Consider the following 72,089-nt stretch of genomic DNA (forward strand, 5'->3'; position numbering starts at 1 on the left):
GAGGAATCTCAGGGCGGCCGGAGGGACCCAGCAGGTGAAGGCTGGCCAGCAGGAGTCCCTGCCAAGGAGCAACAGAACTTTCTGGAACTATGACTCTCAGGACAGCCAGAATGGACAGCCAGCAGGAGGACCCACCGTCAGGACAGACGGTCCGCCCAGGATGCCGTTCGCATGGAGGGGAGGCACCCAGAGAGAGGGGACAGTGACCCCCTAAACGCTGCAAGAATGGCTGGTGGCTTTTATCCAGAAGCTTCTACAGAAAGCAGCACACACCGGTCCGATGGTGAAGATGGGGCCAGAGCCCGGGCCACCTGCAGGCAACGTAAAACCCAAACCCATATGGCGTCTAGTTTTGCATTTGCCTGCACGGCTCCTGGGCTAAAGATGGCACAGCCAGCTGGCACCGCAGACAGCGAGACGGCTCCCCGACGGAAACCCCAGGTCTGCCCCGGGCGCGCTCAGTGAGCCTCCGCTCATCGCCAAGAGGAAAGCCAGCCTCGCAGCGGGGAAACGGGGCTCAGCGGACTTCTCGGCTCCCTCCACACCCGCACCCTCAGGATGGTGGAAGGCGCACAGATAGAAGCACTTTCTTGAAACCTCCGCTAAATGGGCGGCTCATTTTTCCTGGCCGACCGATGTGAGGGCGCTCGGTTGCCTTTCGCTGATTAGAAACAAGCATCCCTGCCCTGAGCAAAGAGGAGAGAAGGCGTGAACCCCGCTATTAAAGGGGGTGGCGGTGTGCGTGAGGGAGACCCGCGGGAGCTGACTTTCTCCTCCAGGGGCTTCCAGCTGCCACAGAGCAGGGCCTGCTGCAGCCGGCTGGCCTCTGCCAGGCGCCCCGCCAGCCCCGCAGGGCCCTCGCAGTGGGACAAAGAGCGACCCTTATTTCCTAGGGGCGCATGACGCATTGCACCCCCTGTCTAGGTCCCCATTTTAAACGTGCCCTGCGAGGTGGGTGGCACGGACACCCTCGGAGCTTCAGAAACAGCCTGGGGGAGCGGCTCTCCCCCCAGCGGTGCTGGTGGTGGGGTGAGGAGGTGCCTGTGCTCTGCTCAGATGGGAACCCCGACTCTCAGGGGTCAGGGTCAGGGTCAGGGTCAGGATTAGGGCTAACCAAGGTCCCTAGAGGTAGAGGTACCTTCAAGGAGAGAGGGTGTCCAGGGGATCATCAGCCACTTATTTCCTGCCTATACCCCTGACAGACAGACAGACACACACACACACACACACACACACACACAGTGCACACACATCGCACATACATGCATGCACACTTGCAACCCCTTGCACAGCTGTGGGAGACCCCGAGCCCACCCTGAGGCGAGAGGAGGGAAGCCGGCGGTCTGGGTGGGGAGCAGGCCAGGCTGGGGGCGAGCTTTGGCCCAGGGATCAATCTCCCCGGCTTTGGCGCAGGGATCAATCTCGCACCCCCGATCATTTCTGAGGTCCCCTCGGTGCCACCTTCTATGATTCTATTAACACCGCGTGCAGATTTGAAACGCTAAATGGAGTCTGTGAAGGCTGAATATTTCTCGAGATTTAAAATGTCTCTCTACTAATTGAAACTAATTCTTCCGACTGTGCATTAAGAGCCCTGGGGGCGTCTCCGGCTGATGGACTGACAGGGCCCGCTCGCCGCGCGGCCCGCAGGCCCCGCTCATTTGCTCTAATGCGTCCCCCTCTTTCTGGCAGGCCCGGCCGCGTCCCCGCACCCGACGCCACTTAACTCGCTTAATGCATGGCCGCCCCCCCTGCTCCCGCCTTCCCTCTCTCCTCCTCAGAGCGCCAGCCTAATGGCCGTAATCACGGTGATGAGCCTTTAACAATGCCGGTGCTGCTCCGGGCAGCGGGCTGCTCTCCCGGGAGGAGGGACCTGCCAGTCCACCTGTCGAGCTGGGTGGCATGGAGGGGGGTGTGGGCCCCCACCCCGGAGTCTGCAGAAGACCCTCCTGCCAGGAGCTGGAAGTAGCAGCTGTGCCATCGAGAAAACAGCGGCAAAAAAAACAAAACAAAAAAAACACAAAAACGGGCAGAAAAGCCTCAGGGCCAAAGAGCTCCCTGACGCCCGTTTCCAGGCATTTGAACACATGAAAAGCAATTTAAAAAATTACACTGGAACACACATAACATACAATTACCACCGTAACACCTGGAAGCGTGCCGCTCACCGGCGCTCAGTGCGTCCACATTGTTGTGCCACCATCATCAGGATCCCTTTCCGGAACTTTCTATCTTCCCAAACAAGCCCTGCCTTCCGCCCCCCGCGGTCCCGGGCGGGTGACGCTCTCTCACCCTGTCTGCTTCATCGGGTCTGCAGGCGCCGGTCAGACTCAGGAGCAGTCCACCCTTGGAAAAACTGTACCCTCCCCCTTCTGATGGGTAAACCGAGGCACCGGAGAAGCCAGCCTACCCACATGGAACAGACAGCCAGGGGCCGTCAGGGCAGCAAGGCAAGTCTCAGGACACTGGCCTGAATGGCTTTTTGACATGCATCACACTATATCCCACGGGCACTAGTCTCTTCCTTTCTTTCATAGGAAATTAAGAAGATATATAAGAATGAAGAGAATGAAAATCAATAAAAATATATATGTTAAAAAAAAAACAACAACAACACACAATCCTAACCAGTTTGGCTCAGTGGATAGAGCATTGGCCTACAGACTGAAGGGTCCCAGGTTCGATTCCGGTCAAGGGCATGTACCTTGGTTGCCGGCACATACCCCGTGGCGGGTGTGCAGGAGGCAGCTGATCAGTGTTTCTCTCTAGTGGATGTTTCTAACTCTCTATCCCTCTCCCTTCCTCTCTGTAAAAAAAATCAATAAAGTATAAAAGAATGAAGAGAATGATGTACCCATACTCGGGGGGCCACGGTGTCGTCTTGATGAGCGCTAATATTTTGGTGCAACTACTTCACATTTTTATAGAAGAAACGGAATAGGAGCCAGGCCAGGGTAGTTCAGTTGTCTGGACCATCCATCACCCTATACACTGAAAGACTGCGGGTTTGATTCCCCCATTGGGGCGCGTGCCGGAGGCAACGGATGGATGTTTCTCTCTCATATCCATGTTTCTCCCTCTCTGTCTCTCTCTCCCTGCTCCTCTCTCTAAAATCAATAAACCTAGCTTCAGGTGAGGATTTAAAAAGAAAAAAAGAAAAAAGGAAGACAGAGAGCGAACGTGAGACAATGCTGCCCTCTGGGCTCGGCTGCAGGGCCGCTCTCCTCCCCGCAGGTAGTCTGAACATCGCCCTCCGGAATTCGGAGTGTGTTTTCCAGTTCGCTGTTCTCTTGTTTACACCTACGGAGAGAGATACCTATGAATAATTCATCATGTGTTCTTCGCAGGGTGTTTTTAAACATTTTCGTAAATATATCACACAGGAAGTCTGCGTTTTCACTCAACATTATGTTTCTGAGATGTAATTGTGTGGGCACGAGTGTGTGTGTGTGTGTGTGTGTGTGTGTGTGCTTAGGCTGTTTCCAATTTATTTTTCTATCACAGGCGGCGCCATAATTATGCATGACTCTCTCCAGGTAATAGATCTAGAACTGGGATCGCCGAGTCTCTGCGAACGCGCATTTCCAATTCCAATTTTGCTTCGGTTGGTGACAAATTGCTTTCCAAAGTGGATGAATTAATTGACGCTCCTGCCGGCGTGGTGCAAGAATTCCTTTTATGCCTTATCTTTTAAAATGTTTACCAATCTGATTAGTGCGGAATGTCCTCTTGCTCATTTTAAATCACATTTCTCTGATTATTAGGGAGACAGAGTATCTTCTCCTATATGCATTAATAATTTCCATTTTTTATTTTCCTGTGAGCTGTTCATTCTGCTCTTCTCCTGTGAGGAGCGGCAAACCGCAGCCCATGGGCCAAAGCCGGCTGTGAGCTTTTCCATGGCCAGAGAGCTAAGAGTGCTTTTTATGTGTGTGTTTCTGTTTTATGGATTCCAGAGAGGAAGGGAGGGGGACACAAGACAGACATATCAATGATGAGAGAGAATCATTGATCGGCTGCCTCCTGCCCACCTCCTCCTGGGGATGGAGACCGAAACCCAGGCACGTGCTCTGACTGGGAATCCAACCAGTGACCTCCTGGTTCATGGGTAAATGCTCAACCCACTGAGCCACACCGGCTGTGTGGTTTTTACATTTTTAAAGGGTCCTAAATGAAAACGAAGTGACAGGTAACATGTGTCCGGTGAAGCCTAAAATAGTTACTATTTGGTTCTTTACAGAAAAAGTTTACTGACTCCTATCTTGTTGGATGATTTTTTCTTTTTATTATTAACTAGAGGCTCGATGCACGAAGATTCGTGCAAGAACGGGCCTCCCTTACCTCGGCTGCCGGCAGCACCTTTGCTCTGGAGCTGCCTTTCTGCCTTCCCACGCTGCCCAGAGGCCCGGAGCTGCTGGGGCGGCATGGAATGCCTGCATTCCTCCCTGCCCCTGGCCACTCAGGGCCTGCATATGCAAATTAACCCACCATGTTTATTGGGTTAATTTGCATGCTCACTCCTGATTGGCCGGTGGGTGTCTCAAAGGTACGGTCAATTTGCATCTTTCTCTTTTATTAGTGTATAATTAATGAAGTTAATGAATTCTGGGCATTAATTTATGAAGTTAATGAATTCTGGGCATTAATTATTCACCTGAACGAGCTCCTCCGACTTCCCCACCAGCTATCCCCATCACTTTCCCAGGGTCATGGTCTATGTTTTCTTAGAGGCAAAATGTTTTTCCAGCATCCTGCCAAGTTTTGATCACATTCAGAAAGGATCATTCCTCTTAATCCTTCTCTCAGATTTTCTGGGTAAAACCGGTTTAATTCTCTTCACTTTGTGAAATGCATTCGATGGACTTTTGCTTCTGGCCCTGATGGAGTGGCTGCTACTGAGCTTGCTCTCCTGTCGTACACAGCGGGAATGCTGGATAACACACACGAAAGAACAGTTCTCAGACGTAGAAAAACAAGCAGCAGAGACCGTCACCTCTGAGGGCAGAGAAACAAGGAGTAAGCCTGCAGCCCTGGCTTCCTGCCGGGGGGAGCTCCCGCACCCGGCGCCGGAGTGGAGCTGGCACAGCCTTCACGGGTAAGAAGGCGGAGGCTGGAGTTTGGGGAAGCTGAGGCGGCAGTGAGGCAGAGTACCAGAAAGGAAGCAGCCCCAGAGAGAGAGGGTTCCAGAATCTGCGGAGGGGTTCCCTCGCGACGCTGGCAAGCACTGGGCAGCACATGTGCCGTGTGCAACTGCATGAGGACAGCGCACACCCAGCCAACTGTGGCTGGTCTGAATCAGAGACACCCCAAGGCACACCTGGGACACTCAGGAGGCCTCCGAGTGGTCCTGGCTAAGTAGCGAGGCTAAACGCACTCTACAGAGAGCCTGAAGACGCACCTTCCCAAAATTAAAAACAAACCTCCAGAGGATCAGGCTGATCTGCAAGCAACGTGGCTGCCTGCAAAGCTTAATGTCACAGCGCTTTGGAAAACAAGGAAATCTAGAAACTCAATAGTGTAACATGCACAAGGTTTAACAACCAATATTAAAAAAAAATCAGTAGACATAGGAACATGAGCCAGAGAAAACTACGGCAAGTGGACCCCGAAATGCCAGAGATTATGGGATTAGCGGATAATCACTTTATGAAATAGCCGAATAAATAGGCTGAAGGATTTTAAAGGGAAGCATGAGCACAACGAGGAAAGATAAAAATGAGTCGAGTACAACTTAGACTTGAAAATACATTCTGAAATGAAAAAAATTCACCGGAAGAATTAACAGCAGATTTGATATTGGAGAAATGATTGGCGAACCTCAGTGAAACAGGGAAGAAAGGCTGGAAGCGGATGAGGAGCCACATCGGCCTGTGAAGAAAGGTCTGACAGACATGTCATTGGGAGACGAGGGAGCACACAAGCTAGGTGGGGAAAGAAAAATATTTAGGAAAACTGATCAACGTTTTTCTGAATTTTATGTAAACCATTATCCCGCGCATCTCAGAAACTCAATAAGCCACAAGGATAAACATACTCACACAAGTCACATAAAACATGACATAATCAAACTTCCAAAATCCAAAAATAAAGGGGAAATCTTAAAAGGATTTAGAGGGAGGAAAGACAGAAGCAACACATGCAGGGGACAAAAATGAAATACAGCAAGAAAGAAGGTAATGAGAAACATCTTTGCAGTGAGTAATAAAGAAGATATCCAGCCGAAACCGGTTTGGCTCAGTGGTAGAGTGTCGGTCTGCGGACTGAAAGGTCCCAGGTTCAAGTCCAGTCAAGGGCATGTACATTGGTTGGGGGCACATTCCTGGTAGGGAGTGTGCAAGAGGCAGCTGGTCAATGTTTCTCTCTCATCGATGTTTCTAGCTCTCTATCTCTCTCCCTTCCTCTCTGTAAAAAATCAATAAAATATATTTTTTTTAAAAAAGAAGAAGATATCCACTTAGAATTCTACATCAGGAAAATACATTTCAAAACTCAGGGTGAGCCCTGGCCAGTATTGCTCAGTGGGTTGGAATATTATCTGTACACAGAAAGTTGTTGGGTTCAATTCAGGTTAGGACACACCCAGGTTTCGGTTCAATCACTGGTTGGGGTGGGTACAGGAGACAACCTTTCTGTCTTTGCTATTGATTTGCTATCTTTCACATTGATGTGTCTCTCTCTTTCTTCCTCTCCCTTCCTCTCTCTCTGAACTCATTAGAAAACATAGATTTGAGTGAGGGTTTTAGAAAAATCAAGGCGAAAGAGAAAATTTTTCAAATAGACAAAAAAAGAAAATTCACTACCAGCAAATCTATATTATAAGAAACAATGAAGGACGTTCCTTAAGCTGGAAGAAAATGATACAAGAAGAAAACTCAGATCTACACAAAGAAGTCAACAGCAAGCTAGGAACAATATGAATAATTCCATTTTTACAAATTTTATAATCTATATAAAATTGACTACTCCTTGAAAGACACAATTTATTGTGAGAGCAAATATACACTTTAAATAGGATTAGATCTATTGATAATAAAATTTTAATCAATAATTAATAACCTCCCAAAACAGAAAGGACAAGGTGAATTCTATTAAATATTTAAGGGAGAAATTATAGCAATTTTCTACAATCTCTTTCAGAGAATAGAGGCAAAGGGACTACTTTCTAACTTATTACATGAAGCCAGCATTACCCAAATAGCAAAACCCGACAAAGACATAACAAGAAAATACCACTACAGAGCAATGAAAATCATGAACATAGATGCAAAAATCCTCAACAAGAACCAGCATATCAAATCCAACAATGTATAAAAAGAATTTTACACCATGGTCCCCTGAGATCTAGCCCAGGCATCCAATGCTGCCTCATTCACCATTCAAAAATCAATTAACATAACCCATCACGTGAACAGGATCACATGATCATAGCAGTAGCAGAGAAAGCATTTCACAAAAGCCAATAGTGACTCATGCTAAAATCTCTTCATGAACTAGGAATAGAGAACTTCTCAACTTAAAGAATAATTATAAAGAACCCAAATAGTGAAATACTGAAAACTTTCTTTCTTTTTTTAAAAAAATATATATTTTATTGATTTTTCACAGAGAGGTAGAGAGAGGGATAGAGAGTTAGAGACATCGATGAGAATCATTGAACAGCTGCCTCTTGCACGCCCCCTACTGGGGATGTGCCCACAACCCAGGTACATGCCCTTGACCGGAATCGAACCCGGGACCTTTCTGTCCGCAGGCTGACGCTCTATCCACTGAGTCAAACCGGTTTTGGCTCAAAACTTTCTTACCAATGTCAGGAGCCAGGCAAGGATGTTCCCTCTCACCATTACTTTTCACCATTGCACTGGAAGTTCTAGATAATTCAATAAGATAAGAAGAGGAAATAAATGAATACAGATTGAGGAGGAAGAAATAAAACTGTCTTTTCCACAGATGATATGATCATATATGTAGAAAATCTGAAAGATTCAACAGTAATAAAAACCTCCTGGAATTATCAAGTGATTATAGAAAAGTTACAGGACACAAGGTTAATGTAGAAAAATCTATCACTTTCTTATATACTAGCACTGGATAAGTAGAATTTATAATTTAAAAAATCCAGTACCATTTATAGCAGCAGACCCAAAAATGAAATAGGAATTACTCTAATAAAATATGTATAAGATCTATATAACTCTGATAAATATAATAAAAGAATTAAATAAATGGAGTGATCTTCCATGTTGATAGAAAGACTCAATATTTGGATTAAGTTGTCTACTTGATCTACAAATTCAATGCAATCCCAATTGAAATCTCAGAAACTTATTTTGTGGACATCAAAAAACTGATTCTAAAGTTTAATGGAGAGGCTAAAGACTCAGAACAACTAATATGAATTTGAAGGTGGTGAACAAAGTTAGAGGACTGAAACTTCTTAATGTAGAGACTGTGAATCTACAGTGATTGAGCCAGTGTGAATTAGCGACAAAATAAACAAAGAAAGCCTAGAAATAGATCCACAGGAATACTGTCAAATAATCTCTGACAAAGAAGCAAAGGCAGTACAATGGATCAAAGATATGTTTTTCAGCAAATTGTGCCAGAAAAACTGAACACACACACACACACAATCACACTAAACACAGCTTTTGCACCTTTCACAAAAACTAACTCAAAATTGATCAGTCTTCAACGTAAACACATACCTATAAACCTTCTAGAAGATAACATACAATAAACTTAGGTAGCTTCGGTTAAAGCTATGACTTTTTTGATACAACACCAAAAGCACAATTATTTTTTTTTTTTAAATATGTTTTTATTGATTTTAGAGTGAGAAGAAGGAAGAGGGATAGAGAGATCGAAACATCGATTGGCTACCTCCTGCACACCCCTACTGGGGATCAAGCCCACAACCGGGGCATATGCCCTGACTGAGAATCAAACCATTGACCTCTTGGTTCCTGGATTGATGCTCATCCACTGAGCCACTTCAGCTGGGCAAAAAAAACACTATTCTTGAGAGAAATGATTGATAAGCTGGACTTCATTCAAATTAAAAATGTCTTCTCAGCTACAATGTCAAGAGAATGAAAAAACAAGCAGTAGATGGGGAGAAAATATTTGCAAAACACAGAACTTTTCAAAGGCTTCATTTCAAAATAAAAAGGGACTCTGAAAACTCAATAAGAAAGCAAACAACACAATTAAAGATGGGCCAGCCCAGCCAGCATGGCTAATGATTGAGCATCCACCTATGGACCAGGAGGTCACGGTTCGATTCCCGGTCAGGTTACATGCCCAAGTTGCATGCTTGATCTCCAGTGTGAGGCGTGCAGGAGGCAGTTGATCAATGATTCTCTCTCATCATTGATGTTTCTATCTCTCTCCTTCTCCCTTCCTCTCTGAAATCAATAAAAATATATTTTTTTAAAAAAGATGGGCCAAAGTCCTTAACAGATGACCTCCCCTTAGAAGACACATAGAGGGCAGATAAACTTATGAAAAGATGCTCCTCATCAAATGCCATCAGGAAAATGCAAATAACGAGCTACCATGACCCTTATTAGAATGACCCTTATTAGAGGTCCAGAGCACGGACAACACCCATTGCTGGTGAGGATATGGAGCAACAAGAACCCTCCCTGACTGCTGGTGGGATGCAGACCGGCCTTCTGGAAGACAGTTGGAAATTTCTCACAAAACTAAACATACTTTTATTTTTAAAAATATATTTTATTGATTTTTTTACAGAGAGGAAGGGAGAGAGGAATAGAGAGCTAAAAACATCGATGAGAGAGAAACATTGACCAGCTGCCTCCTGCACACACCCTACTGGGGATGTGCCTGCAACCAAGGTACATGCTCTTGACCAGAATCAAACCTGGGACCCTCCAGTCCACAGACCGACGCTCTATCCACCGAGCCAAACCGGTTTCGGCTAAACATACTTTCAACACACGGTCCAGGGATCATACTTCTTAGTACTTACCCAAAGGAGTTAAACACCTACATCCACACAAACACCTACACGCTGGTGTTTATAGCAGCTTCATTCATAATTCCGGAACTCTGAAGCATCGGAGAAGTCCTTCGGTAGATGAGAGAATAAATACACTGGGCACAACCAGGTGCTGGAACACCACTCAGTGCTCCACAGAAAGGAACTATCGAGCCACGCACAGACGCGGGGAGCCTCAGATGCGTATCTCCACGTGAAAGAAGCCACTCTGAAAAGGCTACTGACTCTGGGATTCCAATTCTAAGACACTTTGATGGAGTGTCTTAGAATTGGACAATTGTCTTAGAAAAGACAAACGGATGGAGACAATACAAACTCAGTGGCTGCAGAGGTTGGAGGGGTCAGAGGAGAGATGACGAGGTGGGACACAGGGAATTATTTTTAAGGCGGTGAAATTACTCCGTATGACGTCATAATGATGGACACACTCATGGTACATCCATCCCAGCCCATAGTGCATACAACACCAAGAGCGAGCCCCACGGTATACCACGGCCTTTGGATGATCGTGAGGTGTTAACGTAGGTTCATCAGTTGTAACAAATGTCCCATTCTGGGGGGTGGGGGGGGTGTTGCTAGTGGGGGTGGCTGTGCCAGTCGGGGAGCAGGGGACAGATGAGGAATCTCTGTACCTTCCTCTTCCTTCTGCTGGGAACCTAAAACAACTCTAAAAAAATAAAGTTTAGAAAAAAGACATGGACGGTTTAAAGCAAAATTAACAGCAGTGCTTGGTGGAGTTTGTAACGTTGGTAGCAATAATGTGCCGGACAACAATCACACACAAGACAGGCGGGAAACAAACGCACCGTTCATAGCTTTACCGACTGATAGGTGCTGTAAGAGAGACCGCGGCACATTAAGTGTGCGTGTCACCCATCTCCAGCCGGCCTTTGAAGGAAATACACAGGTATCATTAATGTCTATAGAAAAGATACAATAAAATGCTAACAAGTACTCAATCAAAAAGAATCCAAGAAGAAGAAGAAGAAAAAAAGAGAGAACTGAGAAGGTATGGGAGGGCAACCAATGGCAAGATTATAGAATTTAATATAAAGCGTAAGCGGTCTAAATGCCCCAATTAAAAGCCAATTGTCAGGCTGGGTAAAAAAGCAAAAAGACTCCAGACTTCCCATTTCAGCTTTGATGTGTAAGTGCTTGAACGTAATCACTCCCATTCTTACATAAAGAGATAAAAAACCGAACAAAGTGAAAAATCAATGCCTTTTGTCAGGCTCATCAGGGAATGGAGGTCACAGGACGAACCGCCCCCTGAAAGGGGAGGGAGGAGAATGCAGCCATTGAAGCAGAAGCCGCTGGAGCCATACCCGGCGGCAGTGCTTCCAAGGTGCTGATGGCGGCTGCCAGGGCTGAGCGTGGACAAGCACGGGAATGAGCAAGTCCTGGGGACGGCGTGGGGCGAGGGGACAACTGAGGGGGCTTTGTTTTCGGCACCACAGAGCCCTCACCTTGAAGAGCCCAGAAAAACCCCTTCAGGTGTCAGGCAGGGAGAGGGAAGGGGCACCACGTGGCATGGCCTCAGGGCATCTCCCCAGCCCAGGCCTGCTCGGCCCGGGTCTGCGAGGCATCTCAGCGGAGAGGAGGCCAGTTAACCGGCTGCAGCCCCTACAGACCAGACCCTGAGTCTCACCTGAGTCCGGGAGGAAGCTAAGAGGCCTTTGGAAGGTCCCTGCCACCCCCAGGGCCACAGGCGCACCCCCGCCTCCACACCTGACAGCCACACCCACAGGCTCCAGTCTAGTGCCAGTGGTCCCAGCTCAAACAGCGGCAAGGCAAAGGCATGCCTAGGAAGCAGCTCTGAGGGCGGTCCAGACACAGCGTGAGGATGGGAGGACACCAGGGCAGCGGCGCAGAAACTCTGCTTCCTTTTGCGCCCTTTGCTCCTTTCTTTCGTTCTGAGTCACGCTGGCCTCCTCCAGCACCTGCCTCACCTGCCCGCTTCTCCCCGGGAGTCCACTCCCTCCACCACGGAGCCCTCAGGACAACGATGCTCAGGGGGCATCAAACACTCTTAGGAACGAAGCGCCGGGGCCGAGGACCACGGAGGCAGAGCTTCAGCCAAACCAGAGACAGCCTCAAGGCATCCAAGGCCCAGAGAAGCAGCGAAATCAGACCCAATGATGCCATGGCCAACATCGGGACCAGCTGCACTGACCCCCGCCCCTAGAACCGACCAAGGACCCTGACCGTGACCCGAGCTCCCTTCATCGCCATGATCAATGATTTGGGCACCAGAGTTGTTACCGGACTGAAGGGGTCCATTTGCCTGCACACATCAAAGCCCAATAAGACACAAACAGGGCCGAGACCAGTGTGGCTCAGTGGATAGAGCGTCAGCCTGCGGACTGAAGGGTCCCGGGTTCGATTCTGATCAAGGGCATGTACCTTGGTTGCGGGCACATCCCCAGTAGGGGGTGTGCAAGAGGCAGCTGATTGATGACTCATTGATGTTTTTAACTATCTTTCTCCTCTCTGTAAAAAATCAATAAAATATATATTAAAAAAAAAAAAAAGACACGAACAGGAGTTTGCAGTTTATTAGTTAATAACAGGGTTTATCAGTTAAGAAAGTGGCCCGCACGCGGAAACATTGGGGAGCTAATGCTCACAGACCTGGCACCAGTGGGTGGGGGGAAGTCACTCATCAAGGAGCTCAAGTCACGGTCAGGGTCCTGATCCCTACTGACTGGTCGGAGGGCACGAGGGCTGGGGTAGCTGATGGGTGCCGCTGGCCTGGTGTCAGCCGTGGAGTCATTCTGTCTGTGGCATTCTGTCATAGGCGCCTGTGCAGACCAAGGCACTAACTGTATCCATAACCGCTTTAAGCGTCAGTGGTGTACACGCTCCAATTAAAAGACAGAGCTTGTCAGAGCGGATGAAAACAAGACCCGCTACAAACTGTCTTTCAATATAAAGACTCCGAGAGACTAAGAGTGAAAGGATGGAGGGTCCACCAGGCTCACACGGCAAAGGGAAGCGGGAGGAGCTGCATGGATTCCAGAGAAAGCAGACTTCAGAGCAAGGGAAACAAGCGACAGGAGATTTTTTAAAAAAAATTTTTATTGATTATGGTCTCACATAATTGTCCTTACCCCCCCCCCCCATTCCCATCCCAAACCCCTCCCCACATATGTCCCCACCCCCCTGTTGTCCATGGCCATGGCTAGGCCCACAGGCACGCAAACAAGTCCTTGGGTTGATCTCTTCCCCTTACCCCCCCGCTCCCCTACCTTCCCTCTGAGGTTTGAGAGTCTGATCGCTGCTTCTCTTTCTCTGGGTCTGTTTTGTTCCTGAGAGATTTTCTAAAAAGGATGTTCAATGCTGGTAAAAGGGCCAGTTCTCCAAGAAGACAACCACACTGGAAGTGTGTGCACTGGAAAACAAAGTGTTAAAGCATGTGGGGCAGAATCCGCTAGAACTGCAAGGAGGAGTGGTGTCTCTGCCATTGCGGCTGGAGGCTGGAGCGCCATTTCCATCAGAAAGGGACAGAGCCAACAGGCGGGTCAGGGAGGACACAGGTGCACGGAGCAGGCCATCCATCAGCGGGTGCAAATTGACATCCGAGGAATACCACCTCCGACCACCGCGGGCTCACCGCGCTTCCCGGGCCCTGCTCACCACGGTAGATCAAATTCCAAGTCATAAAGCATACCTCCACAGGTTTCAAAGAATGGACATAATCACGTCTGCGCTCAGCCCACAACAGGATTAAACCGGAAATCAATAACGGGGAGACTCTGGAAAATCCCCCAATACCTGGAGATTAAGCAACACACTCTGACGAACCCACAGATCAGAGGAAAAAGTCTCAGGAGATATTAATACACATCTTTGACTAATAGAAAGTGAAAACATAACTTATCAAAACTTGCGGGATGTAGCAAAAGCAGTGATAAGAAGGAACTTTTTTTAACACCGAAGCTACGTCTGCGGAAAGAACATCTAAAATCAATAATCTCCGTTTTCACCTGAGGAAACCAGAGAAAGAAAAGTTAATTCAATTCAAAGTAAGCAGCGGCAAATAGATGGTACAAGCTGGGATAGAAATCAGCAAAATTGAAAACAGGAAATCAGTAGAGAAAAATCAAGAAACCAAAAAAGCTGCTTCTTTGCAGAGATCAATAATATTGATTAATCTCTCGCTAGGCTGATTAAGAAGAAAGAACACACCGATGATTGACATCAGAGATAAAAGGGAGGCCATGACTACTGATTTCAGGGACAGTAAAGAATGTTATGAAAAATTCTATTCCCACAAATATGATAACTTAGATAAACGAACCAATTTCTCAAATATGCAACCAGTTTGGAGATCAGTTTGATAATTTTTTAATAGTTAAGCATACACTTATCTTACGGCCTCAACAGACATTTCACTTATAGATATTTCCCCAAGAGAGATGAAAGAGCCCTAACTGGTGTGGCTCAGGGGATAGAGCATCAGCCTGCGGACTGAAGGGTCCCAGGTTTGATTCCGGTCAAGGGCATGTACCTTGGTTGCGGGCACATCCCCAGTAGGGGATGTGCAGGAGGCAGCTGATCCATGTTTCTCTCCCATTGATGTTCCTTACTCTCTAACCCTCTCTCTTCCTCTCTGTAAAAAAAAAAAAAAATCAATAAAATATATTTTAAAAAGAGAGATGAAAGAATATGTCCACACACTAACTGGTTTCCAATATTTGAAGCACTTGCCTTCGTAATAGCCTCAAGTAGGAAACAACCCGAATGCCCATGAAGCAGGTGAGTGGACAAAGGAAGTCAGGCACACCCCTGAGATGGACTGCCCTTAACAATGAAATGAAGAAAGACTGACACACACCGTGACATGGTCCCTGGCAGAAGCACGGTGCTGCAGGCACTATGCCAGGCCTGAGAGAGGACTTCACCCAGGACTCCGTCTGCTCCCAGGATGCCGGCCAGCGGCTGCCTGTGGCCGGACAATGAGGGGTATCGCCTGCCAGGGCACATGGGGTGTATGTGGGGGGAGCTGTTCTGTCACAGTGGGGGCGACGGTTACCCCCACCCTCGTCTGTCACACCTCGTGGCCCAGCGCCCTAGTGCATTAGTGAGCATTTAGACATCCACAGCATAGGGGGCCGGCTCCTGGCGGCGAGCACGTGTCTGCAGTAGGAGTGGATTAACGCTGTTCCTTGCTGTTTACAATCAGCTTGCCATTTTCCCTCCGAGGAATGACTGCAATAAAGGCAAATTAGTATAGAAATGAAACAAACGCTTCCACTGGTCATAAAATGTAATCAGCGTATGATAAATGCCTGTCTGAAACAAACAAACAAACCAAAGCCGAGACACTAGACAGATGTCCGAGGCGGGCTCACTGCTCTAACACCACCCGCCACGGCGGATGGGCGTGTTTCTCTGAGTCCCCGCCGGCCGCTCTCACCAGCCCGGGGCGGGGGACGGGGGGTGGCCCTCAGAGGAGTCAGGGGAAGCTGGCTCCTCAGATGGCCAGACGTCCAAGTCTGAAAGACAAGACGGTATTTCTAAGGACCAGGATGAACTAGCGACATCCATGATGCAGCCACTGCTGATTTCACCTGTGCGAGTGCTGGGCAGGTACCGACACCAAGCCGGCCAGTGAGGACACTTCCTCGTTAAGTGTTCCTTCATCTGAGAAGGGCTTTGTTGGATCCCCATGCCTCCTGGACGTTTCCAGGGGACGGAGACTTCTACCCTGTTTCCCCGAAAACAAGACAGTGTCTTATATTAATTTTTTCTCCCAAAGTTGCGCTAGGTCTTATTTTCAGGGGATGTCTTATCTTTCCATGCGCGAGGTCCTACTTTCGGAGGATGTCTTATTTTCGGGGAAACACAGTAGATTGGCAGCCCCTGTTTTTTTTCATTGGTGGTTGAATCAGTCCGCTTCCCGACCTCCTGGTTCCTGCCAGGGACGCCTGCAGTTCTGGGATCCCCGTCTCTGTGGGGGCAAGAGGGCGACAGCAGACAGGAGGGGGGCTGTCCTCACCCCCTCCGGCCGCCCAGCCCCCCGACCAGAGCTGGAGGGTTCCCTTGGGACTTTCCCGTCCCACATGGTGTGTGGTTCCAGGTTGTCGTTGCCTTGAGTCCCAACTAGGAGATGCTGGAAGGCCCAGGAGAAAGGTGCGGTGAGGGGCGCTCACCAACTGGGGGGAGCCCTCCTCCATCGGACTGCTGCCATCTACTTTGGGGGTCCAGAGACAGTGGCTCCCCGCACCCTGGGGGTCCAGGTGTTGGTCGTGTGGCTCCTGGGAGACACGCGGGTCGCGTCTGCTCCGTGTTGGTCTCCCTCGTGTTGTCCTGTCTTCCTTCCCCGGCAGGTTTCAAGGTCATGAGGGCATGGCCTGAGTCTGGCTTGTCAATCACAGGCTCCCCTGACTGAGCTCAGGGTTCTCACGTAGTCCCCCCACCTCAAAATTCACTGACTACAGCCGAAACCGGTTTGGCTCAATGGATAGAGCGTCGGCTTGGGGACTGAAAGGTCCCGGGTTCAATTCCGGTCAAGGGCATGTACCTTGGTTGCAGGCATATCCCCAGTAGGGGGTGTGCAAGACGCAGCTGATCAATGACTCTCTCTCATTGATGTTTCTAACTCTCTATCTCTCTCCCTTCCTCTCTGGACAAAATCAATAAAATATATATTTTAAAAAAATAAATCACTGACTACGTCCATGCAGCGCAGACGGAGCCGCTGATGCTTGTAAAGCCGCGGCTCAGTGTCTGCATGAAGACCGTCGGTGTCAGTCAGGGATGGCGCCGTTGTCACCTGCCGACACCCAAGCCGGCCCGGTCGCTCTCTTTTGTTTTCCAGCTAATTAATCCAGAAACATCGCAGACAGAGCCAGAGGTGCACACACGTCCCTGCCCCGTCTGAGCAGAGGGGGCCCCTCTCCGAAACGGCGGTCTGCGAGCCCCAGGGAACCCCGAGTTCCCGGGCCGCGTGCTGCGTAGAGAACGGCGAGGGCGGTGAGCACACACCGGCACTCACGCCCGCACACAGATACACACAGGACCGCCCTAGAACTCTCTGGAAGGCCTCCCAACATTCCCATTCCATTGGCGGAGGTTACCTGCAGGGGGAGGGCTCCGTACCGACCCCTGTGCCCAGATGGGCGCCCCCTCTGGCTGTGGAAGGGACCTTGCCGCGCTCCAGGAGGCCTCCGGGGGCATGACCGCGTTCCCCCGTGGCCGCGCACACAAAGGGGGTGGCACACGGATGCTCACAGTGCCAGGCTGTCTGTGGCCTGTTCGACTGCTCAGTGGCCGTGCCCACATCTCCAGGCCCGTGTTCTTCTGTTCAGCAGACTAGGGAGCACCTCTCACTGGCGACAGGAAGCGGGACCCTGTGGCAAGACCATCGGGAACTGCGGCCCGCAGGCTCCCGGCCCCTGTGCTTTGGGGAGGTCGGGGGGAGGAACGGCTGTGTCCTTTTCTAATTTAACTACTATTTTAGGGCAGGGGTCGGCAAACTCATTAGTCCACAGAGCCAAATAGCAATAGTGCAATGACTGAAATTTCTTTGGAGAACCACATTTTTTGAACTTAAACTTCTTCTAATGCCACTTCTTCAACATAGACTCGCCCAGGCTGTGGTATTTTGTGCAAGAGCCACACTCAAGGGGCCAACCAACCATGGTTTTAGGGAGTCAGTTCCCTAAAGTGGACCTGTCTTTTGTTCCCTAGGACAAATGTGGTGTTCTGATACGTTGCTGTATTTTCTTCATTAAGGTTTTAGTTGAGATTTTTTTCCTACCGTGTTCATAAGTGGGGTGGCTTATATATATATATATATATATATATATATATTTATATATATATATATATATATATATATATATATATATATATATATATATATATTTTTGCACTAATCTTGTCTGGACATAGTATCAGAGTTATGCTAGCTTCATTGAAGGAGTTGAGAGCCATCTTTTTCTCTCCTGCGGAATAGCTTATCTATATCTATATGTATAAAAGGCTAATATGCCAAGTGTCCGAACATCCCACTGGTCGCTATGACATGCACTGACCACCAGGGGGCAGACGCTAATGCAGAAGCTGCCGAGCTATAGTGATTTGGCAGCAGCAGTACTCGGATGATGCACCCCGAAACCAAAAGGAGGGCGCTTGATTCCTTGTGGGGGCACATGATCCCATCTTCGGCCATGGGCTATGTTGTTGCTGGGGCCCTGTCACCCTGAATCTGGTTTACTGCACACTTGTGTTTGTGTTTCACGCCCTGTATGTCAGCAACTTTGCAGAGTGCCCTCTCGCACTCCGGGACCTCAGGGGATGTCAGAGAGCCAGTTTTGGCCGGATTCCCACAAGCCAGACAGAGGGACACCACCTGCTGAGGAACTCTGCTCACCCCGCAGACCGCTGGGGGCGGATGACGGGAGGTTGGCTTCAGGGCATGTCTGCCCTTGTAGCTCAGTCTGGCCCCTCCAGCCACCTTCTAATTAATTTCCTTTCCATGTGCACCAATCCATGCACCGGGCCACTAGTATATGTATAATATAGGTATCACCTATTTCTTAAGTTTTGGAAGCGCGCCTGCGAAGGTTGGGGCCTGCTTTGGGGTTGTTTTAGGTGTCGTCCTCAGATCACCCCTTCCGTTCTGTCTATGGATTCTTTTTCTCTGTAGGTCTCTCCTCTGGCAGGGGGAGGAGGGCCGGGTCCGCTGTGGATCGGCCATTCTCAATTCTTTCTAAATAGTTTTTAATTTTGTTTTCAGTTTTCTTTTTAACCCGTTACTTTGCAAATTGCGTTTTAATTTGCCGGCGAATGGATCCCTGTTCAATGTGGCAGGAGCGTTATTCACCGACGCCGGCTACGCGTCCCCGCCCCCCCCCCCCCCCCCCCCCCCCCCCGCTTTAGGGATCACGTTCTGTTCTGGTGGCCACACGCCCAGCTCTGAGGCACGGATCACGGTGTCTCTAAAGCTGTCCTCTTCCCACTGCCGGTTAGTCACTCCTCCGGGCTGCTCCGTGACCGGGGCAACCGTGGGCCCCAGCTGCCCGCCTCGCCCCGCCTTCAGCGTGAAAATGAAATCGCAGGACTCACAGCACCGCGTAGACGGCGAGCACAGATGGCGGGCTACGCCAGGGTCCGGCTCCCGCCTCCACCAACCAGTAGCCGAGTAACTTTGGACAAGTTACCGCCTCTCTCTGCCTCAGTTTCCCTATCTTACATGAGGAATAATAGCGTCTACCCTATGGGCCGATGTGAGCACTAGGGAGCGAACGTGTATACGGGGCTGGGAACCACAATGGGTACAAAGTCAATCAGATGCTGTCTCATTACTATGGTTATAATTGCTATTGATGCTGTTACTATTACAATCATCGTCCTGGGACCAGGAGGACAGACAGCCGGCAGAAGGGCCATACAGAGAGAACAAAGGAGGGCCCCGGACCTCGCTGAGGCTGGCGCGGGGAGCAGGTGAGCGGAGCCGGGAAGCCCAGCGTGGCTTTCAGAGGCCAGCAGCTGCGCCCCCCCGCGCCCCCCGCTAGTTCTGCCGACTTCCTCTCTCTCGGCCTCACTAGTTTTCATTCCAAACCTGGTGGTAAGTGCCTCCCAGGCTCCGGGCCTGCAGCTCCGAACAGCAGCAGAGAATCCCTGGCTCTGGCACTGACGGCCTTTTCCTGCCGATTGCTAACTCCGCGGAAGCAGCCGTCCAGTCCTGCTTGGGGGGTGGGGTGGAGGGGGCACTCTACGGAGATTTTGCTGCTAACACAGTCTTTGTGACTGCCCCACGCATGTTGCAAACATGACCTCAGTTTAGGTCCAGCCTCACTGTTGCACACCGAAGACCAGTTAAGCACCAGTGGTTAAACAGGCTTCCCTTTCCCATGGAATTGCCTTTCTGTCGCTGCCAAACACCAAACGGCCACATTCCTAGAGGTGAAGTGAGAGGAGGAGAGGGGAGGAAAAGAAAGGCCAAAGGGCCAAACATGAAAATACCAAGTGGTGGCAAGGACGTGGCACTGCCTGAGCCCCCGTCCCTGAGGGGAGGTGGCTATGGCAGGTCACCCTTCCAGGATGAACTGGTCTGGCAACAAAGCTCTTCCAGTGTGTGCTCCGGCGGCCACACTCACACTCAAAGAGGAGCACGAGCCAGAATGGCCCCAGATGGGGAAGAACATGCCCCACACTGGAAGAACTTCTATACTCAGTAGGACAGACAGATGGACAGACAGACAGAAAGATTGGGGTGTCCAGCTGGTAATAGAAGGACAATGAACTGTGTCTGACAAATGCAGCCAAACCTCCAACACAAGTGTGGGAATAAAAGAAGCAAGACACGGCCCTGGCCACATAGCTCAGTTAATAACAATGCACCTTCCTAGATAGTTTAAGTTTAAAAAATTTTGCTCTCAAAAGAAATTTCAATCGTTGTACTGTTGATATTTGGCTCTGTTGACTAATGACTTTGCCAACCACTGGGCTAGAGAATCGTTTGGCTACCCCAAGCTTTGGGGTTCGATGCAAGAGGCAACCAGTGAATGCATAAACAAGTGGAACAACAAATCAATGTTTCTTTCTCACACACTCTCTCTCTTAAATCAATTAAAAAAAAAAAATTTGTAAGAAGGAAGCAAGGCATAAGGAAGGCACAGATTATAGCGTCTCGCTCACATGAAGTCACAGAAGAGGTGGAAGTCCTGTGTGATAGCAGTCAGGCTGGCCCTGAACTTGGGGGGTCAGGGACGGGGAGCCCCGAGGTTCCGGATAGTCAGTCTCCTGGTCCGGGTGCTGGTCACACAGGTATCCAGTGCGACACACTTACACTCGCGTGCACTGTTCCGTGGGTAAACCACGCTTTAAAGAAAAGCTTAGGGAAGTGAGAGGAAGGCCATGCTCCTGGGGGAGGAAATAACTCAGTCTTTGTCTAAGGCCAACATCACCCCAACTCTTGACGAATGAGTGTGCCGGCCACTGGCTTAGTCCTTTGGGATTTTTGCTTCTGGGTTCGGCCCTCAGGCTTGGCTCAGATGTCACCCATGCTTCCACCTTCCCTCCAGCTTGGACTTTCTTTCCAGGACAGACACAAGCTGTGATGGCGTCAGCCGCCAGCCATCAGCCATCAGCCATCAGCCATCAGCCATCAGCCATCAGCCATCAGCCAGGCCAGCTCCCTTGTCTGCAGGCTGAGCCCGGGGCGCCTCCCACAGGCTGCGGGTGGCATCTGCTCGTTGCCAGGCGGAGCTTCGGGTGCCTCTCCAGCTGGGAGATAGCCTCGCGCCCCCACAGGTGTGAACGGCTCGTCCACCCGCCTGTGCGGGTGCCTTCGGAAAGCCACTAAGAGGCTGTGTGAAGAGTGAAGAGCAGCCACTCCAGGCTCTATTGTCTGTCCCGCCAGCGCTTTCCGGGGCCTGCACTCCCTGTGGCGGGTCCCTAATGGAGCCGCACGTTTGTGAAGAGGTCCTTGGAAAGCACGGCCGAGTTCAAGTGCGTGTGTTGCAAATGGACTGACTTGGCTCATTATGACATTGTACTCTGCACCTGAAAGGATTTTATTATTTTTTTAAATATATTTTATTGATTTTTTACAGCGAGGAAGGGAGAGGGATAGAGAGTCAGAAACATGGATGACAGAGAATCATCCATCAGCTGCCTCCTGCACACCAAGGCACATGCCCTTGACCGGAATCGAACTTGGGACCTTTTAGTCCGCAGGCCGACGCTCTATCCATTGAGCCACACGGGTTTTGGCCAGAAAGGATTTTAGGGGTACACGGTGAATGAAGCCCAAGCCAAGGTGATGGGTACACACCTCAGTTAGTAGGATGGGCCTGAGTAATCGGAAAATACAAATAATCCCCAAACTCTGATTTAATTCCAAAGTTAGCCTCTTAAAAAAAAAAATGTTTTTATTGATTTGAGAGAGAGAGAGGAAGAGAGGGAGAGAGAGAAATATCTGTCAGAGAGAGACATTAATCAGCTGCCTCCTGCACGCCCCCTACTGGGGATCCAGCCCACAATCCAGGCATGTGCCCAGGCTGGGAATCAAGCCGTGACCTCCTGGCTCCTAGGTCGATGCTCAACCACTGAGCCACACCAGTCGGGCCCAGACTGGAATCTTAGACCCCAAGGTGTGTTGTGTTCAACCTGTACCGCTTGGCCTTTTAAGGGTGTGCCTGTGAGGGTGGCGGAGGTGGGATGATGGGTGCCAGGCGATAATGAAACATAAACACGCACAGACAGACCGGGCTGTTGTAAAAGGGAAGGGGGCGGGGGCAGAGCAGGAGCAGGGCAGACGGGGACGAAGGGGCAGCAGGCTGACTTCGTTAATGAGCCGCCGTGCCCGGAGCCCAGCTTCCCGACGGAACCAAACTAAATCTCGGGAGGACGTCCCTCTGCCTCTTCAGAACGGGAATGTCTCCCGAGCACTGTCTGGGGGTCAGAGGTCAGAGCATTAGCCATTCGCCTCCGGAACGCCAAGTCACAGGCTGGCTCTTGCCACCTGCGGCATCCGACCCGGAAAGCTGGCGTTGGGGACACCTGCCTTTGCCCCAGGAACCACTGCCTCACCCACAGGGAGCAAGCTGGCAGCCCCCGCCAGCGCCATCCTGGGGTGCCCAGCTGCCCAGGACCGGGGGCGGCGCCTGGAGAAACAGGACAGAGGGTGGGCAGCTGCTCTCCACGTCCCCCTGCCCCCTCCACACCGGCCCCTGGAAGGAGTCCCGCTTCAGCCCCCTGGTGACCCGGAGGGTAGGTAGCAAAGCGTGTGCCGATTCTTGCTCGGGACAGAGTGGCCGGGACTTTGCCCGCTGCCAGGGGAGGGTGGGGAGTGCTGTCAGTGCCCTCGGGTCAAACGGCATTGGTCCGCAGCCACGAGGAGCCCCTGGCAGGCCACCTCACGGCCACGGTCTCTGAGTGGGTCCCGGCAGACGGGGAGCCACTGCCCCCAGGAGCCTCGCCCACGGCCCCACGGCGCACGTGAGCTCCCTGCCAGCGATGGGGACGCAGCGAGGTGCGGCCAGAGTGGCAGGTGAAGACAAAGAATGCATGCCCCAAGGTGGCATTCCGTGCCAGGGACCCCGAAGCAGAGGGTGGCTGTCCCCCGGGAGCGATCCCGGTCTCTGCCTCGGGGTCACTGCCCTGCCGGGAGAGGCACGCTGCGTCCCGGCTACACAGTACCAGCTCATCCTGCCCTCGCGCTGGGTAAACCGAGGCACGGGGCACGGAAGGGCCTTGTCACTTAGTACGTGGTGGGGGAAGGGGGGGAGAGACAGAGCAGGTGCAGGCCGGCCCTAGACCTCTCTTCCCTCTGACCTTTGCAGAAAAGAAAACCAGAAACTGTGAGACGGGAAGCCGTCTGCAAAGGCCTGGTGGCAAAGGACGGGCTTCCGGTCATGCTCCCAAGGCAGGGTGACCTGCCATTGGGCCTCCCAGGCACCATGACACTGCCCAGCAGGGGAGCCCGTAAAATCGGGGCCTGCCTCCCCCAGGCCGCACCCCGGTGACCTGAGGCTGCTTGGGGCTTCCGTCCCCTGGCTCGCTCCTAATTAAGGTCCTGGGGTGGAGACATGCCAGGGGCTGCCTCACAGCCCGGCCCTCAGCCGGTTCCGGCCAGCTCGGGCACCGGTGCCCTCCGAGCGCCCGGCTCCGGGCAAGAGCAGAGGCGCTGGGCCCACAGGGGAGCCCTGTGCCATGCATCACAGGCCCCACTCGGACGGCTGGCCTGTGACCCAGGAAACAAAATGAAGGTTTTCTAACACCCAGGAGGCCAGGGTGATGGCTGCTCACCCTCCAGCTCCCAGCGGAAAGGAACAGGCCCCGGGGCCCCGGGAAGGAACGCCATTGCTCGGCTCAGGGCGTGGGTTTCCCTTCAGAGCAGGAGGTGAAGGCTCATGGGCTTTGCTCCCATACACATATCACCGAACAGCAGAATCTCCAACAGCCCAGGACACGTTCCCTGTTGCTCCCGGAACGTGTAGCAGGGTCTCCTTGGGGAGTGGGGGAGGCACTGAGGTTTGGGTGGACAGCGCACCCATGCGACCCAGACTCCTGAGCCCGGGCCTGGGGCGGGCTGTCTGGGCCTCGGGGGGAGCCTGCTGAGGACCACGGGTGACTGTCTATCCCCCACCTCTCGGGGACCCTGCTGGACACATCCCGTCTCGGCTTCCTCGAGCCTCAGGGACCCCCACCCGCAGGGATCAAGGCTGGGGTCCCTCCGAGGCGTCCACAGGCAGAGAGTCTGCCCAGGAGAACCGCTACGCACGTGCACCCTCCCCTCCCTTTCAAAACCAACGCCGTCCCCGGATCTGCTTTTGGCAAAGGCGGCCGAGCTCCCGCTGCTTCCCCTGAGTCCCCGCAGAGCCAGCGCGATGATGAGCTGGCGGGCTCCGCGGAGATGTTGCCTGTGCTCCTCGGAGCGGGGACGTGCTGGTTCGAGGCTAATTTGGGGTTGCTCGGTCTCTCCCGCTCTCCCTGGAGGCCTCTGAAGGAAACACGGGCGCGGGCTTGTAATGGAGCCGAACTGGGAGCCGCAGGGGCATCAGGGGCTGTGCCCTGAGCAGGGACACGGCCGACCTGGGGTGGGCCCTCCACCCTTTTCTCCCCACAGCAAGGAGGGACGCCCCTGAGTCTTAAGATAACACATCACACCGCCCAAGACGTGGGGATACAGACCGGGGGTCCTGACTCCGGACCAAGGTCAGCAGACACATACAGAACGGCCCCGGGCGCTCTCAGACCCTCCGAAATGGGGACGGGCCTTTGTCACGGGGCCCGGGGATGCTTGAAAAACATCTGAGCCCCGGCCTGGCACATTCCTCAGTCTCATGTTTTAAAAAATTAAAACCCGGGGCCCCTGGTCGTGCGCCGGGTGTGTGAGACCTGTAATAAGTGCGCCCACGTGAGCCCCAAATTCCCGCTTTGGAAACGGAGACCTGGGGTTAGAGTGACGTTTATGTGCACTCCGCTCAGTGCTCCGGCCGCGTGCTTTACCCGAGGAGTCCGGAGGCGCTTACAGACCTTCTGATTAGCGCCTGGGACCCGCCGGGGGGGGGGGGGGGGGGGGGGGGGGGAGGGGGGGGCGGGACGGCCCGTTCTATTAGCTCGCCTGTACGATTGGGAATAGAAAAACCTTACAGCAGCCAAGTGGTTTGGCGAAAACCAGATGGCGTGTCACGGATAACGCTTTGAGAAGAAAACATGTTTTTTTTTCTTCAGCGTCTCTGCCCGCACGAGTCCTCTGTCCAAGTTGCTCGCAGGATGCTTTTTTTAGGAAGGACATTAGCCGGTGGGAGGTGACTCCTAGGGACCCTAAAGTCTTACCTGCTGTGCAGCCTGCAGGCAGGGTCCACCTGAGCCCTGCCCTCCAGCTCCTGGCCGGTCCCCACCGGCTGCACCGCTTCCAGAGCGTGAGCCGCCATGGCACCCTCCATCTCTCAGTCTAAACAAGAAGTGGAGATGGAGGAACAAGAAGAAAGACGTGGGCTGCTGCCCAGGGCAGATGGCATATCGGGAACAGATGCCAGGGACAGATGCCAGCGTTTCTTCAAGAAGGAAGACCCCCCGCCTCAGCCGGTATGGCTCAGTGGTTGAGCCTCAACCTATGAACCAGGAGGTCATGGTTCGACGCCTGGTCAGGGCACATGCTGGGGTTGTGGGCTCAATTCCCAGCAGGGGGAGTGCCGGGGGCAGCAGATCAACGATTCTCTCACATCATTGATGTTTCTATTCTTCTCTCCTTCTCCCTTTCTCTTTCTGAAATCAATAAAAAAACAAAACAAAACAAAACAAAAAACCCCACATATTAAAAAAAACATAAAACTTAAAAAAAAAGCAGCAGAGCCGAGACTGGTTTGGCTCAGAGGATAGAGCGTTGGTCTGCGGACTGAAAGGTTTCAGGTTCGATTCCGGTCAAGGGCATGCGCCTTGGTTGCAGGCACATCCCCAGTAGAAGGTGTGCAGGAAGCAGCTGGCCGATGTTTCTCTCTCATCGATGTTTCTAGCTCTCTATCCCTCTCCCTTCCTCTCTGTGGAAAATCAATAAAAAATATTAAGAGGAAAAAAAAACAAAAAACAGCAGGACCTGCAGGCGGAGAGCAGAGATGAGCAGCGGCCCAAGGGGGCAGGGCCATCAGCTGCCCCTGGAGACAGGAGGGTCTGTGCTCCATTCCCAGGGGTCTCAAGGCCCTGCAGACAAATTGCCCACATGGCCCAGCGGTAGTATTTGAGGAGTGATGTCCACACCAGGGCCAGAAGGTGCTGAGATGTTGCTGCCAGGAGGCCCGTCTGTGGTGGGCCAGGCGCACCCACCTGTGCAGGCTGGCTCTGCCCGCTGCCTTCCCACCCCGGTCACAGCAACACCCCCCACCCCCCACCCACCACACACACACACACACACACACACACACACACACACACAAAACCTGCCTCTCCCTGCGCCGGGGCACCCACAGGCCAGCAGTCTGCTGGGACCCCCTCACCACCAGGGGCACAGCCTCCACCGCGGGTTTGTTTTTGTTTTTTAAGATTTATTTTATTGACTTTTAGAGAGAGGAAGGGGGAGGGAGAGAGAGAAACATGGATGTGAGAGCAACACATCCATCCGCTGCCTCCTGCCTGGTCCCAAGTGGAGATGGAGCCCACAACCTGGGCACATGCCCTGCCCGGAAGTCCAACCGGCAGCCTCCCAGAGCGTGAGCCGCGATGGCATCACGGACAACAGGACAACGCCCAACCCACTGAGCCACACCGGCCAGCGGGGCACCCGTCCTGTTCCCACACCAGTTCTGCATGGAAGGCTTCCTTCCCTGACGCCCCATCTGGGGTCTGGTCTGCCTGCTCCAGACCTTCGCACCCTCTCCTGAAATCCTTAGCTGTCCCCCCGCTGTGAGTGGGTGTTCCCGCCCTGGGAGGCCACCCCTACCCGCAGCGGCAGGCTCACGTCTGTCCTCCCGCTCACTGAAGCCTGCCCAGCGCTAACACGGCATCGCCAACGCCTCATACACCAATGCAACCAACAGGCCATCGGTCTGGTTCCATGACACAAACAGGGGGTCGCATTGGGGGGGGGGGGGCGCGGGAGTTAGGGGCTTAACAGCCGGGAATGGGAAAATGTTTGGTAATGAGTCCTGTGATCTTGCCTCCTCCTCCTTGCCACGGCCTGAACCTCTGACTCCCAGGCCACGGCGAGCCCCTGGCCTCCTGCCGGAGCGGAGGGTGGAGAGGGGTGTCAAGGACTCAGCCGCATTTTCTGCGAGGAAGGGACACGGCCCCTCTTCACGGTGACCTCGGAAATCCAGCCGGCTCTCTTCCCCTCGGGGTCCTTCCCACCCCGGGGTGGGGGATGAAGCCACTGGTACCTCCCACTGTTCACATGTTGTCGAGGTAAAGCTTCCCATGTGATTCCGTACCGCGGGCCTGCTTGGGAGGAATCAATTAAGGATGTATGTGTTAGCCCTACTTTGAAATACACTGGGGACTCCCGATCGGAGCGCCTACTGGCTGGGTTTTACAAAATGAGGGCCGCTCATTCAATTATGAATAAAGGCTTTATCAACATTATTAGCATTGTTTTAAGCCTTTTTCCCCCTCAAAAGAATCCCATGCCTCCCTGCGGGGACCTTAGGGAAGTATCATCGGAAACAAAGGTATTAGCCCCTCTCCACAGCTCCCCCGCTGCCTTCTTGTTTCTCTCTTTCCAGAGGTGTTTTTCAAAAGCAGAGAAATTCTCCAAGGAAAAAATTGCTTAGAGATCCGTGGTTGCTACTAGAACACAGCGACCAATTTTCCTAAGTGGTGAGAGTAATTTCAGAAGAAGAGCAGTAGGCAAGGGGGCCTGAAAGAGAGAAGGAGGAAGAGAGGGGGGTAGGAGGCAGAGGTGGGCAGGAGAGACGAAATAGAGAGAGCAGGACGGGCGTGTATGGCTGAGGGGCCCATCCGGCCGGGGGCAGAGGAGCCATCGGACTTTAGCAATGTCAGTCCTGGGGGTATCGCTGTGCCACGTGTCACAGAGGCCCTTTCTGAGGAGATCAAATGGCCTGAAACTTGGAAACCTGTGTGTGTGTGTGTGTGTGTGTGTGTGTGTGTATGTGTGCATGTGTCTGTGTGAATATGTGTATATGTGTTTGTATGTGTGTGTGTTTGTGTATGTGTGTTTGTGTGTATGTCTCTGTGTGTGTGTTTGTGTGTGTATGTCTGTCTGCGTGTGTGTATGTGTATGTGTGTTTGTGTGTGTGTCTGTATGTCTCTGTGTGTGTGTTTGTGTGTGTATGTCTGTGTGTGCATGTGTGTGTGTGTGGGGGCACAGCAAATTTTCCAACTGATTTAGCCACCTCTCTCCAGTTCCCTTTCTTTTTTTTTTTTCAATATGATTTTTATTGGTTTTAGAGAGGAAGGGAGAGAGAGACACACACATCCATGGTGAGAGAGAATCACGGATCAGCTGCCTCCTGCAAGCCCCACACTGGGGATGGAGTCCACAGCCCAGGCTCATGCCCTGACCGGGAGCTGAACTGTGACCTCCTGGTTCATAGGTCGAGGCTCGACCCCTGAGCCCCGCCGGCCGGGCCAGTCCCTTTTTTGAATGTCACTGCCATTTGAAAGTGTCCACAAAGAACTGAGCGTGGCACGCACTGCCCACAGACCCGATGGTCAGTTCCGGAAGTCCGAAGGGTTGTTCCATTTAGACGGGAGCGTGTTTAATCCGTTCTACCAATGGCACGCACCTCTGGGATGGCGGCTTCTTCAGAACGCCTGTATCCCCTTCGCATGTTCCAGAAACCCAGCAGATCTGGCCAGCCTGAGGCAGCTCCTCTCCCCTTTCCCATGTGAGTCCATTTCCGTGTGATCTGCGAGTTTCCGTGTGATCTGCGAGTTTCCGTGTGATCTGTGAGTTTCTGTGTGATCTGTGACTTTCTGTGTGATCTGCGAGTTTCCATATGATCTGTGAGTTTCCGTGTGATCTGCGAGTTTCCATATGATCTGTGAGTTTCCGTGTGATCTGCGAGTTTCCATATGATCTGTGAGTTTCCATATGATCTGTGAGTTTCCATATGATCTGTGAGTTTCCATATGATCTGCGAGTTTCCGTGTGATCTGTGAGATTCCGTGTGATCTGTGAGTCTCCCCACACGCAGTGAATGCCCGTGGCATGCTTCCCCAGGCCCGCGCCTCCCGCTCGCTGCCACCAGCCAGCCGGTTCTCCTCTCCTGTGGACCCACTGGGCGCCGCAGTCTCTCCTCAAATGCCCCCTGCGCTGCTGTGTCAGCGTAACTTTGAACCACACATGTCTAGCCAGACTGAGCCCCACGTAAAACCTTCTCTCTGCTCCTGGGAGAAAGGCCGAACCCCAGTTTCACGTCCAGACCCCCCACCGCCTATTCCCCACCCACGTGCTGGGCTGCAGCCACACACTGCCTGCGGTGCCCACCACCAGGCTGCCAGCCTAGCAGCCCTTCGGGGCGCTGTATGGGGGCCGGATGTGGAGTAAATGAACGTGAAAATAAGGCAACAGGGAGCAGGACTCAGGCCTGTCATCCTGACCCCGAGAGAGGTCACTCTCTCAGGCTGCACCTCACTCCCGTTACGATGTTACTGTCAGAACAGGCCAATCACAAGTGTTGGTGAGGAGGAGGTGGAATTGGCGTTGCTGGCAGGAATATGAAATGGTGCAGCTGCTGTGGTTGGGAAGGGTCTGACGGGCCATCAGAAGTTAAGCTTAGAGCCTGGCTGGTGTGGCTCAGTGGTTGAGCATCCATCTAAGAACCAGGAGGTCACAGTTCAATTCCCAGTTGGAGCACATTCCCAGGATGTAGAGCAATCCCCAGTAGGGGGCGTGCAGGAGGCAGACAATGATTCCTTCTCACATCATTAATGTTTCTCTCTCCCTCTCCCTACCTCTATGAAATCAATAATATATGTGTGTGTGTGTGTGTATATATATGTATATATGTATATATACATACACACATATTAAAGTTAAGCGAAGAGTCACATGATCCAGCAATTCTATTTCTAGGGGCACAGCCAGAAGAATTACAAGCAGGACTTGAAGCGGTCACTGCACACCATATCCAAGCAGCATTATACACTCATCATGGCCACCGATGGACACCACCAAACGTCCATCAGCAGGTGAATGGGTAAACAGCCCGGGGTCTAGTCACACCACGGCATCATTCCGTTTCCACTGGAAAGGGAGGGACATTTTGACACATGCTACAGCATGGATGAACCTTGAAGACATTAAGCCAGTGAAATCAGCCAGACACAAGAAAAACATGTGATCCACTTACCTGAGGTACCTGGAGTAGTCAGATTCACAGACACAGGAAACAGGATGGGGTGCCCGGGGCTGGGAGAGAGGCGCGGGGTGGGGGGGGGGGGTGTGTGTGGAAGGGGACAGATGGAAACACCTCTGGAGAGGGATGTGGGGTGGGCACACAGCAATGCCATGTACTGAACCACTGACTGTCCACTCCCCATGGCGGGAAGGTGACCCTGACATGCATTCAGCCCAGTGAGAACCGCGTGTGTGGGATTTCTGCTTCTGTGCAGGATGCAGACGTGGGGACAAGTCTACCTCCCACACTGAACAGCAGCCCAGGGAAAGCTGGAGAGAAGAGATGAAGCAGTCGTTTTCGGGTGTAAAACAGCAGGCACCCGGATGGAGACCCTGAGAGAAGGGGGTCTAACCAGGGAGCCTCTGGCTGCCTCAGCTTTTCGCCCAGAAAGGTCTCCAGGCCACACTGCAGCCCGCACAGAACTCGGGGTTCTCTCCGCGATGAGGAAACAGAGCTGAGAATCCAGCAAAGCTAGAGGCTGAAAGTGAAGGGCAGAATCTTGGGGGATGCAGAAGGAGGGGTGAAGGAGAGGAGGGGGAGGCAGGAGAGGAGGGGGTGCAGAGAGGAGAGGGTGCAGGAAAAGATTGGGTTGCATGGAGAGAGAGCTCAGGAGTTGTGCAGAGAGTCGCATAATGATGTAAATATACTGAATGCCACTGAACTGCACCCAGAGACTTCAGCTGGGTCCCCTCAGCATGCCCGGGCGAGGGGGAAAGACCCCCGAAAAGGAAGTCAGACAATCCTTGAACATCACTAAGGGGGGAGCAGCGTTCTCACTAAAGCGGAGAAACCCTGGATTCCAGGGAGCATCGGGGGGAGCACCAGAGGACGCTGCCCCAGGAGTGGGCAAGCGGAGCCTCCGCTGACGGCCACTCTGGTCTCGCCCAGCAAAGCTTCCGAGTCAGTCCCAGGAGGACCTAGCTGTGTCCAAGTCACACAGTGGCTCCCAAGAACAAATTTAGGAATATGTCAAGAAATACAAAAACATCCAGCACCTAACATAATAACATTTACAACGCTGGCATCCAAAGAAAAATTATTAAGATTGCAAAGTAACAGGAAAATCTGACCCATCATCAGGGGGGAGGGAGGGGAGATAACCAATAGACACAGACCCCAAAATGACACAGCTCATAGAGTTACTAGAAAAGGTGTTAAACTGTCATTAAAACTAGATTTTTGTTTTTTGTATGATAGAAAGGTAGAGAACATAAGAATGCTGAAAAGAGATGTAGAAGATTTTTTTTTAAAAAAAAATATGTGGAGATAAAATTGGTGGAGATAAAAAAAAAAGAGAGAGAGATGTCTAGAATCAACAGCAGATTACACACTACAGAACAAACACTTAGTACACTTGAAGACTAAATAGCAATAGGAGCCCTCCAAAATAAAATAAGAGAGAATAAAAAGATGGGGCAACACTGAACAGAGCATTAGCGAGCAGTGGGACAAATTCCAACAGCCTCATATACATGTAATTGGAGTCCCTGAAGGAGAGGCAAGTGGGGGAGAAAAACACTTGAAAATATAATGGTGAAAATGTTTTCAAATTGGGTGAAAACCACAAAGAAGTTTTCAAGAAGCTAAATGAACCCGAAATACAAAAAAAAAAAAAAAAAGCATAAAAATTTATAGCAATAATAACTCATACTAAAATTGCCTAAAACCGGTGATAGAGAGGAAACTTTAAAAGCAGCAGGAGTGAGGAAGGGAGGGACACACTATGTACAGAGAAACAAATGTAACCATGACAGCCAGCTTCTAGTCGGAGACAACGCATGCAGACAGTACAGCAACATGTGAAAGTTTAAACACTGCCAATCTGGAATGAGTTACCCAGCCAAAATCCCAACACCTTTCAAAAATACATGGCGGGGGGGGGGAGTCTTTTTCAGGCACATAAGAGCTGAAGAAATTCAGCAAAAACAGACCTTCACTGACAGAAAGGATTAAGTCCTTTGAGCAGAAAGCAAATAACAAAAATGTGGATGTACACAGAGGAATGATGGGCATTGGACGTGGTAAATATTGCATAAATGTAAAAGAACTTTTCTCTTATTAAAAAAAAAAAAAACTCTCTAAAAGATAATCGACTGCTTTAAGCAAACATAACAGTGCATTGTGGGATGTAAAATGTAAGTAGAATAAAAGGCATGACCACATAGCCAAGGGGCTGAGGAGGGAAAACGGAAGTATAGGCCCGTAAGATAGTTCTGCTCTAAAGGAAGCAGTCTAATATTACTTAAAGAGAGACTTTGATGAACTAATGATTATGTGTTTAACACCATAAGCCCTAAAACAATCTATGCTTTTTTTTCAAAAAGAGGTATTGCCGAAACCGGTTGGCTCAGTGGATAGAGCGTCGGCCTTTGGACTGAAAGGTCCCAGGTTCGATTCCTGTCAAGAGCATGTACCTTGGTTGCGGGCACATCCCCAGTAGGGAGTGTGCAAGAGGCAGCTAATCGATAATTCTCTCTCATCGATGTTTCTAACTCTCTATCCCTCTCTCTTCCTCTCTGTAAAAAAATCAATAAAATATATTTTAAAAAATAAAAATTAAAAAAGAGGTATTGTAAATAAAACAACAGAGGACATATAAACTGAAAAATGAAAATTGCTCAACGTTTTCAAAGGAAGCCAGGAAAAAGGAAACAACCTATGGGACAAATAGAGAACAAATAGCAATGAGGTAGATTTGAATTCAATGATGTCAATAATCACATTAAGCATAAATGCTCTAAACACGTCAGACAAAGGACAAAGGTTGTCAGACTAAATAAAAAAGCAAGCACAGGCTACATGCTGCCTAAAATAAACCCACTTATTTAAAAGAAATACAATAGGTAAATTAAGCAGAGGAAAATAATATCGTGCTGGGGATAAACACAAGGAAGCTGGAGAGGCTGCATCAATGTCAGACAAAGTAGGCTGCAGAACAGAGAGAATTAACGAGGATTGAGAAAACCATTTAGTAATAACAAAAGAGTTAACTCATCAAGACATAACCATGCTAATTTTATACCCCTGATAAAAGACCCTCAAAATATCTGGAACAAAAACTGATAGGACTAAATAAACAAGTAAATAAATAAATCCACAATTATGGTTGGATACTTTAGAAACCTCTCTTAATAATGTATAAAACAAGTGCACAGAAAATCACTAAGGCTGTAGAAGTGTTGAACAATACTGTGAACGAATTTGACCTATTTGAGATTTTTAGATATGCTACCTAACTACAGAAGAAATCACATTCTGCAAATTCACACAAATATTTCCCAAAATAGATCTTATTCTGAGACAATAATAATAATAATAATAATAATAAATTGACAAGGATTCAAGTTATATAAGGTATGTTCTCCGGCCACAATGAAATTAAATTAGAAATCAATTCCTAAAAGATACCTGAAAAATCCCCCAAATGTTTAGAAACTAAATGATACACTTCTAAATAACTCATGGGTCAATGAACAAATCATAAGGAATATGAGAATGTATTTTTAAATGAAGGAAAATAAAAATACGGCATGTCAAAATGTGTGAGATGCTGTTAAAAACAGTGCTTAAAATGAAATTTATAGCACTGAACATCTAACTAGAAAATGTTTTTGAAACAATGACCTTAGCTCCTACTTTAAAAAAAAGTTAAAAAGAGAAATTTGATTTCAGATTAAGCAAAAGACAAGAAATAATAGAGATAACAAATCATTAATTAAATTTTAAAAAAGAAATATGATAGAAGTCAATGAAACCAAATGCTAAGTATTTGAAAAGATGAACCAAATTGATAAACCTCTGGCCAGACAGATATGGAAAAAGAATGAGAGGAAACAAATTACCAATATTAGAATTAAGAGACATCACTACAAATCCTACAACCGAGAGAGAGAGAGAGAGAGAGAGAGAGAGAGAGAGAGAACGAAATATTATGAACAATTTGAGATGAATAAATTCAATTACTTAATGAAATTGGGAAAATACTTGGAAAACACAAACTTTCACAGTCCACTCAAGAAAAAACAGATAATCTGCATATTTCAGCTTTGTATCTTATTTTAAAAAATTAAGTTTTTAGTTAAAAGCCTTCTTACAGCCGAAACCAGTTTGGCTCAATGGATAGAGCGTCGGCTTGGGAACTGAAAGGTCCTGGGTTCAATTCCGGTCAAGGGCATGTACCTTGGTTGTGGGCACATCCCCAATAGGGGGTGTGCAAGAGGCAGCTGATCGATGACTCTCTCTCATCGATGTTTCTAACTCTCTCTCTCCCTTCCTCTCTGTACAAAATCAATAAAAAATATTTAAAAAAACAAAACAAAACAAAAAACCTTCTTACAGAGAAAATACCAGGCCCATATGGCTTAACTGGAGAGTTCCACCACACATTTAGGAAAAAAATCAAAATCAATTATACACAAGTTCTTTCTGAAAACTGAAAAGAAGGGAACATTTCCAACTCATTCTATGTGGCCAGCATTATCCTGACACCAAAACTAGAGAACACTTAGAGAAAACTACAGAGTAATATCCCTAATGAACAGAGATGCACATTTTCTTAACAAAATGTGAGCATTTCTAACCCAATGATATACAAAAAGGAGAACGCCCTGTGGCCAAATGGGGTTATAAAGAAATAGAAGGCTGATTTAACATCTGAATCAAATAACATAATTCACCATATTGACAGAATAAAGGAGTAAAGCTACATGCTCATATCAATAAATGTAGAAGACTCATTTAACAAAACCTTTATCTTATTCCTTAGAAATATTCTCAGCAAGTTAAAATTAGAGGAAATTTCTCAAAATGATAAAGAGTACCTATTATAAGGCTACAACTAACATCTCTAATGATAGAAGACTAAAAGTTTTTCCACTAAGTTCAAGAACAGGCCATGATTTCTCTTCTCACCACTTTTATTCACTATTGTATAGGAGGCTCTAGCTCAGTGTTTTTCAACCGCTGTTCTGCGGCACACTAGTGTGCCGCGAGATGTTGCCTGGTGTGCCATAGGTGCAGACAAGACAAGAATTTTATAATTTTTCACTATTTTGTTTACTTAATATTTCATAATAAAGTAATTATAAAATACTTTCTTTGTGTTTATTTGATTCCTATTCAAGAGAATTACTTTATATATAGTCAATATAGGCACAGAGTTAAATTTTTTAACATTTTCTAATGGTGGTGTGCCTCGTGATTTTTTTCATGAAACAAGTGTGCCTTTGCCCAAAAAAGGTTGAAAAACACTGCTCTAGCTAATGCAATACAGGCAAAGAGAAGAAAGGAAAGGCATACATATTTGAAAAGTGGGAGTAAAGCTGTCATATGTGCTCATGACGTGGCAATCTGCATAGAAAACCCTAAGGCACCTACAAAAAAACAAAACAAAAAACAACAACAAAAAAACAAACAAACAAGCAAAAATAACAGCAACAACAACAACATAGAAATACTAAGTGAGTTTGCCAAGTTAGCAAGATACAGGTCAATAGAGACAACTGCATTCCTATAGTTCGGCAAGTGAACAAAAAGAAATTCAAAAATGAATTCACTTACAATATTATAAAAAATAAAATGCTTGAGTTAAATTTGGCAAAAGATGCATAAACAACAGCAAAAGCAACAGTGCTGGGACAAGACTTGAGTAAAAGGGGAAACCATTCAGTGATTAGCAGACTCAGTGCTGCAAAGGTGCCAGTTCTCCACAAATTCATCTACAGATTCAAGATTCTCCTGATCAAATCTCAGCAGATTTACTATGGAAATTAAACATTTTATATTAAAATATTAAGCACCTAGAATAGCCCCACACACACAACACACACTTTGAAAAAAAAAAAGGGACAAAGTAGGAATACAAACTAAATTAATAAATGTAATGATTTATTACAAAATTGCAGTGATCAAGATAGTATTATAGTAAAATATTTATAACTTTATAATGCCAAATAAAGTGGTCAGAAATGGACCCAGACATATGTGGCTAATGGGTTTTCAACAAAAGTTCTAAGGTAAGCCAATGAAGAAATGACAGGTTTTTGATAAGTGATACTGGAAAATTAGATGGTGATACGCAAAGTAAAAAGTAAACAGCATTGACATTTCCTTCCACATGAGAAATTACTCAGAATGAATCATGGCCCTAAATGTAAGAGCTAAAACTATAAAACTTCTGGAAGAACATATAAAAGCAAATCCTAGTAAGCTTGTGTTTGGCAAGGATTTTTTAAATACTATACAAAGTCTAATATGTAAATAAATAAATTTGGCTACATACAAATAAATGTTTTTTACTGCTCAACAGAAAGTGTTATAGAAATGAAAAGCTATGCCGCAGACTGGGAGAAAGTATCTGGAAAGTATAATACCAATTGTGGTCTTGCCTCTAGGATGCAGACAGAACTCTTATCCTATTTAATAAAAAGCTAATATGCAAATTGTCCCCTAGGGAGTTCAACCAACTGGGAGTTCGACTGCCCGCTATGACATGCACTGACCACCAGGAGGCAGCATGGAATGAAGGAAGGCCCTGGCTGGCAGCCAGAAGGCCCCGATTGGCCCTGATTGCCAGCCAGATCCTACCCGTGCACAAATTTCATGCACTGGGTATCTAGTAGTACAATAATGAGAGAAACAACCTAATCAAAATGAGCAAAAGAGTTGATTACACACGTTATCAAAGTAGACCTATAGATGGCAAATACTAGTAAGCACATGAATAAATGCTCCACGTTATTGGTTATTACAGAAATGCAAAATAAAACCACAATGCAATCCTCCTATGCACTCTGTAGAATGGCTACAAAAAAAAAAAAAAAAAAAATAGACTGACTATATGAAGTGTGGAAAGGATGTGGAGCTTCTGAAACTCTCACACTCTGCTGGTGGGGATAGGCCCCTTTGGACAGCAGCTTGACAGTTTCTTAAAAAGTTAAACATATTCCTACTATACGATACAGCCATTCCACTCCTAGGCATTTACCCAACAGAATGGAAGCATAATGTCCCTTTAAACATTGAACACAAATGTTCATAGCATCTTTTATTTGTCACATTAAAAATCTGGAAACAACCCAGATATCCATCAACAGGTGACTGGATAAACCAATGGTGCTATAGCCACACAATGGAACACTACCCAGCCCTGAAAAGGTATGAACTATCAACACACACAGTGGCCTGGGTGAAGTTCAAAACAATCATTCTGTGTGGAAGAAGTCGGATGAAAAATGCACAGTGTATGAATCCATTCACATAAAAACCTGAAGGATGCAAACTAACCTACAATAATAAAGGTGTAATATGTTAATTAGACTGGACAGCCAAACAACCTTCCACATGTCCTTCCGACGACTTTCCAGACGAAGACAGAGCTGCAAGAGCCGAGCCCCTTGCACAAATTTCGTGCACTGTGCCTCTAGTTCATCATAACAGGAAATAGACTAGTGGATATCTGAGGATGGGGAGGGTGGAGGGATGGATCACAAAGGGACTCAAGGAAGCTTTAAGAGGTGACATTTATATGTTCATCACTTGAGTCTGGTGATGGTATCATGACCGTATGTTAAAACTCATCCAATTATGTACACTTTATATATGTATAGTTTATTGTAACTCAATTGTTTTTCAATGAAACTGCAAAACACAACTTAAAAATGACTTCTATATCTCTGTTAACTAGATGGTGTTATGCCCATTTTATTTTATTTTTTAAATATATTTTATTGATTTTTTACAGAGAAGAAGGGAGAAGGATAGAGAGCTAGAAACCTCCATGAGAGAGAAACATCAACCAGCTGCCCCCTATACACCTCCCACTGGGGATGTGCCCGCAACCAAGGTACATGCCCTTGACCGAATCAAACCTGGGACCTCTCAGTCTGCAGGCCGATGCTCTATCCACTGAGCCAAACCAGTCAGGGCATGCTATGCCCATTTTAAAGATTAAGAAATAGTCTGTGAGCAGGAAACCAGGATTTCAGAGGCTGTTCAGGGGGCTTGTCTGTTTGGCACATGTGTGGGTCTTAGAAGACGCAGTCTTACGTTAACTGTTTGGCTCAGTAGATAGAGCATCGGCCTGCAGACTGAAGGGTCCCAGGTTCGATTCTGGTCAAGGGCACGTACCTCAGTTGCAGGCTCCTCTCAGGCCTGCGCCCTGGGCTGGGCGCATGCAGGGGGCAACCAATCAATGTGTTTCTCTCACATGGATATTTCTGTCTTTCCCTCTCTCACTCTCCATAGCAACCAATGAAAACATATTCTCAGGTAACCAGTCCTATCTGTTCTACAGGACTCAGATTAGTGCAAGTTTCTCTCCCTGCCCCAGCCACCCCCTCTTTGCCCAGCTGGCTGCTGCTGGTCTGAAGAAACTCTGCTCAAAAGCTAGCTCTTCCTGGGCATCTTCGTTGGACTCCAGGTGGGGCCTGAGTTATTGGCCATTGGTATATTCTCATTTGTTAAGTGCTCGATAAGTCACTTTGTCGTATTTAATGGGTTGTCTGTCTTTTTCTTTTGATTTTCAAGGGTGCTTTACATATTATTGATGAGTATTTTTGTCTGATATATTTTATTATACATGACTTCTCCTTGGCCAAGCCTTCATATCTGGTAATGTAAAGCCTTTAACTTTGATCTTCCAGATAGTCTTGGCTAATCTTAACCCTTTGTATTTCCATACACATTTTAGAAACAGCTTGCCAATATCCTTGGGAAGTAGGGGGTTCCTATTAGGGTTCAATTGATATTACATTGAATATGTAGATATATTCCAAGAGAATTTCTATCTTCTCTATTTTTAGTTTTGCAATCCATTGACATGGTATATCTCTCTGTTACTCAGGTCTTCTTTCATTTGTCTCGGCAATGTTTTAAGATTTGCATGTAGAGGTTAGATGTATTTCTAGTGATTTGATACTTGTGTGTTATCTAAGCAATGATAGTTTCATTTCCCCCTGTCCTCCGATGGGCATTCACAGTCAGCCTGGTCTCAGCCAACACCTCTGGGTCACGCCAGCGGCCAGGGACACTTGGTCTGACAGCCTCGGTTCACAGTAAAATCCCCAGCCGCAGCGGAGTGCATGGTGAATAAATGACATGCACAGTGACAGCAGTAAGTCTCAGAGAAGAGAAGGAATGAGTCTTCCTTCTGAAGATGGGGAAATAGCCGACGTTAAGGGTCCCAGAGCCAGGAAGGGTGGGTGACCTGACCTGGATCTCCTGCAGATGCCCAGAAATGGGGACAGAGAAGTAACCCATGGTGTCCCCAAATGAGCACTGAGGCATCGCCCTCCTCTAGCTCAGGAGTGCCCTGGGCCCCAGGAATAGGCATCTAGGTGGCCCTGGTCAACTCCCAGGACCAACAGGAGGGGCTGCAGGAAAGGGGGCGGGTAGTGCCAGCCTTCATGATGAGGAAGACCCGAGGAGCAGCGGATGCAACTGCAACAATCCCCTGTTTGCTCTGCCAGATGCCAAAACGATGAAAAGTTCACGTCCATGGCCTCCAGCTTCTGACCAGAACCGTGCTGACTCACTCAACATCTACCCTTTTGGATGGGGTCCCTCAGAGGGTTCCAGAGGGCTGAGTGTAGCCCTGTCTGACCCTGCCCCCTGTAACCACAGGCCATTCCTGAGAGAGCATTCCTTTCTCTCCCCCACATTCCCATCAGTCTCCCAACCAGCACAGCCAGCGGAACCCTCCTGGGAATCTGGCTTCCTGCACCTGCCAACGCCCTGCCCCATGCCAGGAACTCGGGCTTCCCGGGCCAGGCCCAGGCAATTCCAGCACCCACGCCTCTCCGGATCTGTGTTCTGCTCCTGTAGGCAGTTGTCTCACAAATGCTGAAAAGCATCTGAGATGAAACTGAGAGGGGCCAGATGCCCTCCAGAGACCACCACCCCTCCCCCAATTCATTCATCTCAACAGTCAGATGGCATGTGCCCTTTGCTGGGCCCTGCACTACGAGGAAGAGGAAGAGGAGGAGAGGAAGCCTCCTCTGGCCTTCAGGAGCTCGCAGGTGGTGGAGGAGATGGAAGAGCAGAGAGGTGAGAGCCGGTCATGGGAGCAGAGAGGGCACAGACAGAGGGGCTCAGAAAAAGCTTCCAGAGGAGTGAGGGGCTACGTTCTAGTAGGCACTACGTTCTAGTGCATAAAGGCCCAGACCATGGGAGCAGGGCCCTATGTAAATGCAGGGTTTGGATAGGGAAGTGAGGACAAATCCCCTCCCTTCTTGGCCGCTGAGAGCAGGGACCCAAACGGAGGACTCAGTGCCCTGTTCATTGACTAATGGGTCCCACTGCCATAATTTGCCTTTTTGAATAGCTTATTCTATGCATTTATCTTGGTAGGTACAGGTTTCAAAGGCTGTAACTTACAAATTAAGCTTCCTTTTATTCCCATGAGGCTGGAGAACAGCCAGATCCTGGATTGACAAAAAGAAAGGAGGGGGGAAACACGCTTTCAGATGCAATGCTGAACTCCCAGGAGGGGAATGAAATCTCTGAAGACCAACACTCCGGCACCGCTACACACACAGAGCAATGAAGAGGGACTAGCGAGAGAGGGGACCAGAAGGGCCTAAAGCTCTAGGCAAGAGGGGGTGTGAGGTCCCCATGAAGACAAGTGCCACCAGTGGTGCTGCCTCAGGGCACAAGCCCTGCAATGGGGGTGGAGCACCCTGGTCCCCTACCTCCCAGAATCTAGGACCCTGAGGATGGGGACCTGGCTGCTCATAAAGCAGAGGCAAGTCCTCTTGGAAGATGAACTTGCCCCATGTGGGCCATCAGAACTCCTCGAACCACAAAGAAGCACATATGGGCTTATAAAGACCATCAAGCAGAGAGCAGGTGGCCCCATGCGTGGGAAAAAGAACAAAAAGATTTAGACCCTGAGGAGCCCAGACACTAGAATCAGCAGAAACAGGAGATGGGTCAGTGTGTAGGACATGTTTAAAGAGAACATGCCTGAAGAATGACTGTGCAGATCTTCCAATGAAGCAAAAGGAATTTGTAGAAAGGAAAGACATGATTTTGGAAATAACTCAACGGATGAATCAAACAATAAATGAGAAGCCACTACCCAAAATGGCGTTTCAGGCCTTGTCTTTTCTCCTCGAATCCCCACCACCTTTCTGTCATCCTCCCTCAGGTGGTACCTCACGAAGCAGCCAGAGGAGATCCCCTAAACTCCTACGCCAATATCTGCACGCACATGCAACCTTCATTCCTATTTCTGGTGATGAACTTTTCATGCCCCAACCAGAAGGAAATTCCACCTGTGTTCCAAAACCATCTCTCCACACCCCTGAAGGGCATTGTTTAGACAGTCTCTCCTCTCTCCCACACTCTCCACTTTCTCTCTCTGCTGGAATCATTTCATCACCTTCTAATGACCTAACTCAAGAGTGAAATTGATTCAATGCTCAGAGCCAATTCTTTATTTTTTTTTATTTTTTTTTTATCCCTTGGCTAGCTGAAAGTGCACCTCCAGGAGCTGAAATGACCTCTACTTCCTGAGTTCTTACAGGTTCACCTATTCTTGCTGCCTTCAGATTGACAGCTTGGCTGGGTATAAAATGGCTTTCTTGGCTATGTCACAGGCATGGCTCTTCTGTCCTCTGGCTGTGGAAAAGACTAAAGACAGACTGATGTGCTTCCACTTATAGGTGACTGGGTCACTTTTACTTGACTCCCTTTTTATCTTTGAAATTTATCAACTTTAACCAGGAATGCCATAAGGTTGACCACTGTATGCATTATCCTTAGGACACAATGTTCTTTTCAATCTGTAGATTCAAGTATTTCGTTTCTAGAAAAGTTTCTTAAATTATAACTTCAGTTATTAATAGTTTTTTTCTTTCTTTCGTAATCTTAGTTCTTTTATCCTTAGACTCGTTGAGTGCAAACATTTGGGATCCTTTTTACCATTTTCCCACACTCAAATCCTTTTAAATGCTTTGTATAGTTCCATTTTTAATTTTGTTCTTTCTTCTCAATCCTGTCCTCCATGTACCTGGCTATGTTTTCAGGACTGTCTGTATTTTGTGTTGTTTCTGTGTCCAGTATGCCCTTTATAGCTGCAAGTAGTTGCATTTTTCTCTCCTCACTTTCCTGCATTTTGCAAATGCATGTCTCATTTCCTGCTCTCCTGCCGTATCTTCCCCAGCTCCATCTCTGCTTCAAGCTCTTGTGTTATAGAGATCATTGCTCTATGTTTGTTTTTTTTTAATTTATGGCAATATGTTTGGTCATAAATTCTATATGCTCCACAACAATATATTTTTTTTTTATTTCAAGGGAAAGAGAGATTAAAATGTGCATGTACATCATCTATTTTCAAAGAAACCCCGTGAGTTTACATCCAATCAGCTCACTGGCAGCTAAACAAAGGTGTGTGCCCTCCAGGGGGCTCTCCCTGAGCCTTCCTTCTGTACCTCAAGCCATCCTCACATAAACGGCCTTGTTCTCACTTCGATCCCGAAGACCCTCCCCATTCCTTGGTGCTTTGTGAACTCCTCTGTCTTTGCAGAGAACTCTGGCTATTTCCTGTGATGTGATATGGAGCAGGAGTTTAGGGACACCTCCCCACCCACCTCTATATCCTCATAGGTGCCTTTTAGCTAAGTGGCTACCAGGATTGCTGATAGGACAGTGGAACTGTGACCTGGTTGGCCTGGACACACTCCAGCTTTCTCGGCCAGTGGCTGGGAAGACACCTCAGTGCCAATGAGAGAGGACAGGGCAAGTTCCTGGACCATCCTGACAATGAGCAGTCTCCTCTCTGCCTCAACCGGGCAGCAACTTCCTCTGACTCATACTGCACCCTTGCCCTCTGGGCTTGCTTTCTTATCTGCTCCTGCTTCTGGAGAGTGGGTGTTGAAATAAATCAATAGCATTCAGAGGGCTGGGCTTGTCAGGAGAGGCATTTGGCTAAAGAGGGGATATCACTTTAAAGCTACTGAGATAAGACAGTGACAACAACAGGCTGGTGTTTATTGAACAGCAAGTCAAGCTCATGTTGGTGCACCATGAGCAGGACGTGATCTTGGAGCTGTGTTTTGACTTCTCATAAGCGATGAGGACCGATCCATATACAACCTCACCCCAGGGCTTTCTTGTTTCCTCTGAGGAAGGCACTGCCAAGAGGCAGAAACAGCACAACATTGGAACATCAGGACAGGGAGCAGCACCAGTCTCGGGGACACCGTGGAACGGCAGTCGCCAACCTTTCGGACCTCATGGGCCATGGACCACCGGTTGGCGACCGCTGCCATGGAGGGCCTCTTCCCGCTGAGCCTCAGCCACGTGCTGCAGTTGGGAACACCAGCCTTGAGAGCAGTGGGAAGGCTTCATGGAATGGTCCCTCAAATGCTTCGAGCAAGGTGCCTGGAGCCCAGGAACCTGAAAGCACCCCTCGGCTCCATCTCCCTCTGAGCCCTGCCCACCTGGAGGACAGCACCCACTGCTGTCATCTTGCCTCCCTGATGCAGGCCGTTCGACATGTCCATTCAACCCTCAACCCTCCCAAGGCTGATCGGAAGCTGGGGAATGTGGAGCACACGGATGCCAAAATGGCCTCGTCCATTTACTAAAATAACTCTTCTTTCATGGAGGGATGTCCACACAGATCTGAATGCTCATTCCCCCCATCACCCTCCCATTTATCTTGGTAGGCTTGTCCCTTACATTTCTGCATGTTTTTCATTTTCCAATTCCATTTTCTCCATCTTTTCTTTCTTTTTATTTTCTTTCTTTCTTTCTTTCTTTCTTTCTTTCTTTCTTTCTTTCTTTTTAATCAGGAGCTCTCGTTTTCTTTACGTTTGATTGGTCTGAGTTGTAAATCGGAATTATTATATTTTTTAGTGCAAAAAATACCAGACATCTTGAAATAAATAACACAACTGTGCTCCTGTGTGCACATGTGGACGGTTGGGAGAGTCTCCTGGGCATGTGCAGCTGAGAATGTGGTTGTCCTGCCACCAACAGCCTCTGTGACCTTGACTCCTCACCCCAGGACAGCCCGGTGCCAGAACAGAGCTCTCAGAATCTGCCTCCTGCTAGCGGTGACATGGGTCCAATAGTCAACCTCTCTGCTCCTCAGGTCCCTCGCCTGTTCAGTGCAGAAAAGCTCCAATTCGCCAGGTGACCGCGAGGAGTGCCCGAGGTAAATCAACACGTGGATGGCTCCCGCCCATCTGTTCCTACACACGCAACCCAGTGAGGGGCCAGAGCCAAGCAGCCTGGACAGGAAGGAAGTGCCGGTCCGTGCTGGGAATGGATGACCCCGAAAACACTGTGTACGTAAAAGAAGCCAGTCACCTTCGACCCCGGGTTGTGTGGCTTCTTTTATATGAAATACCCAGGCAAACCGATAGAGGTGGGAAGCAGGTTTGTTGTTGCCAAGGGCTGCGGGGAGGGAGCAGCGAATCACAGACAGCCAATGCTTCATGAGCACGGAGTTTCCTCTGGGGATGATGGGAAAGTTCTGGAACTACGTGAGGTGGTACAACAGCATGAATACACTGAATGCCACTGGATGTACATTTCAAAACAGCCAAAATGGTAAACTCTGTATGCTTGTACATGACCATTGAGAAAACTGTACAAGTGTCCATCCTCTGAATTTCCCAATGAAAACCAGAATAAGCTTTGTTATTTAGCAGCTGATTCTAGATTTAAAAATATATATATATTTTATTGATTTTTTACAGAGAAGAAGGGAGAGAGAGATAGAGTTAGAAACATTGATCAGCTGCCTCCTGCACACCCCCTACTGGGGATGTGCCCACAACCAAGGTACATGCCCTTGACCGGAATTGAACCTAGGACCTTTCAGTCTGCAGGCCGACGCTCTATGCACAAACCGGTTTCGGCTGATTCTAGATCTTAGATGAAGACCAATGAGCAGAACCCAGAAATGCTACAGGAGCCATCCGGCCATTGGCAACGCAGATCTGAGCACACACTTGGCTTGAAATGATCAGTGGTCTCAGGAGCCTTAACTTTGCTGCTTAACACAGGTCAACCTTTGGTGGTCTGAAGCAGTGTCTGTTGTATTAAGCTCACAGTCATGCGCGTCACTCGGTGGCTGGCTGTCCTCTGCTGCTCTCTCTAACGTGTCTGTGGTCAGCGAGCAGGCCAACCAGGGGTGAGAGCATCTGATGGGGTCTCCGCTCAGGCTTGGCTGTTGGGGACCTGGCTGGTTGGGGAGCCCCCACTGGGAGGGCTGGCCTGAGCTCCCAGGGGGCTGAGCTGCCTCCACAGAGCAGCTGGAGGGAGAAGCCACCCGTCTCTGGAGGCCTCACTTCTGCCACATGCTCATGGTCAGAGCAGGTCACAAGTGCCCCTGGGTTTCACGGGTCCAGGACACAAAGCCAGTTCCTGGCGGGAAGAGATGCTGAGGAGTCCTGGCTGTCCTCCTGCCGCAGTGCTCCGCAAACCCAGAGTGTCAAAGGCCCTGGTGCCCGCTCTGCTCCCGTCTGTTTCCCTCACTCCCACCGACGCCACCGAAGTCCTCGCCTCCCAGGGGGCTTGGAAAGCCAGGGCTCAGCCTGAGGTCAGGCGCCCCTTCGCACCCCGCGTGGTACAGTCCCCGCTGGAAACGGAACAGCTCGCCGGGCACAGCGGGGGCAGTGGCCCCGACGCCGAGGCGGCTGCATTCGCGGGGACACGTTGAAATACCTTCCGTGGTTCTTCTTACAACGCCTTTTTCTCTTTGTTTCCGGATGGAAGAGGCTTCTCACCCGCTTTTTTTTTTTTTTTTTTTTTTTTAATTTCTTTATTGATTAAGGCGGTGTCTCCCAAACTTCTCTCAGGATGAGAATCACCTGGTGGAGTTGTTAAAATACAGATTCCTGAATCCCAACTAAGAAGTGCTAAACTAGAATTTTTGGGAACATATAGGTAAACTCTAGAGCACTAATTAAATATACAATTTTACCTATATGTTCCCAAAAATCCTAGTTTAGCACTTCTTAGTTGGGATTCAGGAATCTGTATTTTAACAACTCCACCAGGTGATTCTCATCATGAGAGAAGTTTGGGAAACACTGGATTAAGGTATCATATTTGTCCTCAACCCCCCCCCCCTATTCCAATCCCCCACCCCCATCCCCATTCATGCCCCCATCCCCCTATTGTTCTCGCCACTGGTTAGGCTCATATGTGTGCACACAAGTCCTTTGGTTGATCTCTCCCTTTTATCCCCACCCTCCCTCTGAGGTCCAACAGTCTGACCCATGGCTCCTTGTCTCTGGGTCTGTTCTTGTTCATCAGTCTATGTTGTCCACCATTTCCCCTAGATGAGTGAGATCATGTCCTACTGGAAATATACTTATAAGAATAAAAAATGAGACAAGCAATAATCGTTATGCTGAAAGGCATACGAATCAGTCTGTAGTGAGCTTCTTTCTGGGTCACCAGTTCTTTTGAGACCCAATTTCCATGTCAAACAGTTCCTTATGTGTATATGTCAGCAACGATATTTCAGTTCTGGATGGTGGGCAAATGGTGGTAATGCAGGTCCAACTCTCTCTGGTTTGGTTGGTCCTGGGCAACCTGCAGCAACGCACAGCTGCTGCCTGCTATTATGGCAAGGCGTCAGTGACTTCCATCTCTGGACTGCTCCTCTTCTGTCTTCATGGCTGGCTCACCCGCTCTCCTTAACCCGTGGCTGGAACCTGCTCCTCTCGGCTGCTGAGGCCTCTGGGCCGTGCACGTTGCCAGGAAGGGGGTTCCTTCCCAGTGGAAGAGACAGAGCGAGGGAAGCCAGCGAGAGGGACACAAACCTCCGTCCAGAGTGGCCAGAATCCAGGGTGTGTGAAAGCCAGGTTTTGTCTGGAAAGGGGGTTGAAGGGGCCTGGTGCAGAGCCTGGGACAGGAAGTGGAAGTGACTGGACATAGCACCCAGAGCAGGGAGCCCCGGAGGTGTGCAGAGGCCACTCAGGGCCGAGCTCAGGCGCCGTCTCCAGCCGCAGGTGCAGACGGGAAGTTCAGAGTCGGAGGCAGCAGGGCCGCTGGGAGGCTGCTGACAGTCCAGGCGATGGGGACTGGGACGGGGCGGTGACGAGATGTCACCGAGGAAGAACTGACACCCCGTGGCAATCACTTAGATGCGGGAGGAGAAGGATGGCCGGGGAAGGATGAGAGGGGCTGGATGACGGGGAAGGGGGGAAGGCAGGGGCCGCGGGCACACGAAAAGGGAGGCCGGGAACCAGAGGCGCGTGGGCTGTGCTGGAAGTTCTAGGGAGACGCCCAGAGCCCGGGTCGGTCGGCCGGGGTCAGATAGGGCTGGGGCTGCACAGTGCCCCTGTGGACAGAGGTGCCCTGGGGGCTGCCCCCTCCGAAAGCCCTCCCGAGGCCAGGCCAGGGGTCGGATGCACCCCCAGGGCCTAAAACCCAACTTCAGAGGTTGAGCAACACCACGCTCCTCTGGCGGATGGAAACCTGCCCAACAGGCAGGCCCGCGTGCCCCCCTGCTCTCCCCAGCACCTGGAGTGGCCCCAGCTGGCTGGGGCTGGATCTCTGCTCACATTTTACAGGGCTATCCTGCTGCCAGGGTCGCTGTAGGAGTCATAGAGGAAAGGGGCCCCTCTCCGGGAATCCTGACCACATGGCCCTACCCACACTCTCACCTCCCTGCATCCGCCTGGGCCCAGCCAAGTCTTCTGGGGCCAGACGGGGCCCTGTTGAGCGGGCCCCGAGCACCCACTCTACACATGCTTTTGTTTATATATATATATATATATATATATATATATATATATATATATATATATATATATGATATATTTTTATTGAGGAAGAGAGAGAGAGAAACATCAATGATGAGAGAGAACTACGGGTCAGCTGCCTCCTGAACTCCCTGCACTAGGGATGCAGCCCACACCCCGGGCATGTGCCCTGACCGGGAATCGAACTGTGTCCGCCTGGGTCACTGAGCTACGCCAGGGGGGCACTCTACACGAACTTTGCCTCGGGGCTCAGCTTCCCGCGGGCACCACTGAGACAGAGGCCCAGGCCGGCTCGGTCACCGCTGAGACGCACCCCATCGCACCGGACACGCCGCCCGCCGGTGAAAAGGCAGCGCCGGGGCGCCGAGCCTGGCCGTCCGGTTCCGGCCTGAGTCACCCTCCCAGGACCCGGGTCCCGGGCTCCGGCTCCGTGCTCTCCGGCCGGTCAGCCACACGCCTCTCTCGGACTTCTCCGCGGACGGTGCCTCTGCCGGGTCATCCGAGGCTAAGACCGGGAGGATTAAGAGGCCCGATTCCTCACCGAGGCCCTTCCTTGTAAAGCACCGAAGACGCCGTAAAACAAAGATTTACTCAGCCTCCGCGGACAGCTCTGTGGCACAGCCCCGCAAGGACCGGGAAAAAAGAAACATCTGGCCCGAGAAGTGCGCTTGTTTACAAAAAAAAAAAAAAAAAAAAAAAAAGAGGGTTTAAGACTCTTCTCCAGCTTTACCAAGTTCTTGGACTAAAATTAGGCTGGACGTGAAAAACAATGTAGGATCTTGCGAGCAGCGGAGAAAGAACACGCTGTTTCTTCCTCGTCCAGCTGCCTCCCCGTGGGTCCCCTCGAGCACCCAGGGGAGAGCCCCTCCCGTGGGCAGCCCCTGACCGCACAGCTGGGGCGCCCCGCGCAGGTGGCCGGCCTCGCTCCGGGCCAGACGCTTTGGGGGGGTGGGGGGCGGGTGTCTTCTGAGCAGACCCTGGGAGAAGGGCGAGCAGGGGTGAGGCTTGCTGCCCTGACCCCGAAGGCCGCCCGTCTCCGAGCCCCGGGCAAACAGCCCCGGTGCCGCTGGCACGTAGATGCTCGTGGCCGCCTCTTCCGGAGGGTGGGTGGGTGCATCTCTGCCGATGTGGACAATGGCTGTTTTGTAAGGAGCGGAGCCGGCCCTGGCAATGAACCCCAGGCCTGAGTCAGGAACCGGCTTCTGGTCCAGGCCCGCGTTGACTCAGCACGGACACCGGGGCCAAGCCCTCTGGGCCCGGCTCGCCCGGCCCCCGCGGCGGTGGGAGTCACAGGACCGGGACGCCGCCTTCCGCTCTCCCCGGGGTGCTGATGGGATTAATGGGTGAAGGTGGGAAGACGCTTTGAACTTCTTGGCACAGAGCTGTCTGGAGCCGGCAATTAGTCAGCCTTCCCCGAGAGGTGGATTAAGGTCAGGAGCCACTAGGGGGTCTGGCGAGGAGTTGGCTGAGCTGGGGAGCTGGGTCTCCGGAGCCGGTGGGGGTGGGGGGGACATGGCTGCTGCCATTGGTTGCCCTGGGGCCTGGGCGATGGAGGGATGGTGGGAGCGGGCGGGCGTCCCTGGGCAGCGCAGGTTCCCAACCCGGACTCACCCTCAGAGAAGCAGCCGGTCTTGGAAAAGCTCACGGTGCCCGGGAAACGCGGAGGCACATGGCATGAGAGGCGAGAGAAGAAGGGAGCTCGCCCGCCCCGCCTGGTTGACAGCAGAGTGCCAGTGAACCGGAACCAGGAGGAACTTCCACCTGCCAGGAAGGACCAGGCCGAGCAGACACCTCGCCAGGCCCGGGGTTGCCACCGCTGTCTCCAGAGCCAGCCTGGGAGCCGGTGATGAGGGCCTGAGTGTCCCCACAGCCCGCCTGACGTGCCCCTCCTGGGACTCCTGTGCCTCCCAAACCCCAGGGGGAAAGATCTAACCAAGCCCAGACTTTTGTTCCAGTGGCTCGTTCCTTCTCTCTAACGGGCGATGGGACCAGCACGGCCACGGAGCTCCTGGTCACCCAGCGTTCCCATCCTTCACGCCTGTGCCACCCTCTCATGGGGGGGTGGTCTGTGCGGGCACCTGCTGCCGCCCTCAGAGCCCGGGCGAGACACAGGGGGGACTCGTGAACCCCGAAACCTCGCTGACCCTGAGGACATCAACCGCCACAATCAGGCTCCATACCATTCCTTCTCACCCATCAGCCCTCCCGAGTGCTCACCAATACCTCAGAACCCCCCCGCTGGTGCCATGGATGCTGGCCCGGGGCGGCCACGTGGTGCCCGTGCTGTCTGTGTGCTGCTTCTGCGCTAAGTCTCCTCTCCAGCGAGGCTCTCGGGCCTGTTTCCCAGGAAGTTATCTCAGGTCAACTCAGCTGGCTCTCTCTCCGTCACTCCTTCCTCCAACCTGCTGAGCATTGAAAACACCTTCCCACCCAGGGGAGCCGGCCTTAGGGCAAAGCCATGCAGGGCACCCTGACCTCCCCCGGCGGCTGAGCGTCCTAACATCCAAGTGGCGGTAAAGCCTCCAGCCTTCCCCATCCCGCACCTGCCCCAGGCGGGGGTCAGAGCAGCGGCCCTCCAGTGCCGTCCCGCCCGCAGAAAGGAGCCAGGCCTGGGCCCCAGAGAGCGGCCGATGCTCAGTACGGATGTGCCCCCTTCCCCGCCCAGCTGCTGACGGGATGCCAGCGTTTCCTCTTCTTAAAGCCCAGGGAACAAGGCCTGGAGCTTCCACAGGTGGCCTGGCCCCTCCCCACTCTCACTTCTGACACAGGCCCTGCCTTTCGGAGCCCCCCCAGACTCTACCCCGAGCACCATCCCGCCTCCACGCTTCACACACCGCTCCTGCCCACAAGCCCGTCCCCGCCTCCACCATCACTGTCCCTCCGCCCTCCGCCCTCCGCCCTCCAGAGCCTCCTCTGTGACATCTCTGTCCCTCTCCTGCTCCAGGACTGGGTACCAGCTCTGCGGGCCCAGTCTGGGACTGCCCCGTCTGCATGCCCCCGAGGGCGGGTCAGCATCTGGTCACCACACTGCTTAGCAGCAGTCAGACCCGGCCACATCGGGGTCCCTGCGTGGGCGCGGCTGGGTCTCGGCCTCGAGCAGACTCCCGGCCAGGGGAGCCATCCGTGAGCGGCTCTGTTTGCCTTCGGCGTGGAAGGCCAACGCTCCCCGGCTCTGGGGGCCGCTCCCCGCTCCCCCGTGAGTTACGGCTCTGAAACGGAGAGGCCAGGGGCCGTGTCAGCGCGGCCCACACGCGAGCCAGCCGCTCTGCCCCGGCTCCGCTAATGTTTCACGAGGCCCGGGTGTTCCAGAGTTCATCCCGAGTGATGCCGTGTTTTGGAAAATTGCAGCAAGCCCATCATCCAGCTGCTCCCCCGGCTCCCACCCCGGCAAAGAGTGGCCTCCTCCGAGCCCTCCTCCTCTTTCCTCCTCCTTCCTCCTCCTCTGTATGGCCTCCTGTCCTCCCCGGGCGCACCCGCCATGCCGCCAAGGGAAGACACGGCCATAAATCACCTGCCCGCAGTGCCTGTGAGGTACCACAGATGCTCAGAACGGAGGGGGCTGAGCCCAGCCCCCCGGCAGGGCAGCTGGAGACCCCGCAGCGCTGTGAGCAGGCGCTGGAGAGCAGAGCGCTGTATCGATGGAATCAGCAGAGGTTCTACCTCCATCCATCCATCAGCCCAAGCTTGGCAGCCTCACCGGACGCTCCCCGCTTGGTTCACACGAGGGTGAGGGGCTGCTGCTGGCAGAGGGGGTCCCAGGAGGACGCCAAGGCGTGGGCTTACCCCGGCCTGACCCCACGGAGGCCCACACGCGTGCTCAGCGTCCCCCACACCACGCACGGCCCCGGGATTTCGCAACAGCCTTCTGCTGCTGCAGGGAACACCATGTCCAGGCGGAGCCCAACCCCGCGGCCCGCAGCAGGCAAAGAGCACGGAGGCCGGGCCCGGGGTGCTGCCCACGGCGGGAGGATTGGTTTCCGCCCGAGTCCCACCGCTCGCCCACCGGGCCAGAGACGCCCCCCTCTCTCAGCACCAGTGGCTTCCTGCACAGAATGGGAATCCAGGGTGCAGCAGGCTCAGCCCGGCTCCTGGCATAGGGGTGAACCCCGTGTTCCCCGGGTCTCCCCCCGGGGATCTCGGACTGCTTCAGGACAAGGAGGAGGGTGGGGCGGGAGGAGAAGGACGGACCTGCCGTGGGGAATTCTGCTGGATTCCCACTTAATGGGATCAGCGGCCCGGACAAGACGGCTGCTCTGATCTCTCCTTTCAAGTCTGGCCAGGACTATTGCTGCTGGGAGCACCAGGCTGCCTGCAGGCTCCTAAGCCATTCCGGAGAGCCCGGGGGTCAGCTGTCCCCGGATGACTCCTGCCTGGGCCGGGGAAAACCTGTGCCAGGAGGAATGGGGAAAGTGGAATAAACAAGGAGCCTTCCTGCAAAAACAGGCCAGAGCTCAGGAGCCGGGGAGCTGTCTGCGGCCCCTGTGTCTGGAGTCCCCGGGAGGAGGGCCCAGACTCAGGGACAACGGGGACCTGTTCTCCCCATTCGGACAGCGCCCTGAGTCACCGGTGAGCAGCCGGACAGAGCCGCCGCCGGGGACACGTCCCGGCCAGCCATGTGACTCCTGGTAAGATGGGCATTTCCCGAAGTGCCGCCCGGCTCTTCAGTGCCAACCTTGATCGCACCAAGATAACCACAGAGGATGGAAATGCAGAGACTTTCGGAGCCGGAAGAGCCAGCCCCTGGCCCCCAGCACTGCAGCCTGGTTGCTGTGTGGCCCTGGTGGCAGGCTGAGGTCCTTGCCCCGGGCAGTAGGACAGTATTGCATGCTCGCTCTTGTGTGAGATCCCGAGAAAGAATGAGGCGCCATGCCCGGCAGGTCTCTCTGGGCTTTGGGGCAACATAATCCTCATTGGGGTGTATTCCTCCAGCTCATTTCCCCCAAAATGCTGCTAAGTTTCTAGAACAAGAAGGGCTGTGAGGCATCAGTGTCTAATGGGGACAGACTTTCTGTTCGGGACGATGGAAAACATTCTGGAGATGGATGATGGGGATGGATCGATGGTGGCATCCAATGCCGCTGAACGGGGTGCTTAAAAACAGCTGACATGGTAAATGTTATGTCCAGACCTTTTACTATGACTTTTTAAAAAATTTTTTTTTAAAGGGCAGACTACACTTTTAAGTACAAAATATGATATTGCCAGGATAACTTAATTCATGGTGTTATATGAACTGTGAAAAAAAAAATGCATAAACCCTCAGGTGTTGTAAGTAGCAATAACTGAAGCCTGGAAGAGGGCCTGAGCGAGTCTCGGAGTTCCCGTGGGGTGGGCGCTCCGCACGGGCGCTGCTGCAGGCACGTGGGCACCTCTGAGTTTGATTACAGTGGGCATGGCCTCCGAGCCCTGGCTGAGTGGCCAGCTGGCCAAGGCGGCCAGGGAGGTCCAGGCACAGGCCCGGGCTCCCTGAGGGCAGAGTGGCGGGTGGAGACATCTTCTGCACCCCGGGGCCCCATCGGCCACCGTCCCATCTCACGCTGCTCCTTGGCCCTGCTTCCTCCATGGCATCTTTCTTCTCGGCACTTAAGAGTGAATTAGATTCTTTCACTTTTTCTCCTGATGCAAAATCACAACTGAGAGAGAAATGAAAAAAATATATAGCCGAAACCGGTTTGGCTCAGTGGAAAGAGCGTCAGCCTGCGGACTGAAAGGTCCTGGGTTCGATTCCCATCAAGGGCATGTGCCTTGGTTGCGGGCAAATCCCCAGAAGGGGGCGTGCAAGAGGGAGCTGATCAATGATTCTCTCTCATTGATGTTTCTAACTATCTCTCTCCCTTCCTCTCTGTAAAAAAAAAAATCAATAAAACATTTTTTTAAAAAGAAAAAATATATATATGCCAACTGATGAACACTCCCAGTAAATCACTTCAAAGCACAATGAGTTGGGCAAGGTGGAGGGCAGCTGCCCAGGGTGAGCAGCAGCAGGCAGGGGGCCGAACCCAAGGCCTCCCGCACATCCCTTTGGCTTTTGGAATCAAAACCAAAAACCTTTAACGTGGAAATAACCGCAGAGCGCCCCGGCTGAAGGGAGGCTGGAGGGCAGCACCCGGACCTGAGTGCCAGGCCCCCCTTTGCTCACGATGGAGTCGGGGTGGGTGCGGCCAGGCAGAGCATCCTCAGGCACCATGCCCAGCCCAGCATGGGGAGTGCCCAGAGAGTGCCCGGTGGTAAACGGTACTAATGTGTATTCTTCCACCATTTTCAAAAGTAAAAGAGTAACAGCCGGACTGGCATGGCTCTGTGGTTGAGCATCGACCTATGAAGTAGAAGGACGCTGTTTGATTCCCAGTCAGGGCACATGCCTGGAGTGTGGGCTCGATCCCCAGGGTGGGGCGTGCAGGAGGCAGCTGACCAAAGTTTCTCTGTCAACATTGATGCTTCTCTATTGCTTTCCCTCTCCCTCTCTGAAGCCAATAAAAGTATATTTAAAAAATAATGATAAAAGAATATTTTTAAAAAATATATTTTATTAATTTTTTACAGAGAGGAAGAGAGGGATAGAGAGTTAGAAACATCGATGAGAGAGAATCATCGATCGGCTGTCTCTTGCACGCCCCCTACTGGGGATGTGCCCGCAACCAAGGTACATGCCCTTGACCCGAATCGAACCCGGGACCCTTCAGTCCACAGACCGACGCTCTACCACTGAGCCAAACCGGTTTCAGCTAAAAGAATATTTTTTTAAAAATGTGTCAGAGACTCTTCCCACCAACTTCTATTTCCACTGGAGCCTTACCAAGTTCTGGATTTGCGTTTTCTCTGAGGACATTGCTTCAGAGAAAAGGCCACTTCTCCGAAGGCCAGGGCAGGGACGCAGGGGTGACTGCAGGAGTGACCGCACCTCCCTCCACCCTGTCAGATCCGGTGACAACCCCGCAGGGCGGGTGAGTACGTCCCTCAGTCTCAAAGATGGGAGGTGAGGAGCCCCAGGCCACAATCCGTGAGCATCGGGGCCGGCTGTCCTGGCTCCAGAGCCAGCAGGGCAGCTGAGTGCCCCAAGTCAGGGAGTTGTGTCACTCTGGTGACCTGGCCTGATGCCCAAAATCTCATCAACAAATTCCTCCAAAACCAAAGCCAGCTGAACTCCCCCCAAAACCCTGTCATCTACAGCCGAGGGCCAAATCCAACCTGCTGCCTGGTTTTGCTAATAAAGTTTTATTGGCACACAGCCACGACCATTTCTTTACATACTAGTACTGTCTATGGCTGCTTTTGTAACACAACAGTGCAGTTGCATTCATGGTTGTGACAGTGCTGTGGTCTGAAAGTCTGTGTTCCCCCAAAATGCATAATCCCCATGTATACACAGTCATGGTCCCAGGTTTGATTCCGGTTAAGGGTATGTACCTTGTTTGCAGGCATATCCTCAGTAGAGGGTGTGCAGGAGGCAGGTGATTGATGTTTCTCTCTCATCAATTTTTCTTACTCTCTATCCCTTTCCCTTCCTCGCTATAAAAAAATCAATAAAATATATTTTAAAAATAAAAAAATAAAAGTGAATGCAATTACACAAAAACCAAAAGTTGAGATTTTAAGTAAAAGAATAACATCGCCCAGCTAAGGAACCAACTTGCAGATCTAACCAATAAATGGCAATCATGGAGAGACTATACTGCTGAATGGCATGCCGTTGAGATCTGAGGGAGTCACAGAAAATGCAGAGGGAAAAACGAAGCAAATGTGAGGTAAGAAAAGATAATGAACTGGGAGGGCAAACGGTATTCAAACCAAGGGAAACGATTGGCTCCTCAAGCAGACAGCCTCCCAGTGGCACAGAAGAAAGTATTCCAAGACATAACACAAGACATTTTCCCTGGCATGAAGGAAGAGGGGGATGACAGACCCGCATATACCAGAAAAATGTAACACAAAAAGATTATGCTCTCCACTCCGGTTGTCACTGAACATCCGTGTTAAAGGACTAATTCCTGCCAAAACTGGTTTGGCTCAGTGGATAGAGCATCGGCCTACAGTCTGAAGGGTCCCAGGTTCGATTCCGGTCAAGGGCATGTACCTCGGTTGCGGGCACATCCCCAATAGGGGGTATGCAAGAGGCAGCTGATCGATGTCTTTCTCTCATCTATGTTTCTAACTCTCTATCCCTCTCTGTGAAAAAAGAGAAAAAAATCAATAAAAATATTTAAAAAAATAAAATAAAGGACTAATTCCTTAAGCACACAACCAGGAAGAAAGCAAATGATCTACAAGTGGAAACCCCATGGAATCGGCCATGCAGGAAGGACACTGCAGAGCAATCTCTGAAACAACCACCCGAAGGGAAACTCAGCTGGCTCAGCCAACAGGTCCTCCAAGAAGCGAGCATGAGGTAGACATTCTCAAACGCACACAAATTCAGGAAACTGGAGCCTGGGAATCCTTCTTGAAAGGAATATGAGATCAGACATCCAGGCAGACCAAAGAGGAGCCTAAATAAAGAACACCAGTCCGGGCGAGGCATGGACTCAGAGCTGGCGGTCAGTGGTGCAGAGCCCTCCAACCAAGAGCCACATGGGACAGCAGAGGGCGGTGTGTGACACTGGGGACCATGAGGGATCCGGGGGGTGGTGGTGGGGGGTGCTCCTCCAAGTCTCCTTCAGGATCCGGCTGCGAGGGCTTGGCGGACACTCGCCAGCTGCCCATTCTCTCTGCTTTGGAACAGAGGTCATGTGCTCCTCTGGGTCTGCCCAGTTCTGCCCAACGGGGGCCTCCTCGGAGGGGGAGCCTGTACCCTGGAGTCCTCCTTGGACCTGCAGAGAGCTTGCCCCCGCTGCACCGGAGACTGGCAGGTGCTACTCCCCAGTAACCCTTCTGCACTTCTACTTATTTCTGGAAGCACCCATGCCAGCACACCTAGGGAAGCAGGAGTAGGACCTTAGACACGGACAGGGAGAGGAGTGGGGAGGACTGGAGCCTGGGAGAGAGCTCCTCCTGGGGAGGGAAGACCGGCAGCAGAAATGTTAAGACAGGTGGTTGCAAAACAACCAATGACTCAACTGCGTAATGATCGTTAAAATCCGTCTTCCTAACCTCAGTCTTTAAATACCGAATCTCTTGTGGTGACTAAACTAAGCTAAAGACAACACAGGGAAGACAGCCAATTACATTGTAATAGCTGTGCATGGTGCCAAGTGGGCCCTGGAAATATCGGGGAGGGGGGGGGGTTGTGTGTGTGTGTGAATGTTTCAAATTATTTAATTGTCTAACCACAATGCTGTACACCTGAAACTAATATAAAATAACATCAAATGTGAACTCTAATTGAAAAATAAAATTTTAAAAATCAAGTTCAGCTATCCCATCAGATTTCTCTTTTCCTTTTTTAAACTCAAATAAAATTAAAATGGAATGCTTTTCATCATGCAACATATGAGTGTACCTTTAGATTTCATTTTGTCTCCCAATATATTCACCTATTTTTCTCTCCACTCATAGAGAGAAATCTGGCAAGATGTTCACCAAATGTTAACTCTACTTGTTTCTGGGCGGTGGGTGATTTGTTGACTTCTTATCTGCAGGTTTCTTGTATTGCTTAGGTTTTATATGTGCATGTAAAACTTGTACGGAAGCAATAATTTTAAAATAATAATAATGGCTCAGTGGGTTGGGACATCATCTCCTACACCAAAAGGGTTGTGGGTTTAATTCCCAGTCAGCTCACATACCTAGGTTGTGGGTTCGATCCCCAGCTGGGGCATGTATAAGAGGCAACCATTCAATGTTTCTCTCTCATATATATGTTTCTCTCCCCCACCCATTTCCTCTCTCACTAAAATCAATAAAAACATATCCTTGGGTGAAGATTGAAAATATGTAATAATAAGATAATCATGACAACAATATGTGTTGCTCACATTTCTAAGCACTTTACATGTATAACTCTTTTAGAACTCATAAACAGGTGAATTGTTATGATTATATCTACTTTTAAAATTTTTAAAATGAGAGATTTACAGGTAATTTCAAAAGTATCTAAATAAAATATCATTAGAATAATAAACTTAGCAAAGTGCTGGCTGTATGCAAATATAAATTGCTTCACTATACACCATCAGCAAACACTTGGAGTCAACTCGCAAGAAGGAAGACAGTTTTTATAATAGCAGCTGAAATCAAAAGGTATCCAGAAATGCATCTCATTAGACATAGGTGAGATCTGTATGCTTTAAACCCTGTGGAACCCTAGAGTTACTGGACTCTGTTAAAATATATTGAAAAGCATCCAGTAAGTGGAGATGTCCCATGTTCATGGATAGGAACCCTCAACATCATGGAGATGTCACTTTTTCTTGAAAGGAAGGTCAATCCCAATCAAAATTTCAGCTGGGCTGCCCTCGCCGGTGTGACTCAGTTGGTTGGATCATCCTTGTATACTAAAAGATCGTGGGTTTGATTCTCAGGCAGGGCACATACCCAGGTTGCAGGTTAAGCCTTGATTGGAGTGTGTTCAGAGACAACGGATGGGTGTTTCTCTTTCACCCTTATGTTTCTCTCTCTCTCTCTCTCTCTCTCTCTCTCTCTCTCTCTCTCTCTCTCTCTCTCTCTCTCTCCTTCCTCTCTCTCTAAAAATCAATAGAAACATATCCCCAGGTAAGGATTGGAGAAAAAGTTGCAACTGGGTTTTTCATGGAGTTTACAAACTCATTCTAAAATGGAAAAGTGAAGGGTGAAGACTAGATAAGGCACTCTTCAAGAATAAGTTAAAAACTTACCCTAATATGAAGGCTTATTCACAAAATTAGAGCAAATAAGATGGTGGGATTTTGGTGCAGAGATCAACAAAAATGATCATTAGACTAGAATACAGGCTTGTAAATAGATCCATCCATCACAGAATATATGGAACCTCACTATATGACAGAGGCTGCTCTGTAGATCAGTGGAGAGAAGAGAAACTATGTAGCAAATGCTACTGTTATCAAACTCAAGATGGATAAAAGACTTACACGTAAGATGGGAAACCATAAAAATCTTAGGAGAAGCCATAGGCAGCAAAATAGCAGACATTTGTCGTAGCATATATATTTAACAATACAGCTCCTAGGGCAACGGAAACTGAGGAGAAAATAAGCAAATGGGACTACATCAAAACAAAGAGTTTCTGCACAGCAAAAGAAACCATCAACCAAAAAGCAAGAAAGCCCATTGCATGGGAGAACATATTTTCCAAGGGTTTAATCTTCAACATTTACAGGGAACTCATACAACTGAATAAATGGAAGATAAACAATCCAATCAAATGGGCAAAGGACCTAAATAGACACTTTTTGAAAGAAGACAGAAGGAAGGCCAAGAGACATATGAAAACATGCACAAAGCCACTAATTACCCGAGAGATGCAAATCAAAACAACAATGAGGTACCACCTCATACCTGCCAGAATGGCAATCATCAACACATCAACAAATGACAAGTACTAGCGAGGTGTGGGAAAAAGGAACCCTCCTTCACTGCTGGTGAGAATGCAGGCTGGTGCAGCCATTGTGGAAAACAGTATGGAGTTTCCTCAAAAATTTGAAAATGGAACTGCCATTTGACCCAGTAATACCGCTTTTAGGAATATAGCTCAAGAAAACAGAAACACCAATCAGAAAGGATATATGCACCCTTATGTTCATAGCAGCACAATTTACAATAGCTAAGAGTTGGAATCAGCCTAAATGCCCATCAGCAGATGAATGGATGTACTATGGTACATCTACACAATGGAATACTGCGCTGCTGTAAGATGGAACTGGAGAGCATCATGTTAAGTGAAATAAGCGAGTCAGTGAAAGAAAAATGCCACATGATCTCTCTCATTTATGGATAATAACAAACATTATAAACTGATGAACAAAAAAAGATAGATACAGAGGCAGGGAAGCATCGAACAGACTGTCAAACCACAGCGGGAAGGCTGGAAAGGGGAGGCGATAGTTAAGAGATGAACCGAAGGACTTGTATGCATGTATATAAGTATAACCAATGGATGCAAAACACTAAGGTGGGGGTGAGGGCATGTGCTAGGGGGTAGGGGCAGCCGGGGGAAGGTCAATGGGGATAAAGGGAGACATATATACTACTATTTATAATTCTTTAAACAATAAAATAAAATAAAATAAAATAAAATAAAATAAAATAAAATAAAATAAAATAAAATAAAATTTAAATGCTTCTGGTACCAATGACTACTCAGATGGGGGGAAAATGAAATTACATCTCCACCTCAGACCTTTCACAAAAGTCAACTCTTAAATATGAAAAGCAAAACCGCTTAGAATAAAAGATAATATGTTTTATCTTAGTGTAAAAAATTCTTAAGATAAAAAAGTATTAACTATAAAATAAAATATTAATAAATTTTAGGTTATTACAATTAATAGCATCGTCTTCCAAAGCCCCCAGGAAACAGTGGGGGGGAAAGCCACAAACTGGGGTATGTTTGAAACACATACAGAGGACAAAGAATTAGTACCCAAAACATAGAAGGAATTCTTTCAAATCCAAAGGAAATAAAACAACAACCAAACTCCAATTTAAACATGAGTAAAACACATAAATGGGCATTTTCCAAAAGCAGAAATTTCAGTCCATTAATGAAAAGGCATATCTACTTGGGCATGCGCACCTAGGGGAGGATTGTTTAAAGTAAGGGTGTAAGCAATGGGTTTGGGGTCATGGTTACCCCTGGGAGATGCCGGGAGTGCATAGGTATTCGCAAGTGTTTGGTTCATGGGCTGTCATTCTTCTACATACATGCCATTGGTGTATAATCTTTTGTATAACCGTGTGTGTTTCTAAAGATAATAAAGACAAAGACTAATTCATAAGAAGCCAGAGAGGCCCAGAGAGGTAAGAGGAGGCGGCCCCGGGGGTCACGGGTCTCCCCTCCCTCTGTCCTGTCCCCTCCACCTTGCCTCACTCCCCTAAGGAGAAAGCACCCGGGAGGGGAAAGAAAGATGGGATTCTATCAATGCCAAATGCCTTCTGAATTACAGGTAATGGGTCAAAATTGCAGAAGTAAAAGAGGAAAATGAACAGAGGAAATAAAAGTGACTGTGGCTACAGCCTCCGAAAGGCGGCCACAGACGTCCCACTGCCTTGGATGGGTAAAAAGTGCACCCCTGGGGGTACCCCGCAATCCCATTTCCCAAGGAACGTCACCAACCCCCGGAGAGTCCTTGTGGAGAGCACAGTGTGTGTCACCGCCGTGAACAGGAGGACACGTCGAACACCCTATCGGAGGTCCAGGGTTTTGGTCCAGCAGAAACACTGGAAGGACTGCCTCAGACCTCACCCCCCACTGTGCCCCCCACCTTCATTCCACGCGAGCCCCCATATCTAGGGAGGAATCCTGCATCCACTTAAGGCCTTCATTTTAACCACACGTCTCATCTCCTTGCAACGTCAGAGCTCTCCCGATGGCACACGTGACATGCGCTCACTACAGAGAAAGACAGATAAGCATAAAAGAGGAAGGAACACAAAGCACACATAATTGAGACTCGTAAAACTGAAGGCTTTATCCCAGGGTGCGCCTCCTGCCAGCTGTGTTTTCAGTGTGTGCGTGTATCTGTGTGTTTATATCTGTGTGGTTTTCCCACTTAGCTGGGATCTCATTGCATATACAATCCCTAAGTACTTCTTGGCCGAATAAAGACAACGCCCACCCTGCCTTGCATTTCAGAGATAACACTCCGCCTTTCTTCTCTTGGCCTAGGGAGACACCAGGCACATGTTACGCTTGGATTGGGGCAATGGCTTCATGGAGGCTCTGCTGACTGTCCTTGTGTCTTGAACTTTATCTCATTTCTTCAGATGAGAGACCGTCCTGAGCCACAAAGCAGAGGGGCCCTCCCAGGACTGGGTCCCCGGCGTGTCAGGGGGAATTACAACAATGATCAGAATAACAATTTGCAGCGTGGTTTGAGCGAGGCGGCCCATTTTCATATAAAATATATATATATATATATCTGTTCTCCGTGTGGAAGAGGGGAGACAGAGCGGTAGAGATGTGATCTACCGGCCTCCGGAATTGGAGCGCTAGAAATCCAGTCCCCATCTTGAAATGCTGTAAGCCTGAGCTTTCTCACCCACAAATTTGGGACAATGAAAGGACCTGACTCGTCTGGTTTGAGACAATAACGGAAAGACTCAGTGCAAGGAAAGCATTTACCCTCATTCCTGTCATGTAATGAGTCCCGACATATAACCACTACGATTGGTGTTGGGGCGATGGCGGTGATGATGATGATGATGATGATGATGATGATGAGAGTGACAAGGACAACATAGGAAACATGTTTAATCTGCTTTGGCATCAAAGGTATCATTCCTATTCAATAAGGTGGACTCATTCCAGGCCTCCAGAGGAGTTTGGACAAACATATACACTCCAGGAACCAGGGAGAGACTGTTTCTACAATCCACAAACGTCCCCTTGCAGCCAACTGCTGTCCTCCCCTTGCAATGGCAGCCCAGGCAACAGTGGGACCTTCGACCTGTGTGTGTGTGTGTGTGTGTGTGTGTTTTCCAGAGGTTCATACAAAGGATTTGCCAAAAACCAATCATTATCTCACATAATAAAATGATGCAGGAGGCTGGTCACCCTTGAAACTCTGAAAGGTCAAAGCCAACCACTCCCTATCTAATTGAGACAATGGCAACTGAGGCAACTTCCCCATCAAATAATCATGTAAATCCTTACTGATATGATAATCCAGCTTATTACCAGCCTAAGGGCTATGGATGTATCCCACAGTCCTAATAAGAGGGATCGCAAGGCCAGAGCCTAGCCATAGTCCTCCCACTAGAGGTAGGCTCCCGCCTAGCCCCTCATTTTCCAAATTAAATATTTTCTAGTCTCTTTTCATTTGTGTGCGGCCTTCTCTAGAACCCGAATCCTGAACCAGAACCCTGAACCATGTGGGATGTGATTCACTTCATCCTTGTTGTTGGCTTAGTCACTGTAAGTCATTGATATACTATGGCTGCTCTAGGATCTGAGGTGCACATCTTCTCCACATTGTATTATTACTTCCAAGTGATAGTATACACCTTCCTGTAAAAAGAACCTTATTTCCATGTCACCCAGTCCAATCTTTATGCTATTGTTTCATACCTTTCACTTACACACATCACAAACCCCAAAATCCATTGCAACATTGGTTCAAGCAGACAGCTATCTTTAAAAGAGATGGAAATAACAAAAAAACATCTTCTCTATTTACCCATGTGGTTACTATTTCTGATGTTCTTTGTTCCTTTGTGTTGATCCCGATTTCATCTGGTATCATTTTCCTTCTGCCTGACAGACTTAATATTTAACTTTCCTGCCGGGCCGATGGCAAATTCTTTTGGATCCCGCGGGTCTCACATCCCCTTCACATTTGAAAAGTATTTTCTCTGGGTATAGAGTGCCAGGCTGAGAGCACTTTCTTTCCACTACTTTAAAGATGTTGTTCTTCTCACATCATCTTCGATGAGAAATCTGCTGTCGTTCTTATCATTTTTCTTCCATATATTATACAATGTGTTTTTCCCTCTGGTTCCATATAATACTTTCTTCTTATTGGTTTTGAACAACTTGGTTATTACGTACATTAGTGTAGTTTTTATCATATCTCTGTGTCTGGGATTTTCTGAGCTTAGAACTATCGATAGTTTTCATAAATTTTGGAAAATTTGAGGCCATATTTTCTTGACACACTTTTCTTGTTTCCCTCCTTCCCCCATTCAATTTCACTTCTGTTAGTGCCTTCAATTTCACTTCTGTCAAGCCTCTGTGGTTTTCTCAGAGGTCACTAATACTCTATTCTTCCCTTTTTTAAATTTTTTGTTCTCTGTGTATGTTTCATTTTGGGTAGTTTTTATTGCTATGTCTTCAAATTCTGTAAGCTTTTCTTCTACAGTGTCTAATCCCATGTATGTTTCTCCTCTCACACACTGTAGGTTTCATCTCTATAAATTTAATTTAGGCCACTTTTATATTTTCCAGGCCTCTACCTAACTTGTTAACATACAGAATACAGTTATAATAACCACTCTAGTGTCCTTGTCTGCTACATCTAACACCTGTGTCAGCCTGAGTCCATTTTGATCGACTGATTGATTGTTCTCCTCACATTGGGTCCTATTTTCCTGCTCTTTGCATGTCTGGTCACCTGTGGCTGAATGCCAGACATTGTGAGTTCTACCTTATTGAGTACTGGATTTTTTTTTTTTTTTTTTTTTTAAATCTTATAAATATTCTTGAGCTGTCTTGGGATCATTGAGAATTACACAAAATTATTTGGGAAAAGTCAATTCTTTGGGGTCTTGTTTTAATGATTTATTAGGTGGGTCTGGAGCAGAGCTCAACCTCATAACCCTCCACTACTGAGGCCAGCCCTTCCTGAGGGTTCTACCGGCACACGTGAGGCGCGAGTTTTCCAGTCTGGCTGTTGGGAACACGCGTGGCTCCCGGTCCTGTGTGCCTGCTTTCTCCAAGTGCCTTTCCTCAGGTGTGCGCTGCCCTGGCTCTGCTGCGTCCTCCAGGAGGAATGTCTCAGCCCTTTGGATTTGCTCTGCGTAGTCTCTGCCCTCCCAGGCTCTGCCTGCAAACTTCAGCCACCTTGGTCTCCCTAGGCTCTCAGCTCCTGGTCCTCAACCCAGCATCAGTCCGGCTCTCCTGGTGCCTTCCTATGCTGCGGCCCAGAGAGCTTGTCAAAGCAGTAAGCAAGCTGTAACAAGCCTAGCGTCACTCAGCCTCCTCCCATTTCTGAGGGATCCATTCCTTTGTTGTTTAATATTCAGTGCCTTGAGCACTATTGTTGTGTACCTCATGTCTGGCTTTTATCTTTTGGTGTTTTGGTTGTTTTAAGCATGAGGATAAATCCAGTCCCCGGGATTCCTTCCCGTAAGACAGAAGTATCAAAAGAACTATTTGCATCCATTTGGGGGATTAAAGGTATAATTTACATACAACAAAATAAGCCCTTTTTAAATTTCCTGAGAAGTTTTCCCAATATTAATGGGGTTTGCCTCCATAGTATCTATTTGTATGTTCTTTATATTCTAGATACAGGACTTTGGAGCATCTGTCTGACAAATATGTTCTCCTATCTTTCATCTTGCCCTTTCATTTTCTTTTTTCTTTTTTAAAAAAAATATATTTTATTGATTTTTTACAGAGAGGAAGGGAGAGAGACAGAGAGCTAGAAACATCGATGAGAGAGAGTCATCGATCAGCTGCCTCTTGTTCGCCCCCTACCAGGGATGTGCCCACAACCAAGGTACATGCTCTTGACTGGAATCGAACCCGGGACCCTTCAGTCTGCAGGCTGATGCTCTACCCAATGAGCCAAACCGGTTTCAGTCCTTTCATTTTCTTAACTGTATATTCTGAAAAGCAATTTTATGCTTTCGATGAGTTCAAAATTAACTTTTATAATTTTTTAATTTGCGCATACATGTGCCATGTAAGAGCCTTTCCCGGCTACCCCAAGGTCACGGGGTTTTCCCACTCTTTTCTCTCAGGACTTTTATTCTTTCAGAATTAAGGTATCGGTCTATGCTCCACTTGGAGTTAACTTGCTGTGTATGGCATGAGACGAGTGAGTGTCTATTTTTCCCTATGCATACCTGGTTGTTTCAGTGCCATTCATTGAAAAGATTTTCCTTTATCCATTGAAATTTGATGCTTTTATTAGAATTCAATGGACCACATAAGCCTAGTCTATTTCCATGTCTGTCCTTAAACCAGTACTACATGTCCTGATTCTGTTGATTTATGTAAGTCTTGGAATGAGGCAGTCCAAGCCCTCCAACATTGTTATTCTTATTTCAAAGGCTCTAGCTATTCCAGGTTCTTTGTGTCCTCATATGAGTTTCATTCAGCTGAAATTTTCTACTAAAAAATCCCACACAACATACACACTGGGGGGTTCAACTATGAACTGGTGATAATGGACATCTGAACATTACTGAGTTTCCCAGTCCACAAACATGGTATATATCTTCATGTATTAAGCCTACTTTAATTTTGCTCTGAAATGTATTGTCATTTTTAGTGTTCAGATCTTTGCATTTGTGGGATTTATCCTTGATTATTTCAAGTTTTGTTTTGTTTATGCTACTCTAAATTAGTTACCATTACAGAGTAGAATTAGAGGAATTCTAAAATCCTAAGCTCACTAATTAATTCTAGTAACTTTTAAAAATGGGTTCTTTAGGATTTTCTTACACAGTAAGTCATCAGTGAATAAATATATAGTTTTATTACATCTTTTTTTTTTTTTTTTTACCTGCATGCCTTTTATTTCTTTTTGCTCTCCTTATTGCATTGGCAATCACATGTTGAATAAAATTAATGCCAGTGGGCAGCTCAGCCATGCTCCTCATTTACAGAGAAAAGCATTGTCTTTGGCCATTAAGTGTGATGCCAGCTGCAGGGTTTTCAGAGAAATTCTATCCCAGACTAAGGAATTCCCTTCTATTCCTGGTTTACTGAGAGGTCGTTTTTATTATCATGAATTAGTATTGGAGTTTCTCTGAAACTATCGAGATCACCAAATACGGTTTTTCTCTTTGTTCAGCTAATACAATAAATTACATTACTTTTTTAAAATATTAAGGCAGCCTTACATTTCTGGGTGAATCCCACTTGATCTCAGTACATTATTCCTTTACCATATCACCAGGTTTTATTTCATCATATTTTGTTAAGGATTTTTACTTCCAAGTTCAGGAGTGATGCTGGCCTGTAGCTTCCCTACAAAGACATCATCTAGGCTTGGTGTTGGGCTAACACTGGCCTTATAAAACGAGTTGAAGCATTTTCCCACCCTCCTCTATTTTTCTGGAAAAAAATATATATAAAAGGTTTGATATTAATTACTACTTAAGTATTTTCTATAATTCACCCAACTCAGAATTATTGTGGGAGAGTTACTAAAACTTCATTTAATGTAACAGATAGAGAGCTTTATTTTATTTTATTTTCTCTTAAATCAATTTTGGTTATTTTCATCTTTCAAGAAATATGTCCATTTCATCGAAGTTGTAGATCATCCGACCTAAAGTTGCTCATTGTATGGGCTTGTATGTGTTTACTGTCTGTAAGATTTGTAGCAATTTCTCCTCTTTAACGCCTACTATTAATAATTTGTATCTTTTATCTTCTTTATTAGTCTTGCTAAACCTTTATTAATCAATCCGTTCAAAGAACTAGCTTTTGGATTTTTGTGGTTCTTATTTCATTTATTTCCACTGTTACTTTTCTTATTTTCTTCTTTCTACTTACTTTGGCTTCGATTTGTCCTCTGTGCTTTTTGCTGCCATAAATTTTACTCCTGCAAATGTAATAAACCCCATCGTTCTTCGTTGTTTATTTGTTTCAGACAGTTAATTATCTGCAAAGAAATTTGAAAGCAAGAAAAAAATTTATATCACCTCACATATTTACTGTCCCCATCACTCTTCATTACTGTGTCCGGATCCAAGTTTCCATCGGACCATCTTCCTTCTGCTTTAAGAACTGCCTTCAACATTTGTTACAGAGCAGGTCTGCTTGCCACCGAGTCATACAGGTTTTGTTTGTCTGTAAAAGCGCCTATTGCAACTTAATTTTGGGGGATATATTTTCTCTGGTTATGCAATTCTGGCTGGAGAAGTTGTTTGTATTTGTTTCGGCACTTTAAAATGCCATCCCATCGCCTCCAACTTGCATAGCTTCTGGTAAGAAATCTCCGTAACTGTTATCTTGTTCCTTTACAGATAAAGTGTCTTCATTCTTTGGCTGCTTTCACATAACTTAGCACATGTCTGAGCATAAGCATCTCTGGGCATTTGAAGTACATTTAAGATGCTCACTGAACAGAATAGGCCAAAACAGACTTAAATAGCCATCTAAGAAGCTTGTGCTAAGAACAAAGATGAAGAGCACAAATCTTCTGAGAAGCTGGTCAGATCAAATATAGAGCTTTTCCCATAGGTTGGCAGGAGGAGGGGGATGGGGAGGGGAGGACGGAGAGCGACCCAGCATGCCCTGGTCGCCTCAGTGAATACTACATGAATCTCTTCGCCAAGTTTCAACCCAGTCTCTTCCTTCAGCAGCTGAGCAAACAAGAGCCTTCTAAGATGTAACTCAAAATGTGTCACTCCCATACTTACATAACACAATTAAAAAATTAAAAAAAACAAAAACAAAAACAAAACACAGCAAGGTGCCCCCTTGCCTACCAGATAGAATCTAAACCCCTTAGTTCAGCATCTGGGGTCCACCCTGACCAAGCCCCATCTCACTGGTCCCAGTGGCCACTTCTCCATAAACCCAACACAGGCCAACCTTGTTGAACCACAGAAAACCATGGCTTTTCACACTGCCACGGTTCCGCTGAGGCCCCTGATACATTCTCCGCTTTCCTGAGAACTCAAGAGCTCGTCCCATGCTGCCAAGAAGGAGCACCGACAACTGGCACATGTCTCCAGCTCGTCCCCTGCAGCACTGATTCAGGAAGACCTGTGTGCTGTCTGCCTCTAAGAGAATGTGCGGTTTAGGAGGGCAGGAACCCTAAGTCCTCAACGTGTGGGGGTCTCAGCTTCCAACCAGGCATAAAGCAGATGCTCAATGAACGTCGGAAGAGAAAGGGAAGGGAAGAGAAGCGCTAAGGACTGACTATGTCCCACCTAAATCCATCCATTGAAGCCCTAACCCCCCAGTGGTGATTAGGTTACATGAGGTCACCGTTGGGGGATGGCACCCTTGTAAGGGATGAAGAGACCAGAGCTCTCTCTGCCCGCCCTGGGAGGACACAGCCAGAACGTGGCCATCCAGAAGCCAGCAAGAGAGCCCTCGCCTGCCTGTGTTGGCACCTTGATCTTCTTGTTCTTTCAGCCTCCAGATCTGTGAGGGGGGGGAAATGCTTGTAAGCCCACAATTTGTGGTCTTCTGTCATAGCAGGTTGAGCTAAGACAGGCGGGTAATGCCATTTAGCATGTGAGACTGCCATAAACGCCAGCCCGGAGACAGGGTGGGGCACCTGTAAGGGCACAGCCCAACAAGTTCTCTGGAGCGATGATGTAACAGGCCATTGGCCCACCTTTATCAGGCCCTGCATCCATCAGGTGCTAATTGGACCCCATTAAACAGGAGGCCGGTTTCAGGGAGACAGCTCGTCTCCAGTCCCCGCTGGGCGGCTCTCGCTCTCATTACCTGTAGAAATCCCCCCGGCCTCAGAAGCGCCTGCTCTCGGCAACTTGAAAGGAATCCAAGAGCAGAACAGGCAACCGTTGGCAGCCTCAAAGACCTCGCTCTGAATCCAGACGTGGCATCAAATAAGCATATCCAGAAGAAAAAAAAAAAAAAAGGAGTACAATACGTGGAAATGAGTCCAAGAGAAATCCCTTCCCATGGGCCCCTAAGAACAGCAAAGCCTGGGAACCAGCACCTCCGTCCACGGCGGGCGCTGAGACTCAGCTAAACGGCAAAACAACGCTTCTGAGGGGCGTTCGGTGTCCGTTAACCAACAGCTCCTGGTAAAACTGATCTTTCTCTCTCGTCTCCCTGCACCTTTTCTGGGCAAGGGTCTCAGCCTCATCTTGAAATCCCAAAAATATTAAATATTGAAAGAATGTACCTGCTGGTGAGGTAAGACTGATAAAATAGTCAAAACCGAAGATGGCCTCTGCCATCAGCCATCGGGGGTGAGGGACCTGGTTTGTGGGAGGAAACAGGAGGCCTTCCCCATGTCAGAGGAGCCACACACACACAGGTTGGCCGAATGCAAGGAGACTTGGGAAGAAAAGCATCCCAACCTCTGTCAAGGGTGAGGACTCAGAGACGGACAGATGGGAACGAGTGTGTGCTGACAGGCAGACGCCCTTGAACGTGGGTCCAGTGAGACCCTGAACCGTGACGTCACCCTCCGGGCTGTCTGTCCCTGGATCCTGCACTTGCTGGGCCCTACAGGGCTGTCCCTGCCGTCACAGCACTTCCAAAAGGGGGAGATGCCAAAACCAGTGTGGCTCAGTGGATAGAGCGTCGGCCTGCGGACTGAAAGGTCCCAGGTTTGATTCCGGTCAAGGGCATGTACCTTGGTTGCGGGCACATCCCCAGTAGGGGGTGTGCTGGAGGCAGCTGATCGATGTTTCTCTCTCATCGATGTTTCTAACTCTCTATCCCTCTCTCTTCCTCTCTGTAAAAAAATCAATAAAATATATTAAACAATAATAATTAATAATAATAATAATAATAATAAATAGATAAATAAAAGGGGGAGAATCGGCAAGTCTCATCCGGCCAGAAGGTGTCCTCGATAGCCTGCCTCGGTCGGCCCCCGAGCAGGACAGAAGCTCCTGAGAGCTTGCGGGGGGCCCTCACCTGCGGAGACGGGGCTCCGTGGACGGGAGGGCTCCCCCCGCTTTCCGAGTGCTCCGCGGCTCCCGCGGACATTTTGTATTGTTTTAACATGTTTGGTGGAATGTGTGTAAGAGAGAAAACTTACATAACCCCTTGGACCGGTTCCCTAAGGAAAGAAGAAACCTCAAATGTCAACTTGCAGCTAATAAAGAGCAGACGCTCTGGAGCAGGGAGGCCCTCGCGCCGGACACAGCGGCTCTGGCGGCGGGCGGGCTGCGCGCTGAGGCGGCCTGGCCCCTCGGTGCCCGGGAGCTTCCTGACGACCCACAGCCAGCCTCTGCGCCCGGACGCGTGGCCACCGACCCCCAGGAGGGAGCCTCGGGGAACCCAGCCAGCCTTGTCCACATGCCGTGGCAGATGCTCTTTACTTAAGTCTGTCTGAGCCTACTCTGCCATTTCTGCAACTTCTGGGGAGTCTTAAACCATTTCAAAAATAATAAAGACTTTGTATATGAAAAGATGGGTATGTCACCCCTATCTTTTCAAATACGGACATCAAGCATCGTGGAAAGTCAGGGGCTGGCCGGAGTACACTGACACGGCGTTATCAGTCAGGGTGAGCTTGGTTTTGCTGCAGGAGAGCAATCCCCACCCTCAGTGACTTACACCACTGAGGCTGGCCTGTCAGCCCTGCTGAGTCAGCCTCATCCACCCCCCAGAGGACTGACTGAGGACTGACGGCCAGCGCCAGCTGGTCCCCTGCAGGTCCCCAGAAAATGGGACAGCAGGGCCAGTGATGCCTGGTGCCACCACCCAACCCTCTGGGTGCAGCCACCTCATCAACAGCAGGTGGAGAAAGGCGATCCCACCAGGGGCCGGGCGAGAGCCAGAGTGCCACACGGGGCAGCAGGGGTCCTGGAGCCAGAAATGGGACCCGTGTCGACCTGGTCACACAACCTGTGTCCTGTCCATGCAAGCTCTGCATTGCACTGTTTTTATTTTCTGTTGCTGTTTTTTTATTTTTTTAAATATATTTTATTGTGTTTTTTTGTGTTGTTTTTTTTTTATTGTTGTTTTTTTGTTTGTTTTTACAGAGAGGAAAGGAGAGGGTTAGAGAGTTAGAAACATCGATGAGAGAGAAACATCTATCAGCTGCCTCCTGCACACCTCCTACTGGGGATGTGTCCGTAACCAAGGTACGTGCCCTTGACCGGAATTGAACCTGGGATCTTTCAGTCCTCAGGTTGACACTATCCACTGAGCCAAACTGGTTAGGGCTGCATTGTTTTTTTACCAAAAGTTTAAATATCACATATTTCAACCTGTCCTTTAAAAGTTAAAAAATTGTGGCATAAAACCCAAGTATCTCTTCATCCACACCTGGCTCTCCCTCACATCTAAGGAGCCCCCCTCAGAGAGGGTTGCCAGGTAACACACTTGATACCCAGATAAGTCAGAATAGAGAATAAACACAACAAAACGTGAGTCTGGCTGGGGAGTCTGTCCCAAACGCTCCAGGGGGCCTGCTTAGAGTCACAGCAGGTATTCGTGGAGTAGGGACCAGGTGGAGGGGAGCTGTGGGAGGAGGTGGGGAAAGGAGAAACAATTGGAAGAATCTGAACAATAAAGATTTATTAAAAAATAAG

Source organism: Pipistrellus hanaki, assembly GCF_964339955.1.
Source record: "Pipistrellus hanaki genome assembly, chromosome: 1".
Classification (NCBI taxonomy): domain Eukaryota; kingdom Metazoa; phylum Chordata; class Mammalia; order Chiroptera; family Vespertilionidae; genus Pipistrellus; species Pipistrellus hanaki.